Consider the following 72089-nt stretch of genomic DNA (forward strand, 5'->3'; position numbering starts at 1 on the left):
CTGACCTATCTATCGCGCAGGGTCGTGCATGCCATTGCACTGACCGTGCGCCCCTTCTAGTGAGACCGTGCCCAATTAAATTCACAATGTCGAGAGCACGCACGGACCGTGCGTGTGAAACGCACGACCGTGCGCGATTGTAACTTCCAGATTATACTGTTGTGCATTGAACCAAGCACGGTCGTGTGCCTTGCAAGCACGACCTTGCGCGTGGGCCTAAGCTGATTTAGTGCAAAATTATGTTCCGATTTGGGCTGTTTTTAAGACATAGAGATCTACTCACTCATGTTCATCTTGGAATATTTAGTGACAATTGTTTCCATTGAATCAAAGTCTTTATTTTTTCTGCAACCCTAATTTCTTGTTCTTTACAATTCTGCAACTTTACTTTCAGCCGTTTACTTTCATGTCTTTCTACTCCATTACTTTAATCTATTTGTCTATGATGAACATGAGTGATTAGATCTCTATGTCTTGGGATTGTTGGATGAGTATAATGACTTAATTCCTATCAAACCAAGCCTAGAACCCTAATCTTATGTGAATCTATTTTCTAATTTAATCTCACCGTTAATAATTCATATTTCAAATACTAATCGAAGGATCGAAAGATGAAGGTTAGTATATTAGAACAAGTGAGATTATAAAAGTTTTGCAAAACATGAGAATAATTTTGTAAACCTTGAGACCTTAAAGTTTCGTTCTTAATGGATTTCGATGGCAATCAACCATGAGAATAGGTTTGATTGCCATTGAAATACACTTGTGGATTCCGAAAGGAAACATAAAATACATTAGAGAAACTTGTCTTTTGAAACGGATTTAACCTAAGATTAAAATATAGGTTTGGGTTGTGAATGAATTGTCGTTACGACTAACCAATAATCCCGAGACGCTTTTTATTATCTGAATTTTATATCAATCAATCTGCTAAACTTCTAAACTTTAAACCTTTCAGCTAATGATATTTAGAAAGGAAATCGGTAATTACAACAACTCCTTGTTGAACAATATTTTACTACTTTGATAGAACCGTACGCTTGCGGATTTCACATCAGAATTCAGTAGTTATGATTTAAGTCAAATATTTTTTATGATATGACGGTTATGATTGATTGAGAATGTAAAAAAAATATATCCAAGATGCTAAAATCTGTGTGTATTTGTAGCCAAATTAATTGTTAAAGTTAAACTATGGTATGAGTCCTTAATAATGGAAATTACACCGAAGGAGTTTCAGTGCTGTTTAATTTTGATTTTTGTATGTTAAATTAGTTTCTGAATGTGTAATTTTTGTTAGATCTTTAGTCTCGAGTGGCGGATCTTGAGTTAATTTGTTGGGGGTGCCAAAATTTTATGGAATATATATTAACTGGTTTCAAGTATTATCAATAATTAATAGCTGGATAAGTGGTATAAAATGTTTTAAAGGAGCAAGAGGAAGTGGGTTTGAATCCCCTCAAAATGTTTATTTTTTATTTTTTATGCAATAATAGAAGATTAAACAAGTAAAAAAAAGATGGCAGATTAATTTTTGTTAGATTGATATTCTAGTATTTTGCGATATGTTTGATTCAGATGACAAATTGATTTGGAAAGCAGAAAAGGACGATGAGTATGATATGTAAAAATAAAAAGTGTCTATAGGCTTTGTATGGAAGGTTCGGTGGATACATCGCATTTTCAAAGACCAGGTTTCTGGGCTGGATTTAGCGGTTAAAGGTTTTCCCGAAAATAAAAAACTAAGAAGCCCGGATACAAATACAGGTGCGGATACGCAAATCTTTTTAAATTTAGGATACGATACGACCGAGATACGTTAACAAATTTTTTATACTAAAACCTATTTGTATGTAAAATACTTGAAAATAAACTTCGATTACTCTTCACTATTATGTTATTATAAAAGTCACAATTTTTTTTAAAAACAATACATGTGATTAAATGAAAAAATGTAAAGGTTTTCTTATAAACCATATTATATTTTCATATGTTTTGTTATCGAGAGAAGAATAATTAAAAGAACTCAACATATATTTTATCTAATGTTGATTAACTGAATCACCCCTCTCTCATTACCTTCATTCACAAGAAGTATAATTTTAAGTGGTTCACCGTGAAACAATTCTACTAATGCATATCTAAAATTGAATCATATATATTTGTCATGAATTTTTACAATATTGTCTCACTTGTTTACCCTTCATCTTTTTTTAGGATACATATATGCGAAGTATCTTATAAGTATCCTTGTCTATTTGTGGAGTATCATATAAGTATCCAATAATATATTTTTTAAAAATTAAAATAATTAATTCTGATACTTCATGGGTACGTATCCGCGAGTATCCGTGGAATATTGGTATCCGATACGGGTACGTCTCCGTTTTGTAGTATTCGAGCTTCATAGATTAAAAACTTCGTCTCATGAATGTGTCGAGGTTGTTTGCCTACAAAAGTTCGTTTAGAGGATAAAGGTGTCCAATACCCTACAAAGTGTGTTAGTTGTGTTTCTTCTGATTAAGATTTGGCTCACGTGTCTTTTACTTCGCCATTTGCAATCCAAGTTTGGATTGAGGCTGACATTTGGAACGACATTCAACAGACTGTCACTGACACTAGTTTGACAACAGAAGCGATCTTTATGTTGTTACAACGTTTCACGGCAGAACAACAGCGTGATCCCAAAACGATAGATGCCTTCCATAGTAGGCATGTAGCTGCCGTACATTTTTAGGATTTCTTAACATGTGCCATAAGGGCATAAGTTATTAATATAACATGTGCCCTAAGGATACAATTATTTTACAAATATATTCAATAATGTGTTCCCATATCAATTAATTAATATAAAAACGCTTGAGTTGTTATATTCATTAATTGACGTGACAATACATTATGCATGTGCAAAATATTATGCATTGACATAATATACTAATTTTTTTTTTTTTTTTACATTAACATAATATACTAATTAAACTCAAATAAAAATACCATTATTATTTTTTTCCACAAGAATGCGCGAAGATGAGAATTAAGAGGTAGAAAATCAATGCTTAATAGTCATCGTCGGATAGTAATGAATTATTCTTGGACATATTAGAATTTTCCATGCAATTATGTACGCTATACTCTTGTCCTTTTTTCATTGACTGACTTTTAAATTGCAACTTGGGCAAAAATCATTCCAATATCTATCTATCTATCTAGACTTGGTTGATTTGAAGCACTGCCCCTACCAACACTCTCGGTATGAGAATCTATCACATTTACACAAAATGACGAAAAGTAGAGAGTGAAATAAACGTTAATATTATTAATAATAGCGTAGGAAACTCATTTTTAAACCACTATATATGTATCATCCCATCAGCCCCTTGCCTCGTCTCTCATACACACACTAAGGAAAAATGGTGAATGTATTATCTCGTCTCTTACTTTTTTTGATATCATTGCATTGTTTTGTGGCTTGCTTAGCTACGAATACAAAAAACATCACAACTGATCAATCTTCACTTTTAGCATTCAAATCACTAATTACTTCAGACCCCTATGATATGTTGTCTAATAATTGGTCAACATCCTCTCCTGTATGCACTTGGGTTGGTGTCACTTGTGATGAGCGACACAACAGAGTCCATAGTTTGAATCTCCAAAACATGAGTCTTAGAGGTATTGTTTCCCCAAACCTGGGGAATTTGTCGTTCCTTGTTATACTTAACCTCTCCAGCAATAGCTTCAATGGTCAGTTTCCTAAAGAGATATATCGGTTGCATCGATTGAAGGTTATTTCTATCGCCTTTAATGAGTTTGTTGGAGGAATTCCTGAAGCGTTGGGGGACTTATCACAACTTCAAATTGTGCATCTTGGCGCTAACAATTTTAGAGGTTTTCTTCCCCAATCGATTGGTAATCTTCGCCAGTTAAAAAGTTTTGATATTAGTGGAAACATGTTGTTTGGACCCATACCTCAAACAATTTCAAACATGTCTTCACTTGAATATCTTGCTTTACATCATAACTACTTTTCAGGTAATGCTAGCTCTGATATTATGTGTCATATTTTCTATATTTCTTGTATTCACACTATTTATGATTTTATAATTTCAATATTGGATTTATTACTCCTCCCGTACCACACTAACAGCTGCACATATGACTAATTTATAAAAATTCATAATAAACTCCACAGAAATTGGGCGTGGAAGCCCAAATTATGTGTCATGAAGTATTTGCAATGTCATTTACATCAAGAAATAACAAAAGATTAATGATAAAGTTGACAATAAATATAAAAAACATTGAAATAATCATTAAAAAATATTATCTGAAGCATGATTCTATCGTTTTCCTAAACTTGGAGAATCTTTAGGCATGACAATTGGACCCAGGCCCAACGGATACCCGCATAAAATACCCACAATGGGTAGGGTAAAACCCCGCTATCATGGGTCTGGGGATGGGTCCGGGTAATACCCACAAATTTAATTGAAGATGGGCACGGGTAAGGGTATTATACTGCCCAGCCCCGCAACCCCGCATATACATATTTATTTAATATCATAAGTAATTTATTTATTTTTAGTGTATAATTAAAAAATTTATTTAACCTAAACCAAAAAACTGCTTAATACAATAACAACTCCATCCTGCCGGTGTAAAGTTTTTAAAGATATTTTGGATGTTTTTAATTTGACTAAATACTAAGATTCATATTTAATTTTAAAAGATTTAAACCATAGTTTTATTTCAATTGTGATATTTTTATTGTCTTTTCATAGTTAAAGTGCGGGTAATGGGTGCGGGTACAGGCACTTAGGTACCCATAGGGTATGGGAAAGGGTACTAAAGTTGTTGTCCACGACGGTACGAGCACGGGTACGAGTAATTTTTACAAATGCGGGTATGGGGATGGGCATTTGTAGTACCCTACCCATTAGGTACCCATTGCCATCCCTAAGAATCTGTCATTCCTTGTTAAGCTTGACCCGAAAAACAATAGCTTCGATGGTCAGTTTCCTAAAGAGTTATGTCGGTTACACCGATTAAAAGTTCTTCATATCAATTATAGTGAGTTTGAAGTTGGAATTCATGTAATCCTGGGAAACTTATGAATTTATTGGCAACATTCAGTGGTTGAAAGAATTGGATACTGGTCACAACAGACCAATACCTCAAACAATTTCAAACATATATTTACTCAAAGTTTTCTATTTATTTTCTTACTGCTTTTCAGGTACTACAACCTCAGATATAATGCGTCATCTTTGTTTGTTTTTCACTATTTGTGATTTAAGAATTTTAATATAGAATTGATTACTCTTTTCCATAATATTTATTATGCATTTGACCATTTTACATATATATTAAGAAAAGATGAAAATGAAAGAAATATAATTGTTATTTTACTAATTTATTCTCCTTTTCTTTTTATAAATTTTACTAATTTTTTTCATGAATTATTTACCATTTTTTTGCTGCATAATATCTTAGAAGTAATGCACATGTTATTAATTAGATTTTACAATTAAAAATTAGAGTCCAAATCATTGACATGACAATAAAGACATTTTAACTATGTTGACATCCTAAAACTACTACCTTTCATTTGCAACACTATGATGAATATTATAAAAATGAAAAGCAATTTTGGGGGATTTTTGAAAAATAAAAAAAATAAAAAATATCTCATGCTTTGGAATGGCTAGGTGATATGCGGTTTGATAACGTCGACATTATGTGAGAGGAAGAGGAAGAGGGAAAGGAAGAGGAAGAGGACGCGGAAGAGGAGAGAGAGGTGCAAGAAATATCAAAGTGATTGAGTGTTTTTCTTTTGCTTTTTGCTTGTTGTTCAGATTTATGACTTTTTTTTTTTGGAAGAAGAAGAATAAGAAGAAGAAGAAGAAGAAAAGGAAGAGGAAGAGGAAGAGGAAGAGGACGATGAAGTGGACAAGGAGAGAATGATCAAAGAAATATCAAAGTGTTGAGTGTTTTTGTTTGCTTGTTTTTTCGATTTATGACTTCACTCCCTCCGTCCCATAATATAAGGAAAAAAAACTCATTTTCTTTGTTCCAAAATATAAGCAAAAAAGACAAACTTTTATCCTATTTAATCTTGTTTTTTAAAAAAATCTCTTTCCCAAGAAAAACTTTTGTTTATTCTCATAAAATTAAATGCAAATTACATTCAATTTTCTATCTCTTTCATTTTTTCCATAACCAATAGCCAATGAAAATTGTTTTTATTATATCCTCCTATAAAACGTTTTCCAAAGAAAACACAAAAAACTATACTCTAAATTCTTATGTTTAAGTTTTCTTAATAAGTGTGTTTTTTTTTTTTGCTTATAATTTGGGACGGAGGGAGTATTTTGGTTTTAGTCCTCCGATTTATTACTTTTTTTTTTGGTTTTGGTCCTCCATTATATGACTCAGCCAAATGTTTGTCACGTCAACCTCTATTTGCCAAATCAGTTTTTTTTTAATAGTAAGGACTAAAATCAAAACGTTTGCAACTTACATGGTTTGTTTTTTGTTTTTTTTTTAAAAAAGAAAAAATGCATGAACGAAAACCAAAATCTCGCCAACTTACGGGGACTAACTACATATTTAAGTCAAAATTATATCATGTCCAATAAATTTTCAAACTTACTCTGTCAAGATAAAATTAGTTTCTAATATTCCTCCATTCCATTTTCCTGATATTGAAATGTTAACTTGAAGAGGAAAATTAAAATATAAATATCAATCAATGTCATTCACATCTTAAACATTAACCGAAGATTCTCCAAAGACACAACATGTGTTCCCACTATTACAAATCGTGTTAGGTTATTAAAAAAAAGTAACGGTATTACCTACAAATTTCTTAATGCACAATTTGTTAATTCCATGCACAATTTGTTAACACAATGAATCATTTTTAGGCTGTATTGAGTGTTAAGATGGGGACAAATCAAAGTTATAATACATGTTTGCAATCTGCTTCACATTCATAACATATTTGGTATCTAATGTGATTAGAATTGGATTTACATTTTTTGTGCTTCTGGCAATCTCATCTATTCAATAAAGAACCATAGTTAGCTATTCCTATTCCTCCAAATTATAAAAAAGCAGTATGGTTAAACAATTGACCTACCACAACATATGAAAATCTATTTTGAAAAAAGTTATAACAAACGGATCCATTATAAAACTTTCTAACAAATAACTATCAACATTTATAAGTAAATTTTTCTATTAAATTTGTTTCGGATACAAATATTTTCTATTAATATAACATTTATGTCTTACAACCATTTTTACTGTTATATAAAAATAAATAATAAACTATATGTACATTAATTGGCTTAGTTACAGTTTTTCTCCCTTTTTTGTTCGATTTATGGAATTTTGTCCTTCATTTCTAAATTCGTAATATTGGTCCTTTAATTTTTCCAACTTGTGGTGAGGTACAATATAAAATGATGTGACATTATACAAATTGAATCCACATATTAAACTTAAACTTTTATTACTTGTAAATTCTATATTCAATAATTAATAGTAAGTTCCAATTAATCTAATTAAATAAGTAAAAAAAAAATCTAAAAACCATAAATTGAAATTGTTTAATAAATAAAAACCGTGAACCGTAAAATTCCATCTTTATCCATCATTTACAACCCAAAGACCAAGGATGCAGTACTGCGATTTTCAATTCGGCTAAAAACCATGAACCTTAACTTGTAACTCATTGCATGATTCTTTTAAACAACATAAATAAACCTTCCAACGTAAACAACAAGCAAACATTATTGTGACTAAATCAAACAACAACCCTATAAATATAACCCAAGAGAATTCAATAAAACCACCCAAATACTTTATTATTATTTTCAATTTTTATATTTTGTCCTTTGATGCATATCTCTTTCTTTTTCAACTCCTCTTTCAATTCTGACGTTTTACCCATAAATTGCAAAGCAAATGTTTTACCATATACATTCTACACCCTTAAAATTGCTGTCATTTTATCGGGACAATTGTGAGTGAACCGAAGGTCTAAAGAGACCGCAATTGAGAAGATGATTGACGAGAGAAGAAGCAACGTTGTATGAGAAGATAGAGAGATGAAATGAAAGTATATATAAAGGTTTTTATTTATGATTAAAAAGATATAACTTTATAATTTTGGTGGTGTGCTTTTCTTAACTTTATTTAAGATCTCAAGTTCGCGTGTCAATTTCTGTGGGTTGGTTCAACTTCATACAAAAAAACAATCTAAGAAAAAAATTCTTGTTTCTAGGGTTGAATTGAGAAAAAAATTGGGGATTCTAACTTTATAGATTTTGTTAAGTTTTATTTATTTATTTATTTATTTTTAGCAAGTTAAGGTTTATTTCTGTTGCTTAAAATATAAAGAAAAATTAATTTTGGTCGATATGATGGTTAGATTTTTTGTTCATACAAATGTACTTGGATGTTAATTACTAGATTATACTAGAATTTTATAGTAACTTTTCAATGAAATTATTGGTTCCCAATGACCTTACATTGGTCACTATCTCCTAATCAAAATTTTAATTATAAAAAATAAATAGCCCCAAAATAATGAACTTGGACATTACGTTGATACTTAGATGTAAAAGTTACACATATGCATGTAAAATTCCACCGCCTAACAACATGACTTTCTTGAGGGATGTTAGATTTGACAATAACAATTTAAATGAAAGTCTACCAACTGATTTTATCAACAGGCTTCCATAACTTGGAAATCTCACTTTATGCAACAATCAATTTGAAGAACCATTCCAAGATCAATTGACAACTCACATTGATGCACTCTTAGATTTTACATCAAAGAGATTATTGATGAACCATTCCTAGATCAACATGGGATGTCTCTTTCCTAATCAAAATTTTAATCAAAATTCGTAGATCAACATGGTAAATTATATGATAGAAAAATATTCTTTTTTTTAAAGGATGGAAAATAAAATATTATTAACAATTCATATTAATATTGTAAAACAACTTATTTTATAAGACAATTTTATTTTTAGTGATGAAGGTAGTATTTAACTATTTATTTTGATTGGGTGTTCGAACTATCCTGATTAAGTATTTGTCTTTCCTTTTTTTTCATTGTTAAATTAAAGGTGATAACCAGCTTTCAGGTAAGATTTTGTCGTTGACAACAATGTCTGTTTTGCGAAATCCGTATTTCTAAGATTTTATTTAAGATTGGCCGCAATCCAATTTTTTTTTAAATTTCCATAAAACTATATATCTCTTTCCAATTTATTATCACTATAATATTCAAATTTTAGTTTAAGACTGTAACAAAAAAAAAATTTAGTTTAAGATGTAATAGATCCCACAAGTCACAAAAAGAGCGGTTGAGGCATCATAACACTGGTGGTTCGATTAACTTATAAGTCATCTATTATTAGCTATCAACTAACTTATTATGAATATGAAATTAAATGAAAAACATTTTTTTTTCAATTAAGACAACAGTTGTAAAAGTTAGAAAAAAATGACAAGCTTAAAGCTAGTAAACTTTTTAGTTATGAACTCGTAATCAAATAACGGTTACCAAATATATCTTTTTTAATTAGTCATATGAGCTTATAAGTTATAATCTATTGATTATAAGATAACTTATTGCTTGCTAAAAAGTCTCATAATTCTTCTTAACTCGTAAAAGAATTTCTTAGTAAAAATACAAAATTAAAAGTATTTGCCTTATAGGATCCTCAATTCTTTCACCGCTTGTTTGGAAAAAAATAATCCCAATCTGTGACAATAGACTAGTTAATAAATATATCTATTTTATTTATAATTTAAATTTTATTCAAAAAGAAAGGAAAAGAAAAAATAAGGACATGCATAAACATATTTTATTTAGAACACTCTCGAAATATCATCCCTACGTTTTTAACCAATAAGGAAACACACTAAATAGTGTTGATTCCTACAATCCCAACTAGCATATTTTAGTCAGAATACTCGTAAAAGAATTTTTTAGCAAAATATTACTAACACCAATACCAAGCACAAGACGTACAAGATATCCTCAATTACAAGATGACACAAGCGAATCAGCAGATACATCGCTTAAACCTGTAAAATCGCTAACCAAATACAGACAAAGCAGCATAACACCAAATAATTCCAATCCAAAAATAGAAAATGAGTCAAGATCACAACATGTCAAGTCAGAAAATTTGATGACTTGTCCGAATAAATAAATAAATATTAAATGTGATATTAATGTTACACACATGCAGGTGAAATTCCATCGCTTGACAACATGACATCTTTGAGGGTGGTCGAATTTGGCTTTAACAATTTAAATGGAAGACTACCAAATGATTTTTTCAATCAGCTTCCTCAACTCGAATATTGTATTTTAAACAACAATCAATTTGAAGGAAGCATTCCACGATCAATTGGTAACTGCACATCGTTGATACACATATATTTAGCATCAAACTTTTTGACAGGTATGTTTTATTTTCTATCTCGACATATTTACCCGAAATAAGATGCGTATTGATCATTTTCAATTATTTTACATTTCATAGAAGCATTTAAAAAGCATTCATTTATTTATTTTTATTGAATTTTATCTTTTTATTTTAGAATCATTTTCTCTTAATATTCTTAAATAAAATAGTCTCTTAATTGAAAATGTTCTTTAATATGAACAACTTTTCGTAAAAAAATGCATAGTTAACCCTTAAGAAATAGAATTAAAAATTCAGAATAAATTATTTTCATAATTTTCTCATCACTAGATTTAATGACGTGTGTATATGTGTGTAGTTGGATAATAAAGTGTTAAGTCCAATGAAATAATAAGTGGTTTAGTCTAAGTGTGTTTGGTATGGCGGCGGTAAGAATTGATTTTGATAAAATTGAGTTTAAGAGAATTGATTTTGGTTAAAAGTGAGTTGGATATGAATGAATTATGTTTGGATACATTTATTTAAAATTGATTCTTATGAGTTGATGTTGTTTGGATAATTTGAATCAAAATATATATTGAACATTAAATGACCAACTTACCCTTTTAATTTATTTAAATTATAACCCTTTTTTAACATTATTTTATTTCTTTTTTCATTAAGTTAACTTTTTTTTGAAGAATTCATTAAGTTAATTTAACTTTTGGATCACTGATAATAAAAATAAGCTACGACCAACCCAACTTTGAACCAAAAAAAATGACTTTTTTTTTCACAACAAAAGAAACTTAATTATGACCCAACCCAATAAAAAAGAAACGGAAAGAAATAAATGCAAGAAATCTGCTCTTTATCCAAACATTTTTGCTCGTTTCTAAAGTAAATATCAAAAATACCCTTACACATGTTAACTTAACTCACGTGAGTTAACCCACGTTAGTTTTAATTTCTACGTGAGTTAACTCACGTTAATTTTAAACAATGACTCCAAGGCACCCCTTTTGCTGATACAACAACCACGGCTCCAACCAAAATTGTGCTACTTTTTTTTTTTTTTTTTTTTTAAACAATGACTCAAAGGCACTCCTACTGCTTCTTCTGGTATTGTGGCTACTTAAGTTTAGAAAATGTATATCATATCGTACTCTCAAGAAGATTGTGTAATGGCGTTTGTCCAGGAAACTTGGTGAGAATTTATTTTGTCATTGATCTAAGATATTTTATATGCGAAGATGAATCTAGCTTTCAATTAGAACAAAAACCCCAAATCATTTTTTTACAATCTTTTGCATGCAATTTGTCTTTCACACGTTCCCGATAATCCTTGTCTCAAGCATCATTATTGATTGAAGAACAACAAACATATGCTTTGGTTGGTGCTTGATATCAGTGGTGCTTGTAGTTCTCTCTTCATTCTGATTTACTAAATTGCTTTAGTATAGATTGTAGAGCAAGATGATGATATATGAGCAGGACTTTTACACATACAAAGATGATACAATTTGTTCCTGTATGTGGTTGGCCCTGTGTTATTTTGAACAGTATTATCAGAGATTGATGCCTTCAATTTACTATGTAGCTTTGTTTGTCTTGGAACTAACAATTTCCAGATAGGGATGCTAATAGTTTTTCAGTCTGGATTATGGCAATGCAACACATTTCAAGAGTTGTTGTTAAACTTGGTTAGTTATTAGTAAGGTTTTTTGAGCAATCTTCAAAAGTTGTTGTTAAACTTGGTTAGTAATTTTAATAAGGTTTATTGAGCAATCACATGGTTTGTTGTGGAACCTTTATCTTTTAGGAGCATATGACTGTTGAGCCAAAACAACTGAAATTGTTGCGTTTTACTCTATTGGAGGGTTTTCCTAGGTTTGCCTTGGAGTCATTGTTTAAAATTAACGTGAGTTCACGTAGAAATTAAAACTAGCGTGAGTTAACATGCGTAGGAGTATTTTGGTCATTTACTCTGGGAATGAACAAAAGTGTTTGGGTAAAGAGTAGAATTCTAACTGCAACCCAATTAACTAAAAAATAATTTATCTTGATTTGTACCCTCTACTGTGTATCTCTTCCGTTTTTCCACAACTGGTACAATGGTTCACACCCTTTATCTCTCAATATTGTTTCTTTTTCCTGCATCCCTCCATAATTTCCTTCCATTCTACAATTTCTTCATCATTTAGTACTTATGTTATGGCCTTCAATTTAGATAGGGAAATTCAGATCAATGTTGTTGTAAGTTTCAGAAGTAAAATTCAACAAGTAGTTGGTGTGAATACTGAATCTGGGTGAAGTGAAGAAGAAAGTTATGGATAATTTGGTAAATAACACCAATCACAGAAAGTTAAAATCCCAACTTGATTTTGCTTTGTCGTGGAAGCTTCAATTTGTAGCTTTGGCATGACCTACGTTTGGGGATAGAATCACGTCGCCCAGAATCGATTTTCATGTTATCCAAACAACACACTTTTCGTTCAAACCGTGTTTGAGCATAACGTGCTTTTGGCTACAGAAAACGTGTAACCAAACAAGCACTAAAAAGGTTCTAGAGAGGTGTAGAAGTCGGTTAGTAGTATAAAAACAGAGTATTAAACGTATGCAGCAGAGAGAAGTGTCTAGAACTCTCTCGTGAAATGCGTAGAATATTATTTTATGATGTGTGCATAACTCTTCCTTAGCAATGTCTTTCTTAGACCTCTGGTACCTTCTCCATTGAGTCCTTGTCATGGGATTCTTTCCCTTGTAGTTGTTGCTATAAGCATACTTTTTCAACTCAAAGGTAGTACAATTTTTGTTGTTATCAACAACACTGATGCTTCTTTTCACCACATTGTTCTTCCCATGTTGCACATTCTTATGGGTAGACTGAACCCATTTCTGGTTGGGTGCATAAGGAACCAAAGTTTTTCGTTGACCACTCTTATTGACATAATTGATGGTCGAAGAGTTATTGATGAAAGGAATATAACTCTTTGTAAAGAAAAACTTAGGTCTATGATCACCATACCATTTGCCCCTTTTCTTAGGTTTTGGGATAGAATCTTCGAGGCCTTTAGTTGCCTCTTTGTCAAATACAGCACTACATCTAGGGCAGACCATTACCTCAAAATTCTTCTTCATCTGTAGGGTAGGTTGTCTTTAACTTATCGTCAAACTGAAGCTCTGGAGTAGTCTCTTCGACGTGTTCTACATCTTTAGTGATGTCCACCATTTGACATTCTGCAATATCAGTTTTTGTTTCCACTTCTGCTTCGACAGATAGGTTTTCAACAACATCAATAATTGAGTCGACCATATTGCAGTCTGCAATGTCAGTGTACATCATACTCGCATCTTTCAAAGGATCAGAGTCTAATTGCATTTGAGGCTTTGGCTTTTTTCCAAATTTCAATCTGCCTTCATTGAGACCCTTCTGAACCAAATCCCTGAGAAGGGAACATCGATAGGTGTTATGTCCCATAAAATTATGGTATTTACAAAAATCTCTTTTCTGACGTTGTTCTAGTGGTGGGGTTTTTACATCCTTAGGTGCTACCACTTGACCATCAGCAACTAAGAGATCATAAATCTTGTCGCATTTGATTACGTCGAATGTATATGTTTTTGGAACATATCTTTCATTGCTTGGTTCGATATGATTATTCCCATCAGAGGGCTTTAACGATTTACACGTATAAGGGGGCCTGTCTTAGTTCAGCAATGTCAACCTCCTTTGTTTCGACATCGCCGAAAGCTATGTCAAATTCTTGGTTGCTTTCATCTGATTCAATATAAGCAACCTTTTCTCTTTTGTGATATTTCTAAGTTCTGGCCTTTTCATCTTCAGCCATATTGAGGATTACAAAGTCAGCAGGAAATATTAGATCATTAACCTTCACAAGCACATCTTCAAGTACACCAAAGGGATAAGAAATTGACCGATCAGCTAGAGTGAGGGTCATTCTTGTTGGTTTTGGCTCTCCTCCTCCAATCTTCTTCATCATTGAAAGGGGCATCAAATTGATACTGGCCCCTAAATCACATAAAGCTCTCCCAATGCCTACCGGCCCAATGGAGCAAGTAATAGTAAAAGCACCATGATCTTTAAGCTTAGGAGGATGTTTGCTTTGAAGAATAGCACTACAATTCTCGGAAAGAGAAATGTTCTCATCATCTTTTGGCTTTCTTCTCCCCGTTAACATTTCTTTCATGAATTTAGCATGAACCGACATTTGATCGAGAGCTTCACCAAAAGGAATATTCACCTGAAGTTGTGAGAAGAGTTGCATGAATTTCTTGATTGTCCTTCCTCCTTCTTCTTCTTTTGGGCTAGATGAGGGTATGGAAGCTTCACATAAGATGGAATAATTTGTGGTTTATCCCCATCCTTCAAAATTTGGCTCTTAGACTTTCTCAAGATCGAGTCTTCATCTATTAACTTCTCACTTTTTTCTCCCTCTGTTTTTTTCTTCCTTTCATTTTCAACTACACCTTGATCACTCTCTTTTTCAACTTCAACATATTCAGTTTCTTTTTCAACTACTTCCTCAACTTCATCATCTTCTTTTACCTCTACAACCTTTTCATCATCCTTCTTAGGAACTTTAGGAACTAAAGGTGTCAAAACCTTTTTGCTCCTCAACTCAATAGCATTGCAAGTCTCATTTTTAGGGTTCTCCTTAGTATTACCTGAGAATCCCCCTTTGTTCTGTTCAGCCAACTGCTTAGCTAATTGCCCAAGTTGTGTTTCAAGCAATTTCCTTGAGGCTTCATTGTTCTTCCTTTCAAGATCTTGACTCTTCTTCATTTCTTCAATGTTGCTTTGAGTCATTTTCATGAAATTCATCATTGTTTCCTCAAGACCTGAAGGCTTTCTTTGTTGTTGTTGTTGTTGAGGATTAGGCATCAAAGGATTTAAGGTGTTGTTGTTGGAGTAACTCAAGTTAGGGTGCTTGTTCATGGAGTAAGGGTTTTACCTCTGATAGTTCACATAGTTGGCTTCTTCACTAGCTCCCTCATGTACACACTCACCATTAGGATGGCCCTCACCATACAAATCACACCGTATTGCAGCTGCTTGTTGTTTGTTAGACAATTGGTAAGCATGTACCTCCTTGGTTAGAGTTTCGATTTGCTTATTCATGGCTGCTTGATTAGCTAGTATGGAAGTAGTGTCACTTACCCCAAAAACACCTCTTTCTTTCTTTTTTGCTTCAGCATGGTACTCATTGCTGGCCAAGTTTTCAATTAGAGTTTGAGCTTCGTGATCAGTTTTTACCCTTAGACTACCTCCAGCTAAGGCATCTAGAAACATTCTGTCGCTATGAGTTAACCCTTCAGTGAAGAATTGGAGATATTGTTTATCAGAAAACTCATGGCCTGGACATCTCTTCAGTAACAAATTGAATCTTTCGCAAGCATCATAAAGTGATTCACCTTCACCTTGCTAAAAGCTTGCTATTTCTTGCTTCTTATCCAAGTACTTGGACATAGGGAAATACTTTACCGGTTAAAGTGAACGGGAATAGCCTGAGTTTCTTTTGGTCTTCAGTAACATTTGCTGGAGGAACACAAAACTCACAAGTTTCAGCAAAGTGGCTTAGATGTTCATGAGGGCTGATGGTCTCGATACCATCAAATTGTCTTTCCTTCAATCCATTCTGAACTGATGCTTTGATGTCAAAAGCAACAGGATTAGCAGGTCGGAACACATGAGTTAGGCGACCACGGTGATTTGCTAGCCCATAATCTCCCAACTTAGGCCTTGCTGCTGGTGGGTTAACCTCTTCCATTGTGATTAACTTAGGAGAGGTGGTTGTTTTAGTTTCAATAAGTGTCGGATCTGGTAATGTGTGTGTGTACCCAGTGGAACTGACTTAGATAACCAGACAACTTTCCGGTTAGCTCTTGCAGTCCTTTCGATCTCAGGATCGTACTCGAGGTCTTCGGAACTACGTCTACATCGCATAAACAGCAAAATACCTCAGTAGCACTGCACAATACAAAATAATTAATGAATACTGAAACAAGAAATAATTTTTAAAACAGAAAATAAATTGCAGAAATCCTAAATTAAAACGCAATTGCCTTGTTGAAATAAATCAACAGTCCCCGGCAGCAGCGCCAAAAACTTGATAGATATTTGGCAAGTGTACCAATAACTATCGAAGTAGTAATAAATATCGTTCCACAAGGATTGTATTAATTCCAATTATAGCAAGTACGTTATTATTTTAGGATATGTAAAAGTTATTTTCATTGCCATAAGCAGATGATTTTTGTGTAACAAACGTAAGTAAAAAGTGTTGAAAAGATGATTAAAGAAGAATGATTAAGCCGATGAATCCCCTATTGTTCTATATTAGTAGTTACCTCCCTTATTTACTAATTACTATTCATTCTTTACGACAAATTAACAAATTGGTTTTGATCAATCTCTTGAATCAAAACCCTTTCCTAAGTTATAACCTTTTAATCTCTTAAACCGATTGAATAATCGCGGAAGCGATGTCAGGATGTTAATTCATATGTCATGATTCTCAATTTCCTATCTCTAGCTTCCTATGTTGAATCAAACAGAATTACTAATTCAGGATTAAAAGCTAGGGTTAGTAGTCATTCAATTCCTAATATCAATTCATATAAATTCAAGAAGCTAGGGTTAATAGTCATACAAGCAATTATATGAAAGCAATAAACACAAGTGATTCTGAATAAAGACTGAATAATATATTAAATAAGAGAGTATCAACTACTAAACCATATATTACAAAGGTTCATCATGGCTCAATCATACCAAGAGTTTAGCTACTCATGGTTTTACGATTATAAACATAAATAAGAGTGAACATACATAAATCTGGACCAACTATGAGTTGGTATGAGATTCAGGGCTTGTTCTTCAGTCTCCTGGTGTCTTCTATGCTCAAAATCGCACTTCACAATCGATACCCCATTCTTCGCCGCAACTGGCTTTATATAGAAAAAATTTAGGGTTCCAGAAAAGCCCATCATCGTGCCACGATACGATCCAATCGTGGCACGATTGCTTCACTAATCCTATGTGGCAGCAGACAAAACCTAGCATCGTGGCACGTTACATATTACTTCATGCCACGAAATTTCCAGCGCTCAAACCTTTGTCCCACGTTCACCTATCGTGCCACGAACAAGCTCCATCGTGGCACGATGATTCACTCTTAGGAATTTTTTCATCTTTTTCTCAGTTTCTTCTCTTTGAGCTCTTGTTCCTGTTTTGGTCTGATTTAACAATGATTTACAAGCAGTTGTCTCTCTAGATGTCATAAAAATGACATAAACATAACTAAAAACTAGTGTTGATGCAACATCATCAGGAACACCAGCGGTGAATAGGGGTATAAAGAAACACAAAGATAAAGAGAGAGAGAGAGAGAGAGAGAGAGAGAGAGAGCAAATATAAAGCAATTATACTGGTTCCCCCTACAATCCAAGAGTAGTTTAATCCTATTGCACTATGATGGTCGGATTATATAGGCAAGTGTACCAAATCATTTACCAAATAATAAAGTGATAAGTAGAGTATCATATCCACAGTGATTGTCGTTTCGTCTAAACAATTCACATTACTTATTTGAGAACAATAAAATAAATAAAGAAAGAAGGGTTTAGAGTTTTTCAATTTAATCTGTTTGCATAAGAGAAAAGTTACTTGTTTGATTGCAGAATGTTAGCGACGGTTAGGATTCAATCCACTCTATTTATTTCTTGGAACTAACTAACAGTCAAGTCAAATTCAGTATTCTAAGTCAACTATCTAAGTGATGAGTTTGTCGGGACGTGATAACCTACTCAGTATGTCAAGTTGCGCCTGGTGGTCGCATAGTGAATATTACGTGCGGGGTCTTACTCTCTCAGTCGATTTCGGTTTATCCTTCCACCTGTTGCGTTGTACCTGCTGGTCACACGGTGATCCTTATGTGTAGGGTCTTACTCCCTTAGGGGTAATTGAAACATAAACTTAAATTAGAATTCCTAAATTTCTAAAGGTATGATGACCATTGTTACTCAAGGTTCTCTCATATATGAATCTAAGAAGTACATAGAACACTCTATCTCTCGGTAGTTCTACAAACAGGCAGCCCTATCAGTGTCTACCTTACCAAGGTGCGAGGAGAATGGACTTATTGGGTTGATTTAAGTGGTGAAGTCACTTGTTTCCTCAATTACTAACTAGTTACTAACTAATTACTTTCTGGTTATGCAGATATAAATATCAATATTAGGCCATGTCACTACCTAAGTGCCTAAATCAGGTTTATGCTTCAGAAGAGACAAATCTTACGCACTATAGTAAAACTAAATAGTAAATAGAAAATAACTGAATAAAGGACATTAAATCAAATAGTTATCCAACAAACAGAATAGAGGTTCATCTTAGAACCCTAGCATAAAAAGATTTAGTTACCCATGATAACTAAAAACAAGTTACAAAAGAAATAAAATATACCCAAGAAAAACCTTGAGTGGGGAGAGAGACTCCTCCCTTGAAGCACCTAGTGCTTCCTTCCTCATGAGAGAGCTGGGAGGAGCAAGGCCCCCCATTTCATGTGCCAAGTGCCCCTGTGCATGTTTCTAGGCACCTGGCACCCCTATCTGTGCGCTTGGTAGTGCCGATGATGTTGAAATCGTCGGTTTCTTCACCTTTTCGGGTGTTTGCTTCTATGTAAGATGTCCTCTATAACACCCTATTTCTATTAAAGTGATAAAAAAAACGTGAATAAAGCATATATTCAAGAAATAGACACTACGTCTTCAACAAAAACCAAACATACATGCATACATAAATATTCTCAACAGTCGTAGCGGATATAAATCATACATCTCCAAAAATATCATCAATACATGAAATCTCCAAAACCTGGCATATGTGCAAAGTCTCCATAATACAAATCCAGCATAAACAATCTAGAATAATCATAAAGACAAATATCCTAGATCAGAGCCTACCCCAAGACTCAAGAGGAAACGATAACGGAGATAGCTCCCGCTATCCAAGCAATCCCCAAGCAACTCACCAAATGCAAACTAATCCTGCACTTCGTCTACCCATTCATACAAACAGGTAGGCGATCAAAAACCACTGGGGGTAAGATTTACATCAATCAGAATCCAAATAACAAGTATGGAAAAGTAAGCATGTTAATCCGTAACATTAGAGATAATCAACAACAAATATGTATACTACATTCAATTAGATGGTCACAACATTCCACAATTACATAAATGCATAAATCAACAACATCACATATGCACTTATGACACTATCTATCAATTATCTAAACATATATATGCAATGTTCTAGACTCATCTTGATGCATGTGGTACCGTCATGTCCAATGTCTAGGCCGTCACCCATGATGCAACAAAAACATCAAATGTAAGGTTACACTCCCGTCTTACATTACTCTGAAGTAAAGGTTCACACCCTTTACCACCAAATGCTTATGATGCATGGACATACAAGTAAGACTCGACAATGCAACTACGCAACAACAACAATGTAGGAGATCACCTCCGACTACATTGAACAACTCCAACTACATTTGAATTACCAAGTATTCATGTCCACACAACAGTAAGACACAATCCAAACAATAATCATCACCACCTATCATTATCAACATGATTATGATCACAAGTATCAACCAATGTCATCACGATTATTCAATTACTCACAATTCAAGTAAAGGAGGGAATACAACGCACTATGATAAACATCATGTTCATCACATAGAGATCATTCACATATCTTCATATAATCATATAAGGCTATTCACAAAAGATTTATAAGGTAATCGGTCTTAGAGATTATTTTCGACAAGATTCGTCTCTCATTTTGCAACTTTAAATTAATTGAGACTCTAGGGCCTCGACTATGTATACACTTAGATCACATATGAGTGTAGTTGAATATACATGCGTGTTTCACTGGCCGACTACGAGAAAATCATCAAAATCATAAAGTTACGACAAGTTCGTATCATTTTACTCATAATGCAAAACTAATTCATTTTCAAAACAAAACCAAGTTAGATCCTTACAATATAGGTTAAATATTCTTAAACAACTTAATTGAACTCATAGTACACAAGTTTTGAAGTTGGAAACAATCCATAAGTTTTGGGTTGACTTAGAATTAGTTATGCGGAATTTTCATAAAATTTCACTCAAACCTCCTTAGAGTATTTTCGTCATAACTCAAAAATCAAAAATCATTTTAAAGTCAAACCAAAGCCACTAGAAAGCTAACACAATTATATAAAACATTCATGTTTACACCAAAGGTCAATTCAAAATATAAATGTGTGAAAAAGACGCAAGAACGCGAAACAGGGGATGCTGTCACTGTGCAGCTCGCCCCGGCAAGTGAATCACTCGCCTTGGCGAGTTGACACACAGAAAGCACCTCCTACTCGCCTCCAACTCTCCATGGCGAGTTGTGACAAGTTGCTGGAGTTCTGCTTCGGAGAAAACCCATTTTTCACCCCAAAATCCCACTTTTGACTCCCCAATGTCCAAATTTGATCCAAAGTTTGTCTAAACGTTTCTAAACATGAAAAGACACTCAAATCCATATAAAAACTTGAATCAAACTTCATTTTAACAAAAATCACCACTTGATCCATTTTTCAAGAAAACTTCAAGAACAACACAAATTCACTTCAAGTTATATGGTTAAGATTACCCAAGGTTTCAATCATCAACAACAACTACTCATAATCACAACAACAACAATCAAAAGTGAATTCATCAACAATTCATCAACAACAACATTATACTTCATCAATTTTGAGAAAAAACACAAGTATACACATATATACATAACTTATTATTATTTTCAACATATATATCAACATTACTGTAATGTTTTTATCAAATATCTTTTTATTCTATATGTGAAACAGCGTTAAATATTTGAACCGCACTCGTTGCAGGTTTTATGTGCTTATTGCATAAATAAATTTTTATGTTTTAATATTAGGAAATCGAATCAATATAATAAAATTTTAAAAATTCATGAGATATGATAAAATTTTGAATACTCATGACTATTTTCAAAACATCAATATGTATGTAGTATTTTTAATAAATGTAAATTAATGAGATTAATAGATTGAAAAAGATTAGAATAAATTGTTTTCCTACATCAGCGTCATAAGAGAGGAGAAAAAATTGTTTATGACATAAGAGATGAAACAAGTCGCATGTGGATGGGTGATTTTTTCCCTTCTTCATTTTAATAATAATGGATGGCGAAACGACGATCACTTACCGGCTCAAAATTAATCACCATCCTAGTAACTTAGTAAAATAATGGTTCTCACTTGAAACATTAAAAAAAATAATCCTCACCATGAAATTACTAAATTACCCTTACTTACAAAATGACCAAACTACCCTTTTTGCACTAAAATCCATTATAATGCACCCAATGATAAATAATCACACATAAGGACATATAAACACATATTAAAATAATTAAAAATAAATCTAACGAAAATCGGGCTGTTTCATCCTCGAACATAGGAACAAAATTCCTCCCTTTCTAAGGCCTCATAAGGTCTCTTGAATCTTCATTCTTCATCTTCCCAAGATCTTCTATCAAATCTGTGGATGTCTTGCTTTGCCGATATGCATGATCTCTTCGTGAATTTACCACAAATTAAACATCATAAAATTGCTATGTTTTGGGAATAATAGAATTACAAACTCAAATATAGAAAACATTACAAATGTTTCGAAATCAAAAGTAATTGATCTAATATTCCTCCATTCTGCTTGTAAAACCTATTGAAATTGATTGAAAAACATGCTAAAAATAACGTAATTTGACCTGTCATCACAGCCCCAAACTTAACTTGTTGTTTATCCTCAATTATCGAAAGAAAAACATATTTTATTCTTTGCATTTTTTCAGGAATGTACTTGCAAAAGTACAATAATCAATATTATAGGGTTTAATATTTTATTGATCATGCCTTGAGAAGGCTTTAAAGGGTGGTATTTATAGCCCTTTGTGGGCCTGTTTTATCGTGACTTAAGCTTCAAGTAATGAGGGTACTTAAGTCTTTCTGCCGAGCTCTAGAGGCTTCTAGAAGTTGGTTGAGGCGGCACCCTGGGGAGGGTACTAAATAGTAAATAGAAAATAACTACATAAAAGACATTTGCCCACTCTAGTCATCACATGAATGTACCTTGCTATAAATTTGAAACAATTCTAAACAGACAGTCAAAATCAAATTATATACACACTTTGAGGATTTTAAGGGTTGTAATGTGGCTTAGGTTAAGGGTGGATATATTTGGGAAAGTAGACTAACAAAGCAACTTGGAGTTAGATTATCTACCTAGGGATTCCCACTAAACATTTATGCGCTGCCAACCTTCAATTTAGTTCTTCTGCCACATCATCATTTTGGTTAACAGAAGGACTAAATTGAATTTTTTTACAAACTTAAAGGACTTATGCGTGACCAAAATAATTTAAAGGACCAATCTGCTACAAACCTCAAACTTAAAGGACTTATGTGTGATCAAAATAACTTAAAGGACCAATTTGTTACAAATCTCAAACTTAAAGGACCCCGAGTGTAGTTTAGCCTATTAAATATTTTGTTATTTAATATATAAAACACCGTTATATATTTCAATCACGTTAATTGCGGGTTTTATGTGTTTATATCTTCCGAGGTATATTTTAATGATATGATAAAATATTAAAAACTTATGACTATTTTTAAAATATCAACATTGATGTAGTGTTTCTAATAAAAAGTATTATATGAAAAATGTAGTTAAATATTTACACCACATTCATTGCGGATTTTATTTGCTTATATTTGCATAAGCAATTTTTTTTATATATATCACTGATAATATTTTAAAAACTTATGACTATTTTTATCATGTCAACATTATATTAAATATTTTGTTATTTAATATGCAAAACACAGTTAAACATTTACACCACGCTGGTTACAGATTTTATGTGGTTAAATATGCGAAAACAGTTTTTTTATGTATCGATATGAGAAAATTTTGAAAACTTATTATTATTTTCAACATATATATTAACATTACTGTAGTGTTTTTATCAAATATCTTTTTATTCTATATGTGAAACACCGTTAAATATTTGTACCGCACTCGTTGCAGATTTTATGTGCTTATTGCATAAATAAATTTTTATGTTTTAATATTAGGAAATCGAATCAATATAATAAAATTTTAAAAATTCATGAGATATGATAAAATTTTGAATACTCATGACTATTTTCAAAACTTCAATATGTATGTAGTATTTTTAATAAATGTAAATTAATGAGATTAATAGATTAAAAAAGATTAGAATAAATTGTTTTCCTACAGCAGCGTCATAAGAGAGGAGAAAAAATTGTTTATGACATAAGAGATGAAAATAAACTGTTTTCCTATATCTATGCCACAAAAAATTAGTTTTTTTATTTACAAAATGACCTTTATACGGATAAGATAAAATTTTGTCGGAGTACGATTTTATTATACTATACTATAGTAGGAGAAACACACGAATGGATGGCGAAACAAGTAGCATGTGGATGGGTGATTTTTTCCCTTCTTCATTTTAATAATAAATAAAAATTAAAGCACATAAAAACCAAACATCATCCACCATAAAACTAAAAATCCAACTGTTGAAAAGAATTCATGATATTTCAAGAAAGACAAATTTATTGTATTTAGCTTTTTACTTTTTTTTTAATATATAAATTTAATTTCTTTTTTATTTTTCTAATAATGTCAATTATTGTTCAATCATATTTATGAGAAGACATGAACTATAGTTTATTGTCCCTTTTGGTATTCGAGAAATAACCATGAATACCATCTTAATAAAATTGTTTCTTATCCATTTTCAGGTACGATTCCCGAGGAGATTGGCTATCTTGATAAACTTGAGCTGTTATACTTGTATAACAATAGCTTAAGTGGATCTATTCCTTCCAAAATCTTCAACTTGTCATCACTCACTGATTTGGAGGTTAATCAGAATAGCCTCTCAGGCACACTTCCATCAAATACGGGATATAGCCTTCCTAACCTGCATAATCTACACTTGTATCAAAACAATTTTGTTGGAAATATTCCAAATAACATATTCAACTCTTCTAAGCTTATTGTATTTCAATTGGATGACAACGAATTCAGTGGAACTTTACCCAATACTGCTTTTGGAGATTTAGGATTGCTTGAATCATTTAACATAGATACCAACAATTTGACAATTGAAGATTCTCATCAATTCTTTACTTCCTTGACAAATTGTAGATATTTGAAATATTTAGAGCTATCAGGGAATCATATATCCAATCTTCCTAAGTCAATTGGAAACCTAACTTCAGAATTCTTCTCCGCAGAATCATGTGGAATTGATGGTAATATTCCCCAAGAAGTTGGAAACATGACCAACTTGCTACTTCTTTCTATTTTTGGGAATAATATAAGTGGACCAATACCTGGTACATTCAAAGGGTTGCAGAAACTTCAGTATTTGGATCTTAGCAGCAATGGACTACAAGGATCATTTATTGAAGAGTTTTGTGAAATGAAAAGTGTGGGTGAGTTGTATCTAGACAATAATAAGCTCTCTGGAGTTTTACCAACATGTTTGGGAAATATGACTTCTATTATAAGGTTATACATTGGATCTAACAGTCTCAACTCTAAGATACCTTCCTCTCTTTGGAGTGTCATAGATATCTTAGAGCTAGATTTGTCCTCTAATGCCTTCATTGGTAATCTTCCAACTGAGATTGGGAATTTGAGAGCAATTATACTATTAGACCTATCAAGAAATCAGATTTCAAGCAACATTCCAACAACCATCAGTTCCTTACAAACATTGCAGAATCTCTCCTTAGCAGATAATAAACTGAATGGATCAATTCCCAAATCACTTGCTCAAATGGTAAGCTTGATCTCCTTGGACTTGTCCCAAAATATGTTAACTGGTGTTATTCCAAAATCCTTAGAATCACTTTTGTATCTTCAAAACATCAACTTCTCATATAATAGATTACAAGGAGAGATTCCTAATGGTGGACGGTTCAAAAATTTCACAGCTCAATCATTTATGCATAATGATGCACTTTGCGGCGATCCTCGCCTTCAAGTACCTACATGTGGTAAGCAAGTTAAAAAATGGTCAATGGAAAAAAAGCTTATATTCAAATGCATACTTCCCATAGTTGTGTCAGTCATTTTGGTTGTTGCGTGCATCATACTTTTAAAACATAATAAAAGGAAGAAAAATGAAACTACTCTTGAAAGGGGTTTGTCAACTTTAGGAGCTCCAAGAAGAATATCCTATTATGAAATTGTGCAAGCAACTAATGGATTCAATGAGAGTAATTTCCTTGGAAGGGGGGGATTTGGCTCTGTTTATCATGGGAAGCTTCTTGATGGTGAGATGATTGCAGTTAAAGTAATTGATTTGCAATCAGAGGCAAAATCAAAGAGCTTTGATGTAGAATGCAATGCGATGAGAAATCTACGACATCGAAATCTGGTAAAGATTATCAGCAGTTGCTCAAATCTTGATTTCAAATCATTGGTGATGGAGTTCATGTCAAATGGAAGTGTAGACAAATGGTTATATTCAAATAACTATTGTCTAAGTTTCTTGCAAAGGTTAAATATAATGATAGATGTTGCATCTGCATTGGAATATCTTCATCTTGGTTCTTCAATGCCTGTGGTTCATTGTGATCTAAAGCCTTCCAATGTCTTGTTGGATGAAAATATGGTTGCACATGTTAGTGATTTTGGTATTGCAAAGCTCATGGATGAAGGACAATCTAAAACTCATACACAGACTTTAGCTACTGTTGGATACCTTGCACCAGGTCATTCTTCTCTTTACGTAACATTTTATTCTGTGTTTTGAGTCCTAACCAATCTATTTGATTTTGTTAACAAAACAAAAAAAATCTACGACACAAACATCTGTAATCAACATGTTATATTAGTAATTAATGTGTCTAAGCTTTATTTTTAAGAATATTTTATAAATAGTAATAACTAGTACTAACTTGCAGAGTATGGATCTAAGGGAATTGTTTCTGTGAAAGGAGATGTGTACAGCTATGGGATTATGCTAATGGAAATCTTCACAAGAAGAAAGCCAACAGATGATATGTTTGTTGCAGAACTAAGCTTGAAGACATGGATCAGTGGATCATTGCCTAATTCAATTATGGAGGTCATGGATTCAAATTTAGTCCAAATAACTGGGGACCAAATTGATTATATATTGACTCACATGTCATCTATTTTTAGTTTAGCCCTGAGTTGTTGTGAAGATTCACCTGAAGCAAGAATCAATATGGCAGATGTTATTGCGACGCTAATCAAAATCAAGACTTTGGTTGTTGGCGCAAACACAATCTAGTTATTTTCAATATTGTTTTTGGATTGATGTCTTGCTACTTCCTGTTTGTCCTTTCAACAGTCTTTGTTGTTGTATGAGAATGAAGTACATTATTTTCTTAATATATTTTCTTGCTACAGGTGAATAAGGATCATTACAAAAGCATGTAAATCGTGTGTACTCTATCCATTTATGTTGTATCCCCTCTCAATTTTTATTTATTTTGAATTTAATTTGAAGTCTATTAATGGTGCAGTCTTTGGAGGAAAGTAGTGAGCGTCTTGATTGACTCATTGTGTAAGAATGGGAAGAAAAGATCTTCTATTACTGAACTTTCTAATCAGTTTTTGGTTGAATATTTCTGTCTTTTATGTTATAGCAGGTGGTGTCTAGTCTACTTACTAGGTTGCTACATAATTGTGCAGAAAAATATAGTTGGACATGTTTGTTATCATTGTGGATACATTTATAATCAAATTTTATTTGTACTTTAAGCTCAAGGTTGTTGAAGTATATTAAGAAGCCTAAGGGACAACTTGGACAAAAAGTGAGATGATATTTCCTTTCTTACCAAGTTTCTCAAGCTTTATGTCTTTAATATAGTTTAGAGAAGCTTCAAGTTTCTCAAATGTCTCTAATATAATTTTCAAGATGTGGTGTTGCTAATTGAATGATGATGAAGATGGTCATAGACATATTAAAAGCCAAAGAGGATACAAGTCAAGAAGAGCCCAGGACAAGGAAATATATGAAGATGAAGATGAACTTTAAGATCCTAAGCTTGAAATCATTATCCTGTGTCAAAAGTACAAAAGCAGATTATATATCATACATTTTTTCCCAAAATCAACAAGCAAAATTGATTTATTTTACCGGAAAATAAAAGACTATAATTCAGAAGTCAGTCAACGAAGAAATTGTTGGGTGACATAACTAAGAGGACATGAGTGTGGTTGTGTGACATTATTACAATTTACAATAGACGTAACAGACACTTAAAATAGCAAAATTAAAAGTCGAATATGTTTTTGATCTCCGTAAATATTTAAAATTTTGTTTTTATTCCATTTAACATAGTAAAATCATATTTTGTAGTTCATATATGATTTTAATTAATAGGATTTTTGAAATATTTTCTTGTAGTCCATAAACGATGCGGACCGAAATATTTTTGAAGACTGAAAATAAGATTTTAATTAATAGGGACTTTTTTTTTAAATAGTTATAGAATAAAAAAACATATTTAACACTTGAAAAATGGAAAGGAATTCTTTTTCTAACATTCTTTTTAATACTTATTTATTTTATAGTATGGTGAGACAATCTCACATATTAAAAATTAGTCTAACATAAAATGGTGAGACAATCTCACATGAGTTCCACCAAATTAAAAAGTGAATATCGTAGAATGTTAAAAAAAATGTTTCTAACACTTCTCTTAAAAAAGTCATATAGAAAATAATTAAATAATTTGTATTTTGAAGTAATCAAATGATTTGTATTTTGGTGTTTGTTCAGATTATTGTAACGATATAACCTTTTTTTTCATGTATATTTTTTTTTAAGGATTTTTCATGTATATTTATTTGAGTTTGTATTGACAACTAAGCTAATACTAATAAAATTAGGGAAATAATAATGAGCGTCTTTAGGATATTTTTTAAGGACTTTAGATACTTCTGGTCTTATTTATAAGTAACAATTTATTTTTTTGATTCATTAAATAATTGATGTATTTTGTCTATTTCTAAGCTAGATACATCAATTATTTAATGAATCTAAAAAGTTAATTTTTTCATATAAATAGGACCGGATGTAGTAGTAAATTTTTATAAAAACTTGTATATTCAATGTATCAGTAATTGGAGTATAAGATTTTTTTCAAAAAATAATTTTTTAATGAAAAATCTTTAAAAAATGGTCTAAAGATGTTCGTTAGTATGACTCATTTAAAAAAAAAAAAATTGGAAACCCCTTGTGGTTTACTTGAGCTACAGCTCCAACCAACTTACCTCTGTCTTTGAATCTCACGTTTATTCATTCAAAATGACAAAAAGTGGGAAGCGAAAGACACGTTAATATTAATAGAGTTATGTTAACAAATGATCTAAGGACACTTGTTAAGAAATTATTTCAAAAATTTTATTTATTTTTAGTCCCTGTTTGCAGTGGCGGATCTTGAGTTATTTTGTTGGGGGTGCCAAAAAACGATATACTATATATCAAATCATTTCAGAAGATAACAGCAAGTGATCAGTAGTTCCAGTGGTTGGGTTCCTTAAAATGTAGCGTGGGGGAGCCGGTTCAATTCTTCCTTGGGACTTTTTTTGAAAAATATATATAAAATACAGTAGAAAAATTAAAAGTAGGAGGCAGTATGACTCGAACCTGCGCCTTTTCAGTGAAATGTTGGTACCCCTCCCACTGCGATCAAGGAAACATTGTTGCATGTATATGCCTAATATAATATATATAGCAAAGTTGGGGGATGCCATGGCTCCCACCAGTCCTCAAAGAGATCCGCCCCTGCCTGTTTGCATTTTATAGGAACTATTTTGGAGGACTAAAAATATCCATTTTTTCTAAAAAGTTTCCAAAATAGGACTATTTTTACAAACTACATATTTTGGAGGACGAAAATTACCATTAAAATTTTATAGGGACTAAACTTAAAAACTCATGATTTTATATGGACTAAAAACATATTTAACCCTTTAAAATAATCAAATTATTTGTAGTTTGGTGTTTGTTTAGATCATTGTGACCATATAAACTTTTTTTCATGTATATTTATTTGAGTTTGTATTGATAATTAAGTTGATACTAATAAAATAAAGAAATGTTAACGAGTGTTTTTGAAACATTTTTAAGGTTTTTAGATACTAAATTTTATGAAAATTTTACATTCAATACATCAGAAATTAAAGTATAAAACTTTTTCAATGAATTGCTTTTTAATTTAAAATCCTTAAAAATTGCTGGAAGGACATTGTTTATCAAGATCCATAAAATAAAATAAAAATTGGAAACCCTTTTCACTTATAGTTCCTCCCAGATTGTATTTTGGTCAAAGATAAAGAAATCATTCCAATATCTATCTAGCTAGTCGTATATATACCCAAGTCCAACAAATGCTATGATCTCTGTCTGAATCTTACATTTATTCAAAATAAGAAAAAGTGGGAAGTGAAAGACACGTTGATATTAATAATATTGTTGGAAGCTCATTTTTTAATCACTATAAATGTCCTATGGCCATGAGTCCCATGCATGCATCACATCTCTTATCCAAACACATGCTAAGGAAAATGGTTAATCTATTAGCTCATATCTTTCTTTTTTCACTTTCACTACATTGTTTTTTGCTTAACTGCGAATACAAAAAACATCACAACAGATCAATCTGCTCTTATAGCTTTCAAATCCCTAATTACTTCAGACCCCTATGGTACGTTGGCTAATAATTGGTCAACCTCCTCTTCCGTATGCACTTGGGTTGGTGTAACTTGTGATGAGCGACACGGTAGAGTTTATAGTTTGATTCTCCGACACATGATCTTAGAGGTACCGTTTCCCCAAACTTGGGGAATTTGTCCTTCCTTGTTATACTTGACCTCAAAAACAATAGCTTCGGTGGTCAGCTTCCTACAGAGTTATGTAGCTTGTGTCGATTAAAAGTTCTTGATTTCAGCTATAACGAGTTTGTTGGAGGAATTCCTAACGCATTGGGGGACTTATCACAACTTCAGTATTTATATCTTGGTGCTAACAATTTTAGTGGTTTTCTTCCACAATCTATTGGTAATCTTCGTCGGTTAAAAGTATTGAAAATTGGTAACAACAAGTTGTCTAGACTCATACCTCAAACAATTTCAAACATGTCTTCACTTGAATATCTTGGTTTACCTTTCAACTACTTTTCAGGTGGAAAATGATTGGTAGACACACTTTCATGTACATCCCCATATACACCCCTTATGTGGCATGGGTATTTTGGAAATTTCACACAGCTTTCTCTTTCTCACCCTCTTCTCTCTCTTAGATCTACCTTTCTTCTCCTTCTCACTCTGCCTCTCACTCACCCGCCACCACCACCGGCCACCGTCGCATCCTTGCCCTTCGCCCCACCTCTCCCTTTGATGGCCGGTCGTTTGTCCTCCTCTCTCTTTCTCGTCGGCCGCCACCACCACCACCTTCATCATCGGTCACCACCATAACTGGAAAATTCTAATCTCTGAAAATTGCAAGGAGTGGTTCTTTGATAGTAAGTGGGAAAATTCTAAACCAAGCTTTATTTTAAACCTTTACCCCATGAAACTTCTTCTTTTCTTTGCAATATCTAATCTCTGAAAATTGATGCTAATTTAGATCTTCTAAAAAATTGTACATTTTCAATTTGCAGGTATTGTTCTAGATCTTCTAAAAAATTGTATTTTCAATTTGCAAGGATTATTCTTAACAGACTTGTGCAAATTCATGGTTGGATTATTAAAGACATTCTAATATCTAATGTGAAGTCGAAACATATAAAGACAACCAATTTTGAACGTATGAAAGAATTGTTGTTACGACATTGACAAATTATGGTATGTTGTTCAATTATTTGGTCATTAACTTACCTGTGCAAAAAAAAAAAATTAATTCAAGCCAATTTGTCGGTGAGACATTCAAAGTTACCACCATACATGTACTTTAGATTATTAAGGGCATCATATTTTATGTTGTTAGCTCGGATATGAGAATGACGACCAATTTTAAATACAGAGAAAAAATGGTTACGTCTTTGACAAATTATGGTTATATGGTTCGCTTATTTGGTTATCTGTAACTTACACTTTAGTTAAAAATCGGTTACATTAACTTGTCATCGTATTCTTGTCAATTAATAGTTGTTTAGTTGTAGATGTTAGTGCTTTGATGATGTAATGTGTGTATTTTAAAATTGTTGATGAAAAAACAAGAGCTACACTATAAATTTCAGAATATGGAAGAAAATCAAGAGAGTACAAGTGTGTTGTTAGCTAATGTTATGTCATTGAAGACTATGAAGCATTAAACCCTCAAAAGAATTCGGTACATGGGGGATATGCATAGTCGGTACGTTATTTCGGTTCACGGTACGTTCTAATATGAAAATTCATACTCTTATGTTCACATTAAAATGCATGATATGATGATTAGTCCACTGAAGTTTTACTTAAAGAATGGATTGTAAATGAAGTGAGATTTGTTACCCTTAATTCACTAATGAATGAAGTGAGATTTCTTATCAGGATCTGCACATCTTTTTAGTACTTATGCAATAATGGCCCATACACTCTTGTATATTTTTTGCAGCATGTGCCAACATATCCAATTGCAGAAGAGATGACAGGATTTGGAGCATCAATATTAGAGGGTATAGTAACATTTGTGTTAGTGTACACAATTTATGATGCAATGGACACTAGGCGTGGTCAAGTAAGTTCAACAGGAACACTTGTAATTGGTTTAATAGCAGGAGCAGGTGTGTTAGCAGCAGGTCCATTCTCTGGTGGGTGAATCAACCATGCATGTGCTTTTGGTTCTGCTTCCATTGCTAGAACATTCAGGAATCAAGCTGTCTATTGGGTTGGTCCTTTGGTTGGTGCAGCTGTTGCTGGTCTTCTTTATGATAATGTGTTGTTCCCTTCTCAGTATTCAGATTCTATTAGAGGGGTTTTAGATGGAACAGTTAGGATGTAATCTTATCATTTGCTTAAATAATTGTAAGTTACTTGTGTTGTTACAACTTACAAGTATATGAATGTTCCATATATTTGGCTTCTTGATTTTAACTAAGGGAAAAATATCACTTGTGTGCCAAATATTTTGAATCACTGCACTAAAAGCTTTTCCTACCATAAATAACTTCTTTTAGAATCTGCGAGTTTATCACGCCTAAAGACGGACAAATTCTAATTTCTGAAAAAATAGTGCTCACGCATCTTAAAAAATGTGGTAACACAGACCATATATTTGGCTAGTTTATCTTTCCCAGGATAACTAATCCCATTTTAGGCTAATCGAAGACATAATCTAATATGGTCACTACACTTAAAGTCTTTCCAACCATAAATAACTTCTTGTAGAATCTGCGAGTTTATCACGCCTAAAGACGGACAAGTTCTAATTTCTGAAAAAAATAGTGGTCACGCACCTTAAAAAATGTGGTCACAGAGAACATATATTTAGCTAGTTTATCTTTCCCAGATATAACTAATCCCGTTTTAGGTGAATCGAAGACATAATCTAATTTGGTCACTACACTTAAAGCCTTTCCAACCATAAATAACTTCTTGTAGAATCTGCGAGTTTATCACGCCTAAAGATGGACAAGTTCTAATTTCTGAAAAAATAGTGGTCACGCACCTTAAAAAATGTGGTCACACAGAACATATATTTGGTTAGTTTATCTTTCCCAGATATAACTAATCCCGTTTTAAGTGAATCGAAGACATAATATAATTTGGTCACTACACTTAAAGCCTTTCCAACGATAAATAACTTCTTGTAGAATCTGCGAGTTTATCACGCCTAAAGACGGACAAGTTCTAATTTCTGAAAAAATAGTGGTCACGCACCTTAAAAAATGTGGTCACACATAACATATATTTGGCTAGTTTATCTTTCCCAGGATAACTAATCCCGTTTTAGGCGAATTGAAGACATAATCTAATTTGGTCACTACACTTAAAGCATTTCCAACCATAAATAACTTCTTGTAGAATCTGCGAGTTTATCATGCCTAAAGACGGACAAGTTCTAATTTCTGAAAAAATAGTGGTCACGCATTTGTAAATTTATGGTCATACAGGCAATATATTTGGCTAGTTTATCATTCCCACGTGTAACAAATCTTGTTTTACGCAAATCGAACACATAATCTCATTTGAACACTGCACTAAAAACCATTCCGACCAGAAATAAGTATTTTTACAATATGCGCGTTTATCACGCCTAAAGACGGACAACTTCTAATTTATGAAAAAAGTGGTCACGCAATTGTAAAATTATGGTCATACAAGCCATATATTTGGTTAGTTTATCTTTCACAGGTGTCACTAATTTTGTTTTACGCGAATCGAACACATGATCTCATTTGATCAGTGCACTAAAAGCTTTTCCAACCAGAAATAAATAGTTATACAATCTGCGAGTATATCACACCTAAGGACGGACAAGTTCTAATTTATGAAAAAAATAGTGGTCACACATTTGTAAAATTATGGTCATACATGCCATATATTTGGTTAGTTTATCATTCTCAGGTGTAACTAATCTTGTTTTACGCGAATCGAACACATAATCTCATTTGATCACTGCACTAAAAGCCTTTTCAAACTTAAGTTTGGTAACATTTCACCAAATCCTGTCAAAGATGGGTATTAGTCGCCCTTTAACTCATGCAAAAGATATACACATGCCAAGATTTTACCTGTCAATAAAGACACAAACATTTTTTATATAAAAGAATAAAACATAAAAAGAAACCTCCTAATAAAATTTATTACATAACAGGCAGAGTGACTCATTAAGCTGTAGGATAGTTCAACAATGTTAGTAACTAACAACATATGGTGTTTCCATTAATATTATAGGTGCGACATTGTCCTACTAAATAAAAAATAGCATCAAAAAACATCTACATTGCAATCATATCAAAACACTATACTAATTTAAATCTTCTTCTTTATGCGTCCATCCTTCACCCATGGGGAAAGCAGAACCCCACTTTTTACACGGTTTCTTGGCTTGTCCTTAATTCTAGTTAAGAGATTTGATGCATGATGTGCTTCATCATATGATACATTTGCCACCTCACTTTCAATAACTCTTTCAATCTCATCCATGGAGACGTCCTCGTCGACACCTTCATCATTGAAGACACCTTCGTCCACATAACTGGATTGTGCACTACCGTATAACTTCTTCATCTCTCTAGTTTCCGATTCAAGAAGAGATATCCTTGCGGAAAGTCCTTTGTTTGCTTCACCCAACAGGCGATTGTTAACAATTAACTGACTAATAATAGGATCTGGTCTCCATTTAATATATCCACTTGGCGCTCGATCTAACGCCTCCCTCACAACTTCATTTGCAACCTCTTCTTTAGTTGCACTTAACTCTTCAATAACCTGGCAAGGTTGATACAATATAAATATTAATGAACTATTGACACCGCTTAAACCCTATATACAAAATTCATATAGTTAAATATAAATAATAATATTTATTCAACCTTATCAAATAATTACCAAGCAAGTGTGATATATTTTTGCCAACCAAACTAACACCACGCGCCTTCATAAATCGTGGAAACGTCAATGGAGAATCATGATAACTTCGTTCGTATCCTAGTACATGCTCTAGAGCCCATACCTATATATACATATATAATATGACTATTATAATTTAATAAAAATTAATTAATTAAATTAAATTGTTGCCATAAAATGGCATGAAGACAAAGAGTGGCCTACAAAACAAACAATCTTTCATCTCCTATAAAACTTCATCCTATGTCATATAGAGTTATAAGTTTATATACTCAAATTCAACGGCAATCATCTGTATTTAAAAGTGCTTACAAATTATTACTACATTTTAATGTGAGTTACACTTGTTTAAGTCACAGTTACTAACAAGCTCTAAATATCAATGAATAAAAGATCAATTATAATCATGTCACAATATGACATGAAGACAAAAACTAAACATCAAATTAAAGTTAAACTTCACAATTTTTTATGTAACCCAACATAACTTGAAATCAATACTCAAGGTCACAATCATAATACAATATTAAGTAGATGCAAAACTTTTATAGATAAATGACGCAACAAGTATATAGCATAATTAGTAACAACCAACATACAATTTATAACAATTTCTTTTCATTCAGAAAACAACAATCAAGCCTATAACTCTTAATTTCATATTCAATTGCAATTCACACCATCATAAAATAAGCTTAAACATCAAGTCAAGAAATCATGAAGAAAAAGAAGCAGCATTATGAGGATATATCAACCTTAGAATCCAAAAACTCAAACTCAAGAAACTCTTGTAATATATAAACTATGTTACATTTCATTCTTGACATATATATTATACTCTTCACAGAAGACATATATGATGACAAAGAGTGGCCTATAAACATATCAAATGATCATACAATAACATACCTGTAATACAAGAGCGCATCCCTTAATTTGTAACCGTGAAGAATTTTTTCCTTCACAAAAAAGAGTCACTACTTGATTTAAACTGCAAGCAAGAGTTTCATAAACAGCGACACCCCAATTGTATCTCCCAATGGAGTTCAAGTTGTCTAACATTTTTAGGCACCAACCACTAACCTTAACACTTGAATTTGGAAAGTAGAACTCGGAAAAACCAAGAAGTAAATAAAGTCGGCAAAACTTCTCAACATCTTCGTCTCGTTCCATATTAATAATTTTAGCATAAATTGTTTTTACATTGATGACTTCATTATCAAACATTGCTTTCGTAGTGGATGTAGGGTCCTTTTTGAAGTTCGCCTTTTCACCTATTATACGAACTCCTAATGCAAAACATACATCTAAAGATGTAAACCGTATTATCCGACCTTGTATAGCAAACCCCCCACTCCTATCATCCCATCTTTCTACCAATTCTTCAAGCAAATTTTCGGATATCTTTAATTTCTTAGGCAAATTCAATAATCATTTAAATGGTGTTTTCTGAATTTGAGACCTTTGAAGTTCGGTAAGCTTCTCGTTGACTTTAGTAATATACTTCGACTTACATTCATGCCTGAGACGTAACTGTAATAAACAAGAATTCCAAAGGCGGCATATAAGGAAAGGCATTAACAAAAATACAAAACACTAATGAAATCAAACAAACTAATTGACATTCATCACATACACATACCATTTTATTGGCTAGACAATGCTAGAATTACCACGGGAACAAATGCAATTGTCATTGTCAATCAAGTGAATTGTTAATGTAAAAATAAAAAATAATATATATAAAGGTGTGTCATCTTCACAACTTAGATAATTTAGTTTACCGTCAAATGCAATCTTAAAATTATTTAGTTTACTGTCAAATGCAATCTTGAATAATTTAGTTCACGTCCACTACTATTATGTCTAGCTTCTATCCACTACTATTTTTGTCTATGAATATTAAGAATTGACATATGAATATCAATGAATGACTTGCTTCAAATGTCTATGAAAATTGAATTGCTGAATTTGAGATTCAGATTTTTTTAAATTGGATTCAACTAGTTCGATATTTACTTAATTTAGACATAATAGTAATTTGCCTAAGTATTATAATTTAGAACCTAGTAATTCGCCTGTGATCTTGGTTCACTCCGTGAAAACGGTATCGGTGGCTGCCATGACCGTTTTGTAACGGTGAAATCGCACTACAAGACCGTTTTTTAAAACCTTTTTTGTTAATAACTATGTCTGCTACTATATAATATATGTTTATTATCTTTGCTTTTCATACACCAAATTGTTTTAAAAAATCAACTTCTAACATATAGTTTTCTTTAATAATTGAACTCTGTGAATTTACCAAGAGACTAAACCAAGCTTCAAGGACTGTTTCAAAGAAATGCTTAAATCTGTTTCAAAGAAATGCTTACATGAATTAGATCTTAGCCAGGACCAAAGAACATTAGATCACCCAAGATCTCAGTCAAGACCTTACATAATCACAAAATGTAACAGCCAAGAGGAAGAGGAATATGGAAGAAAATACCTGAGTTCAAAAAGGAACACTGTGAAAGAGATCGTCGGAGATGGAGCAGGAGACGGCGGCGCGCGCTAGGGTTGAGCGGAAGATGGAGCAGGACACGGCGGAGCAGGACACAGCGGCACGGCTAGGGTTCAACGGAAGATGGAGCAGGAGACGGCGGTGCGGCTAGGGTTGAACGGAATGAAGGGTGTGGCGGAATGAATGGTGGTGGCAGAGTGAATGGTGGAATGAATGGAACTAGGGTGAAGAAAGAGAAATTTTCCAACAAATGAATTGAAATGAGAGAGGATACGGTTAAAATTTTATTTTATTTTTGTCATATTTGATTTTTTTTTTGATATGGAATTGATTGATTTTTTTTATTATTATTGTATTGCCACACAAGGGTGGTATAAGTAGTATACCTATCACTCTCTTTTCAGGTACTCTAACCTCAAATATAATTTGTCATATTTATTTGTTTCCCACTATTTGTCATTTTTGAATTTTAATACTTGATTGATTACTTGGTCCCACAATAATTGTGGTGCATTTTACCATTTTACATATATTAATATAAGATAATAAATCTCCCTGAACTACTAGATTACTTGACAAAAAATAAAATAAAAAATAAGCTCTAGCCACTAGACTACTTGAAGAAAAAAATAATAATAAAAAATAATATAAGATGATAATTTTAGTAATGTTAAATGGTGGGAGATATTTTCCCACAAATCACACGAAGCATGTATTTTTATTATCCCCCTAGCATGTATGCAAAATTAAAAGAAAGTTACTATACAATTTTAATGATAATTTTAGTCATTCATAATATTGCAGCTTTTAATAACAGTCTCAATTTTAAAAACTTTTTAAAAAGATGGATAAATATAGTGCTCAATAACAGTCTCAATTTTAAAAACTTTTTAAAAAGATGGATAAATATAGTCCTCAACATGGATAAATGCAAATATAGACTAAAAGTAAATAAATTTTTTTAGGATTAAACTTGAAAGTTCGTGATTTTGCACAGACTAAACGTTTTTAAATCTTAGGGTCTGTTTGGTAAGACATGATTTTGAGTTTATAATTTATATCTTATAAACTCATTTGACTAAAAAAACCTTGTTTGATAAGAGTCACTTTATTACAAACTTATAACTTATTTTTACTAACTTAAAGATTATAGATCATCATTATTTATCTCAACTTTACCTCTACAAATAATTAAAACCTCACGAATCATCCATATTACCTTCTCTGGACGGTGCAATGAAAGTATAACACCGAGTCACCGTCAGTATTGACAACACTCAAATAAACCTAGAAGCTTTTTTTCTTTTTCCCGTGCATAACCAGAAGCTAATTTTTTTTAACAAAACAAAGATATGATGAATGATTGCAATCAAGAGTGTTTAGATTAGATGAGATGATGCCGATATCTTCTATTTAGGTTCGAATCCAACATTAGACATATAACATCCTTAAAACTTAATTAGAGAGAATTTACTATCCATCTAAGTCCCACAAAACTATAGAGATTGGTTTCCATATTTACGCGTATATGATACTTTATGCTAAAACATAAATATATAATAATTGTGTATACATGCTTCGTATGATTTGTGCGAAAATATTTCGCACCATCCAACATTTTTCATTTAAATAAAAAAAAAAACAAATAGTACATGTTGGGGGACTGTTTCAAAACCGAAAAAAAGTAAACGTGAATTAACATCAACATCTGTTTTTTTTTTAAGGAGTGTTAATTATCTCGTTAAAAACATTACTAAGAAAATTTAGTGGAATAAAATAATGGCAAAAGGTAAAATAGTGAAGTACAATAAGGAACCAAGAATGACTAGTTAATTTGTTCCAAAAAGAAAAAGTCGTTACTAATAAAAGAATGGAATACCATTACACCAAGTAAAATCATGCAAGCAAAAAGCATGTCAACAAGTTTACCTGCGCGGTAATTTTCTTCTTGAGAGATATGAACCAACATAAAAGAAAGATCCTTAATCATATTTAAACAATGGAACCAATGGTTTCTAAACTGCCAAGAAATAAATTGTGAGGAGATTTGAAAAAGGAAACAACAGTCTGAGAATCTCTTTTCAGCCAAAATCTCTACCAACTTTGAGAATAAGCAATTTTAGTGATAAGATCTACGTGAAAATAATTTAAGAATCAATAAAAGTCTTAGAATTATTTGTGGATCTAACACAATCTTAGAAAACTGACTTGTAAAATGAGAATTTATAAACACTTGTTCATATCATATCACTTGCCATATTGTAATGCTCTTAACACGCCACTCAAGCCCATGACATAACATCTGAAACGTGATTTGAGTATCGTGATAGCGGAAACTGGTGGACAAAAGGTGTAAATATTAGCAAGTGCACCAAATCATAATATGTAATAAAGTTGTAAGGTTATTGTCTCCACAAAGATTGTCATTCAACTCCGAAATTAGCGAAACTTATTTGAAGTAAATAGAAATAGAAAACATGAAAGTGGTTGCAGGGTTTTAATTGTCCTGCCCAATACAAGATTAGGTTGGTGTGATTCAGATGTGTAATGGCGATTAGGGAATCCTTGAATCCTCTCTTCCTTCTTTGTTGGATTAAATCAAAGTACCTATTAATTAAGACCTAAGAATTATATAAACAATGGTTTATTCATAGGAAGAATATCCTACCGATGTCGAATTGCTCCATAACTCAATTATGAAAGCCATGGATATATCTTTTGAAGTCAACATCTTAGGTGTCTCCTAAATTGTCATCTAAAGGAATTACACTCGATGGAGATATTTAACCTTCATACCCTAAGGGTCCCTCATAAATTAAAGACTCTTGAGAAAACATCATATAAAACGATATGGTTAAAGCGCAAGAATTAGTTTATGAACCCTAGCCTAGTTTACAAAAGATTTAAACGGTGAAACATATGATAATAAAGTATAACTCAAATCATAATGAATAAATAAACTTTATTAATTGAATCCAAAAAATAAGAATAAGTTCATCTTAGAACCCAAATCGAGAGAGGTTCAGTTGCTCATAGCAAATGGCATCATTACAAAACAATAGAAAAACATACCCTAAAGAGAACAAGGGGAGGATGAAGATCCTCCACCTTGAAGCTCCTGGTGTTTGACATTTGCCTTGGACCACTAACTATATGAATGAATAAAATTTGTGCAAGGGTCTCTATTTATATTAGATGATTACTTAGGGGTTAAGAGAAAGAAAACATGGTTTTCCATTCAAAAACGGCTAAGAAAACATGCAAAAGTAGGCATGGCAATGGGACGGGGTGGGGACGGGTTTTACCTTCCCCGTCCCCATACCCGATTCTCATATACTTACCCGTTACCCTACCCATACCCAACGGGGATGAGAAATTGAATCCCATCCCCGTCCCCGACGGGTTCGGGTATCCCTGTCTCATCCTCGTCCCCGCATTGAATAATTTTTTTAATAAAAAATATAAGTTTTTTTGCATCTCCGAGAGCAACGTTGTAATACATTATCCAACAATAAGCCCACTTTCACATTTGTTAGACAAAATTATTTAGTTGATCCTTTAAATATCAATGGTAGTTTTTATTAAGATGACAATTATCAAACAAAATAACATAACATATCCACATAAAGTAGTTTTTTACATTTGGGACGGGTTTGGGTATGGGTTCGGGGTGGGTACCTATATACCCGTTACCCGTCTCATACCCGTGTTTCGAGATCAGGGAAAACCCATACCCATACCCAAACCCAGTCAAAACGGGGAAAACCCGTCAAATTGGGTTTGGTTCGGGCGGGTAACCGCGGGTATGGGTTTTGTTGCCATGCCTATGCAAAAGGCACCTCCTGGTCGTCACACATGCGTGGGGTGTAACAGCCCGATTTTTAGCTAGATTTATTTTAATTACTTTTATTATGTGTTTGTGTGTGATTATTCTTCATTTGGTGCATTTTCATGGGTTTCCGTGCTAGAAGGGTATTTTAGTCATTTTGGACTTAAGGGTATTTTGGTCATTTTGTGAGAATGGGTAAAATTATAATTTTGGTGGGAATTACTATTAGTGTTTATTGAGAATAGTTATTTCATTAAGTTACTAGAGTAAATTGAGATTTTACCGTTTAGTGACCGTTAGTGACATTTTACCGTTATTAGTTAAATATCGTTTGGAGTGTAGAAATATTTTTGGTTTGAATAGAAATGGGTTAAACCCACTAGAAACTAGGTTAGGCCCATTAAGGGTTATACCTAATGAGTGTCTTAGGAAAATATCATTCATTCATTTCATAAGATATTTTCTAGAGAGAGAAAGTGGGAGAAGAGAAGAACAAGGGTTAGAGAGAAGAGGGAGAACTTGAAGAATCAAGATTGGAGTGAGCTTAGGAGCTAAATTGAAGTCTAAGTTGGGATTAATCTTTATCTAAGGTAATGGGGTTAGTCTTTATCATAATCATCGTCATTTTGTGAAATTTTCAAATGTTGTATGAATTTTGATTATGGATAATTGTTGCTAAATTCGTGCTCCAACTGTGATAATATGTTTGTATGCATGAATTGATGATAATTGTATGATTGATGGTGAAATTACATGTTCAAATAGGAACAAATGATAAGTTGTGAAAATTGTGCTCAATTGGTGAATTTCGCTAAGTTGTGGTTGGATTGAGTTATGTCTCTTGTTCAATTGAGGTTATGGTTGTTAATTGATGTTGTGATTGATGAATCATTGCTTGGGTATGCATATTCATGATTTGTTGTTGAGAAATGGATTGTTGTTGGTGGTTTTGTGAAATTGGTGAATTACGACATGTTGTTGTTGAAATATGATGGAATGCATGATCATAAGTTCTGGTTGTGGTTAATTGTTGATGATAATCTCATTGCATGACTTGGGTATGGATTATGTTGAGATGTTATTGTGAATTGTGTTGAATTGGAAGAAATGAATTGTTGTTGTTGTTGAAGACTTATTGTTTTGAGAAAATCATTTTAACAATTTCATAACTTGTACATATGCCACGAAACGAGCGAGTTCGATGTGTTAGAGCCTCGGGTTATGCCTCGGATCACTTTTGATGATTGAGGACTTTAAACATTAGCTTCTTGGTCGAAATTTGCGAAAAACCCGCGGTCGAAACACGCGAAAACGCTCGTTTACGGAGCTCTGCGCCTGAACAAGGGCGCTAGGCGCCCACATGTCAGTGTGCTAGCGCTAGGCGCTGCACCCTTAGCGCCAGGCGCCCAGGACAGGACAACGGGAACGTTGTTCCGTGTCCGGGTGCTTGGGGGTGGTCGTGCAGGGGTCCTAGGCGATCGTTTTGAAGTGTTCTTTTGCTGTTTTCACGTACTTTTCTACTGGAACACATTTGGCTTGTCGAAACTTCAATTTTCCCAAATGGTTTGAAATTTGAGATTTTGTCGTTTCGGTTTTTCGGAAATTGTCGAAACTTGGTCTTTGTGAACAAAAAGGAGTTGCAAGCTTAGTCTACAGTTCTTATGGGCTTAGGCAATGCTTGTAAGGTTAGTACAATGTCTTAATCATGTCAAATATTGGGATTTTCTCATACGAACTTAGGCAATACTTGATTTTCGGGTGGGAATGTGGAATGTATAAACTTGGGAATGTGGAATGTATAAACTTGGGATTTTCTCATACGAACTTAGGCTAATCTTTGAATTAATGATCGATAGTTCGTAAGTTGCCTATGCTCATACTTATATGATTGATTAAGATTGAATTGTAGGATTTCTACTTGAATAAGTTGCCTAGCTTTGAAAATTATCAATGTTGGCCGTTTGCCACATGATTTGGATTTTTTTCGAAAATGTTTCTTTAGCCAATTGTCTTGTGAGTTATTGTGACCATTCTTGTATGACTAAGTGAAGTTGTATGAATGAGTGATTATATTTTGGATATGATGTTTATCATGAAATATGTATGCTATCTTACTTAGAATGTAAGGAATGCTTGAATGGTGAAACTATATGTGATAGTTGATGTTGAATAGTTATATGTTGAATATGATATTTATCATGAGATGTTGTTTTCCCTATTACTTGGAATATGAGAATGCTTGAAATGGTGAAACTATATGTGATAGTTGATGTTGAATGACATTGTTGATTATTGATGATCATGTTGATGTGGTGATGATGAATGCTATGATTTAATTGTGTAGGGACATGTTTCCTTGATAATGCAAATGATGTGGAGATGAACAATATAATTGGGTGTTGTCCTATATATTGTGGAGAAAATTGTGATTGTTGTCGCATTATCGAGTCTTGTTACATGTCCATGCATCATACTCGTGTTGTTGTAAAAGAGTTGAGCTCTTTTACTTCAGAGATTATGTAAAGCGGGGGTGAACCCTTACATACGATGTTGAGTTGTTCCATCGGAGGTGACGACCTTTTGGAGATTTGGTACCACATGCATTTATGTGTCAATAAGTGCATATCATGACATAAGTCTTATTTGATATATGTGATTGTTCATGGAATGTGATTAATGATTATTCATGATAAATGTGATTGGTGATTGTGAACGAATATTTGTGAATTGATAATTATTCATATGATTGATGAATATTGATGTGAAATATTGGGGTATGATGTAAGTTTTAATGTGTGATTATTATTGATCAAATGCATGTTGTTAATTGAAATATTCATGTTATCTACTATTTGGATTATGATAATGTAATACTTACCCCCAGTGGATCTGTGATGGACCGCCTGCCTATCTGTATGGATGGGTAGACGTTGTGCAGGATTAGTGCTTGGTGAGTTTGTGCTTGGTGATATCGGTAGCTTTCTCTCGTATCGGTGTTGAGTCGGCTCTGATCTAGGCTTGTTGCGTCGGTCTAGATTAGGTTACTTTTGGATTTTGTTTGTTGGAGATTACCCGTTTTGTTTGGGATTTTTGAGATGCATCTATGTGATGTGATTTATTGATTGATGACATGTACATATTCGGATTACTCTGGTTTATATTCCGCTGCAACTGTTGAGGTTTATATACATGTTTATTGACTTTTGAATTTTGAATGTGGCGTAGCCTCTATTTCATGAATAAATGTATTATTCGCATGTTTAATTGCTTTAATAGAAATAGGAGTGTTACAAGTTGGTATCAGAGTCATGGTCAGTCTTGTCTGGACTAATACTTGTTGTATTTCCCTGTCGTGTGCGAATGGTAGCATAGTACCTTCGGCATTTACTTTGTTGTGCTGTTTTCTTATCGGTTAGTGGTTTGTGTTAGTCTGGCAAGGGAATGTATCTTTGGCTGCGGAGGCTCAGTTGGTTGTGGTTTGTGCTAAGTGTCCTGTTAATTTTGGTAATGTTGATTTTGAGTTGGATCTTGTTTTCCGTTGAAGCATATGGATGTGATTTTTGGTATGGATTGGTTGTTAGCTTTTGGGGTTAGCATTAATTGTTTGACTAAGAGTGTGACTTTTTCTAAGCCGGTAGAAGAGTTAGATAGGAAGTTCTAGACCGCGGAGCAAGTGAAGAAATCTCTAGATGGTGAAGCTTGTGTGTCTATGATGTTTGCATCATTGAAGGTTAGTGGTGAGAAAGGAGCTAGTGAATTGTCGGTAGTGCAAGAGTTTCCTGAAGTTTTTCCAGATGATATTACCGAGTTACCGCCGGAGAGGGAAGTTGAGTTTGCAATTGATTTGGTACCAGGAACGAGTCTTATTTCGATTGCGCCGTATCGGATGTCTGCATCAGAGTTGGGTGAATTGAAGAAACAGTTAGAAGAGTTGCTTGAGAAGCAGGTTATCAGGCTGAGTGTTTCGCCGTGGGGTGCTATAGTGTTGTTGGTTAAGAAGAAAGATGGAAGCATGAGGTTGTGTGTGGATTATTGGCAGTTGAACAAAGTGACGATTAAAAATCGGTATCCACTTCCAATGATTGATGATTTGATGGATCAGCTGGTCGGTGCAGAGGTGTTTAGTAAGATTGATTTGAGATCAGGATATCATGGGTATCCACATCTTATTTGCCTTCAAATGCAAGAAAAACTACTAAAAACATACCCTAAAATATCATATAAATATGCCCCTCATGACAACTCCAAACTTAAATCGTTGATTTTTTTTCAAGCCACAAAATAGCAAGAAATTAGAATTTACATGAATTTAAGAAGAGAAACATACATTTCCAGAGATTGAGCTCAGATTAGTACTCTTTTCGCTTCCAGATTGGACTAGCTTACCACTTCCATGCAAGTGGAATCAATTTAGAGAAGATACTCTTACTTTAAATCACATCTATGCACGCGAAATTTTAAGGACAACATATATATCCTTGGATTTTTGTGAGAAACCGGTGGAATTTAGGGTGGAAGATGATTTATTTATTTTTTTGAAAAATCTACGTGAATAAGGATAATTTTGGTATTATAATTAATTTTTAAAGAGATTGGAGTGTAACTTACAATTTTTAGTGTGTTACTAGAAAAAATCTAATAACAATAGTAATAACAATAAAAATTGTATTGTAAATGAGAATCAATGTAATCTCAAAATGTTTTGCTAAAATGGCAAACATAGGACATGTGAAATAGTTTTTTTTTTACAGTTATATAAAAAAAATTATATGTACATTAATAAAATTGAATGACTTTGGTGTAAAATTCTTACATAGAATATTTACATTCAAAAGTCCACGACTTCAACTCAATCAGTAAAATTATTATCTCGGACGACATGATTGGGTTAAAACCCCTACTTCTCTGTAGGTGATTATGAGTTTTTAATGTTTAACGTCATTTGTCATTCTAGCAAAAAAAAAAAAAAAAAATATGATATATAATATCGATTCATATATGACGATATGATTGTATGTGGAAAACTTAATCAGATTAATCGAAGAAAAAAATTGACCAACTTATTCTATGTGTATGCAATGACAAGTTAGACACTGGTTAAGATTTCCCTTTTTTCTCAGTTCAACCACACTTTCAGAAGAAGAAAAGGAAAAATTCAACAAGCCTCATTTCATGAAAAATAAAATTAAAAATCAAACCCACTCTTTTGTTTGATTTGAAGAAGAAGGAGGAGGTTGATTGGTGTGACTCTGAAGTTCAGAGTGAAAGAAACGAAACAAAAACAAACAATGGAGGAAGAGAACGAAGGCATTGACAGACTCACCACTCTACCAAATTCCTTACTATGTCACATTCTCTCCTTCCTCCCTACCAAAACCTCCGTCGACATGAGCCTCGTCTCTCGCAAATGCCGCCATCTCTGGAAGACTCTCGACGTCTTCAATTTCCACGACAACTGCGACGAGTACACCTACCAAGGTCCAGACGACGAATACAACGAACAATTTATGTTGTTCACCGTTTTCGTCAACACTGTCCTCTCTCTTCGTCGCTCACGCGTCATTCGGAAGTTCCGTCTCTCATGCGATCATATCTATCCCGATCCGTTCGCTGGGCATTCAATTGACACGTGGATCAGTACTGCCATTGGACCCCACCTTGAGGAGTTTCATCTCACTATCTTCTCTGCCGACGGTTTCAGTAATCTGCCTCTTACACTCTTCTCTTGCTGCTCTAACCTTGTCTCCCTCAGGTATCAATTCCTTTCGAGTATTGTTGTTGACACATTGTCATTGACTGGTGATTTACTTAAATGCAGAGTATATTATAGGTTTGGGGTTCGAACTGCGGACACCAACAAAAAAAGAGTTAAGAGATTCCCACTCACTCTGCCAACCCATTTGACTCTTCATCCATTCTAATATAAAGGATTAGTCAATCAAATAATAGATAGTAAATGGGTTGGTTTGAAAATTAAGGTGAATTTCTAGCCACTTGAGGAAAAAACAAAGTATGTTTGTAAAATTATGAAAATGATCATACAAATATCAAACTTTTTGGTTTTAATAATTGTAAAATAGGTAAGAGATTCCCACTCGCTCGGGTGAATTTCTAGCCACTTGAGAAAAAACAAAGTATGTTTGTAAAATTATGCAAATGATCCTTACAAATATCAAAAGTTTTGGTTTTAGTCATTGTAAATTTTTGTTTTGTTTTAGTGCTTGCAAATATATATTTTTGCTTTTGGACCTTGTTGTTATGTTTTAGTCTTTACAAAATTGATTTATATTGGATTTGGTCCTTGGTTTTAGTAGAGCTCATTAACCACTTCAGCTCAATTGTTTGGTTTGATTCATAGTGGATTTGGTCCTAATGTGTAAAATATTTTATTTTGGTCCTTCAAATTAAGGACTAAAGGGAATATTATAGGACAATTTCAATATGAATTGATTATATATTTGCAAGGACTGAAACCAAAAAAGTATTTTTACATGGACTTAAACCAAAATGTTTGATATTTACAAGGGTCATTTGCTTATTTAAGCCTAATTTTTTTATGTTTAGTACCTTCTTTTTCTATAAATTATATAACTGTTTGCTTTTAATCCCTAAACGTTGGAGACTAAAAACATATTTAACCACAATTATTTTACTTAGTTCAACTATTCTGATTTAATATAGATGCGATATGATATATGATGATAATGTAACATTCATGTAATGTACCTCAGTCTCAATGGCTATATCTTGTTGCAATTGCAAGAATCTTCGGTATTTTGCTTACCTTCACTGAAGGTGTTGCAACTACTAGAGTACCGCTTGGATTTGAATTCCGTGAATATCCTTCTCTCTCGCTGCTCCGTTCTCGAAAATCTGGAAATTTCATTTAATCCTGAATCTTTGGCCATAATTCGGGTGCCATCTTCCTTGAAGAGGTTAAAAATCACTGTTGAGAATGATGTTGGGGCTTTGCTTGAAATAGACGCACCTGGTCTCAAGTACCTTAGCCTCAAACATATCACATTCTGCGATGCCACTGCTGTTGGGAACTTTCACAACGTGGAAGAAGCATATCTCGATGTATCACATTCTGCGATGCCGCTGCTGTTGGGAGATTTTCCAGAATTTCGTTATTTGCTTCATCTACAGCTCGGACTTCTCTCTTTCAACTCAACTTTTCTGTTCGACATGCTTCAAAAATGTCCTTTGCTACAATCTTTCACAACATATCTGTTCAAAAAGGTTTGGCCCCTTTAACTAAAGCTTTATTGTGTGCGTGTGTTTTTTGCTTGGATCTTATATGCGAGTTGTCCGTTGTTGCCAGGTAAATCGATCGTATGATTCATCACCTTCATATAAATGGGAGGCAAAGCCTAAAAGTGTTCCTAAATACCTCGTATCCCATTTGACCTTTATTCGCTTTCAAGGATATATAGGAAATGAGATGGAATTTATTGGGTATGTTTTGCAAAATGGACTTGTTTTGAAGACAATGATTATTTATGAATATTGGCTAAAGTCGCTAGACCAACCGAAAACAAAGGAGTGGTTGAAAAAAATTTCTGATCTACCAAGGGGATCTGCCATGTGCCAAGTTAAATTTTGGTGAGCTGCATCGCCTTAAGGTGTGAACTCTCACCGTCTTTATTCTATGTTGCTTACTATATCAAAAATGATATTGTAAGTCTGCACAATTAGATTTCCCTTGATAGTGTGAGTGAGAGAAAATACAGGTTGGAATTTGGTTAGAATTATGGGAAATATTTAAAGATCAGCACTGCAATGAGATACTTGTAGTGGTGCCCATCATTTTGTTGACATTCCTAACATAGATTATCACTGGGATTATCACTGGGATAATGAGTAGCAGCTTATTGCTCAACACATATTATTTGATACATATATAATTTTGTTACTTTTCAATTGTTAGTGAGATGTTAGCTATAAAAATACAATTTCCGTTTTTGTAGTTGCTATTAGTAGCAATTCTTTATATAAGTAGTGTAATGTACTCCAATAGATGCTCAACACATCGTGTGATTTTTTTTCCTTCTATTTAAGTCTAGTTTCTAGCTCACACTTCTTAGTTCTTACACCCTAATGAGAATCCATGATCAATTCTTGTGGATGCTCTTCTGATCAGAGAGAACTACCATGTGTGGTCAAGGACAATGTCATTGACACTAGAACAAGATGCAGTTTATTGATGATAATCTTCACCGGCCTACACCAGCTGGTCGTCTTTTTGGGATGGGTTAGGTGTAATACCATGCTTAAGATCCATCAATAGCACAATGTTTGCTTGCTTAGAATGTCATTTTAATTAAGTAATTGATAGAAACTGGTCTCTCCATACCAATCCTTTATCCCAAATAACTGAATGCCAATCACTTTGCCACAACTTCCCTATTTATTACAACAATTCATAAAACACACATAATAAAAACTGCACACATAAGCATAACTGCCACAAAACTGACCAAAGTCTGTTTTGGTCTTCTCTGCCCCCTTCTCCTACAATTCCTTAATTAGACGTCTAACAGTGATCTGTGCCATTCAGCTATTTATTAACTTTTGTGTTAAGAGAGTAATCAACCAATTCATGCAAATTTTGAGTACAAAGTTCACTCAAATAGATGTTTCATTTCAAACTAGTATAGTTATTGTGCTTTCCAATTAAAATATGAGATACATTGTGACTTGTGAGTAGTAAATACAACTGTGATCATGACAGACTAAGAGGGAATATAATTGGTTTAAGGTAAGAATGAATGTGAGATATATCAAATCTCAAATTCCTAACACTTCCATAATACTTGACAATAGAAACGTATGTAGATGGGTAGCTTTAAGGCTTTTAATTATGAAATATTTTTCGTATGTTAACTGTAAAAAAGTTATTGTGTAGAATCTGTGTGTGTGTGTGTATATATATATATATTAATTTAGAAGTCTTGTCATTTGACAAAAAAGAAATTACGGATGTTTTTCCTAAGGTCTCAGTACATGTTTTTCCTAAGTTATTGTGTAAATCTAAATGCAATTTTTTTTTTTTTTAACTAGATAATGACCCCTTTCACGGCACATTTATAGATACCAATCTACTGAAATCCTAACAGCGCAGTGTCTGAAAGTTGTGTTAAATAAATTGCACAATTGAAACAAAAGAAATCATTAATTGTATTGAAAAAATTATAATTATTTAGTTTGTAGACGAAATAGCAAGAAACATCTTAAACTCACAACTGTGAAATTTCATGTTCGAACACGGATGAAGGTATCCTGCTTAACAATGTCACTGGTGTCAGATGAGGTAGGTTTTATGGACAAATGAAAAAATTATGTATTTTGATATTTTGTAACAAAATATTTTACAAATTTATCACTTATTATGGTCAATGGATTTTATTTGAGGGATCAATGATATGTTTTTTTATATTAAAATAGGAATTTCTATGGTACACTTATAAATTAAGGTGTATTGGTACTCCTGCTTCTTAAATTTATACATTAACAATCAATTTTATGAAATAAATAGTTATTTGTCGGCATTTATATCTCAGAAAATATCATTTCATAAGAAAAATACATCATTTATTGTTTATAAGAATCATAATAAGTTTTTTTTACATATTATCGTATAAAATAATCAAAGTTCTCTATTATGAGCGATAAAAATTTAAAAAAAAATCAATTTTAATTTGTTGATGCTTTTGGTGAATAAGATTTTAATCATTATAATTGTAAATGATAAAAAATAATATTTTTCTTCAAAAAAAATAACTCATTTAATTATAAATTTAAAGGTTTGGTGTACCGGATACACTCAAATATATTGGGTGTACGGTGAAATTTTCCTATTAAAATACAAAAAGAAGATATTGGTTAATGTAATCAACCGTTTGCAGCCCACTTCTCTATCCACTAAACCTGCAAACCCAAAGAATTTATTGGTGCCAACTCATTAGCTATCTTCTCGTGGTGATCATTTTCTCTTTATTAGAAAAAAAATGGAAATAGAAATTGCTATTAATTTGTAATAATAATAATAATAATAATAATAATAATTATAATAATAATAATTATCATAAAAAACATTAATTAGTGTGCATCTCCTCTAAAAAAAATTACTAATGTATTTGTTTGTACGCCTCTAAATAAGTGGGATTTGTGTTTATAATCATATAAGAATTATTCTAATTTTATATTCTTTATGAGAGATCCTAATTTATATTATACATTAGATAGATGTGTACGGCAAGTTAAAAAAATTCAAAACATTGTTGGAGCACATGCCCCCACACCACACCACCATATAACGTATGTATGTCAGTCCCGGGTATGCCCTTACATACCTATTTGCTTCAACAAAAAAAACATTTGTTTCCTTTTACGTTTAAGATTTTTATTTTTATTTTTTGCTTTCATACCGGTTTCCGATCCATCAAAGGTGGATGACTAATCCGGTTCATGCGTAGAGGCATGCGCATTGACCAAGTGTTGTTTCATCTAGAAATCGAACCTGGTATTCTCCGGGTATGTCCTTGGAGGGAGCTCCTTGCCACTGGAGCCCAAACAACTTGGTTACGTTTAAGATTTTTAGTCTGAGATGTGAGGCACAGATTCTCATTGAATGTTTTAGATAATTAACTGTACTCTTAAGTCTTGCTAGTTGAATGATTATATTCTATTATTGTAGTTGTTTTTTTAAGTAAAATTGGAGAAGATTGTGTCATATAATACATTGACATTTTAACTATTTTTTTTTTTTTTGAAAGGAAACATTTTAACTATGTTTTCATCCCAATATACCATCAATTTAATTCAATCTTTTTTCAAATGTATTATTAATATGATAAAGGAAAATAAAGTGTGGGAAGACATAAACCAAACTGACCAAAACAAGATTAACGAAAACGATAAGAAATTAAATCGATCTATTGTCTCTAAATAAATTTTCTCTAAAGGAACTAGATAATTTATCCCAATAGACTAAATCATCCATAAAAAATAAAAAAAAATAAAAAAATAAAAACGAATATTGACTAGTCCGTCTGTACAAGTATTCTACTCTCTTTTGTCGTAGATAATTAGTACATTCGTATGCATAAATTATTCCATTGTCTATTATTTTCATCTCTAGTACATGTCACCAATATATATACACACACACACACACGAGTCATAAAACTCAAAACCAACCAATATTGCAATTTGCCATTTTTTTTCTTCCAAAATTTTCAAGCATGGCTGAAAAAGGAACAAAAATCACCACCTTACTCCACCCACCCCTCCTTCCCTTCCTATCATTGGACACATTCACCTTCTTTCTAAGCTTCTCCACCAAAGTTTTCACAACCTTTCAATTCATTATGGACCCATAATGCAACTTTTCCTAGGCTCCGTTCCTTGTATAGTAACTTCAAGTCCAAAAATAGCCAAAGAGTTTCTTAAAACTCACGAAACTTCCTTCTCCAACCGCTTTACAACTTCTGCAGTTCACTACATATCATATGGCTCAAAGGGTTTAATAATTACACCTTATGGTGACTACTGGAAATTTGTGAAGAAGATATGCATGTCAGAGCTTCTTGGTGGAAGAACCCTCGATCAACTTCGTCCCTTGAGGCAACAAGAGACTCTAAGATTTCTTAGACTTTTGGATAAGAAAGGGGAAGCCGGTGAAGCCGTTGATATTGGCGGCGAGCTGTTGACTCTATCCAATAGCATTATAACAAGGATGACAATGAGAAAAACTTTTGGTTCTAAGAATGATATTTGTGAAGTTAAGGACATTCGGAAGATGGTGACAGACACTGCCGAGCTTGCAGGGAAGTTTAATGTGTCGGATTTTATTTGGTTTTGTAAGAATTTGGATTTTTATGGAATGAATAAAAGGCTTAAAAGAATTAGGGACAGGTTTGACAAAATGATGGAGAGAGTGACAAAAGAGCATCTAGAGGAAAAGAAGAAAAGAGGTGAAGGTGCTCATCATGTTAGGGATCTACTTGATATATTGTTGGAAATACAAGAAGATGAGAGCAATGAAATCAAATTGACCAGTGAGAATGTCAAGGCTTTCATCTTGGTAAGTCATCTAAATTCCATATTATTCGTTAAAAAATAGCGAATGCAATACAATTAAAAATCAAGAATTATGACGTTTCAAGTCATGTTACTTAAGAACGAAGTTTAGAATAGCGCGTAGTTGCAGGAACGATTGCGGTTGTACTGCAATTTTTGAATATTATGAAGAATCACAGTCAAATATGAATATGATCGATTTGGCCAAGCATAAATTGCTCTTTTGTTGTGATTCAACTAATTTCTGAGTATTGCATTTTGTTCAATGTACATATTATATACTTTGAGATGCATTTCCTCCGTGATTGACCAAACAATTAATCATAATAATAATAAAAATAAAATGCAGCAGAGCAACCATGAAGGAGCAGAAAATGAATTATATATCCTTTATTTCCCATGCTTTAATTTGTAATAGAACTAATTAATTAAACTATATGTATCTTATAAATATTATGGTTGATGCAGGACATATTTATGGCAGGAACCGACACATCTGCTATAACAATCGAATGGGCTATAGCTGAGTTAATAAACAATCCACATGTGATGGAGAAAGCAAGACAAGAGATTGATTCAGTAACTGGAAAGAGTAGATTAATACAAGAATCGGATATTCCGAATCTTCCATATATAAGAGCTATAGTGAAAGAAACACTAAGAATTCACCCTACAACACCCACTATAGTGAGAGAATCATCTGAAAGTTGCAACATTTATGGTTATGAGTTTCCAGCAAAGACCGTTTTATTTGTTAACTTATGGTCGATGGGCAGGGACCCGAACCTGTGGGAAAACCCACTTGAGTTCAGGCCAGAGAGGTTTATGAGTGAGGAAGATAATAAGTTCGATGCGAGGGGACAAAATTTCCAACTTATGCCATTTGGAAGTGGTAGAAGGGCTTGCCCTGGTGCCACTTTAGCACTTCAAGTTGTTCCCACAAATCTTGCTGCAATGATTCAGTGTTTTGAATGGAATGTTGATGGTAATGGGAAAGTTAACATGGAAGAGAAATCCGCTGTAACCCTTCCAAGGGCTCATCCTTTGATTTGTGTTCCTGTGCCCCGTTTTAATACCATTCCTTCTTGTGAATGAACATATAGGTGATTGAGCACACAGGAGAATCCTCAGTTGCATGTGTTCCCCATCACGATCATTATATTATCTCTATCAACTTTCACTCTGAAATTACATGTCATGTATTGGTGTATTTGTGTTTATATTCTTAATCTTAATACTTTGAGAATTAAGATAGGATTGACGGCGTAACTTGTTGGCAGCTTGACTTCCATTTAGATATATAGATGAAATTTGGAAAAGAAAAAAATTGTTATATTGCTTTAAAAAAAATGAGAATTGTGATGATCAATTGTGAAGTGCCAAGTATCTACCGTTGTTAACGCTTATATGGTCGTGCTCATGTTATCATAACAGACCAAATTTGGTTTTTTTGCCCGGACAATGTAGTTCTAAAAGTAATTTTCTATTCCAACATGATTCAGACACTAAATTAAGTACTCCACGATATTCGTCCTACGTGCCAGACCGAGATAAGGTGTGATGCCTTTTCGCAAACTACGAGATCAAATTATGATTAGGTATAAACAATAACCAAATAGACCTTTTGATGTCTGGACATCCACCCCAGTCTGAATCATTGTAAAAGATAAGCTTATTGATGGAGGAAGGATACACGTGAAGGCTGGGATCAATAATGCCCTGAATATAGTGAATGACGCGCTTCAATGCCGACATATGTTGTGTTTTTGGATTACGTAAGGTGTTTGTTTGAGGTATAGAGACTTGGATGTGTCACTATGTGAGTTTTAGAGGAAAGTTACTTCCAAAACGCATATGAGCATATTGATATATGTTGTTCTATTAGTTACATGTTGCTCAGGTCGCACTTATAGTTTGAAGCGGTCGGGACTTAAGATTATTAGTAACTCATGATATAGATATTAAAACATTAAATCAAAAGGGGGATGGAAGTACGTCAGTTGAGCGTTGGAACAAAAGGGGGGGTGTACCTGCAGACACTCCAACCCGAGTCAGTAGAGGTTTAGAATGGGGGTTTGAGAGTGAAAGAGATTCTACCTTGGAGGATGCGAGGATCCTCCTATTTATAGAGGAGGTGGGTGAATGCAGAGCCGTTGTAATGGCACACGTGTGTTCGGCGGTTATAAAATCGAAGGAAGTGTAACCGCCGAACGAGGGGAAAGAGACGAGGGTTTAATAAAAAAAATCACTGCTATTAATTTTTTTTTCTAAAGTTGATTCTACCCTGCTTTAACTCGAATCTTTTGCTAAACATGCTTGAGAAATGCCATATGCTTCAAGTTCTTATAATTCAGAGCAATAAGGTTTGTCTAGTTTTTGAGTTTAATTGAATCAATCTTTGGTCTGCCTATGTATCCATGTATTTATCTATCTAAACACACAATTTTTTTTTTATTTTTTTATTGATCTAGTTAGTTCCTCATTATAACACCTAATTGGGATGGGGCCTCTGTACTAAACTAAGTTTCTTATTAAACAATGTTTGTTTAGGATTTCAAGCTTTGCAAGATTATTTATTAAGTTGAAGAAAATGATGGCCTAACTTGCTTACTAAAATTCAAGCAAAAACTTGTGCATTCCATGCAACTTAGTGATATTTGGCTGTATAATCTTGTTATTATTTCTACCAATTACCAAATCTTCGTTTAATTGAGGCATTGATGTTCACTTTGATGAATTCACATCACCTTTATCAATGGAGCAAGTTTATGTTATAATTTGGTTTTGATCATTGTATTCATGAAATTGATAGATTTTCTCGAAAACCTAAAATAGAAGAAAATTTTATCAAGTCACTATGTGGGCACCCCACCCCAATCTTATCACCTCATCATTTGAGTTTTATAGGAGAAGACTCACATGTTCCATCTAGGTAAAATTTTAAATAATAAAACCTACAAGATCTGGTTGGAATAAAAAGAGAGATTTCTCCATTTATATTTAAAATTTGAGAAAGTAAAAAAAAAAAAAATTTGAATATATGTTTTACAAATGTGAATCAAAATGATGTGCAATTATTATTTTTTCAATCTTCAATGCACGTGCTATTATTTTACTTTATTATTATTTTTTTTCATATTAATTGATGAAATATTGGGGTAAGAGTACAATTTAGCATTAAATAAAATTATAAAAATCAGGGGACAAAAAGGAGTTGATGTTGAGGAATTTAGAACAAGTTTTGAGCAATTCCTTTCATTCAAATAAAAGTGGTATCTCAACATTTAATGTTACAATAAAATTGGGGGACAAAAGGAAATAGAAATCACAGCTCTTAGAAAAGTTGTCAACAATTTAACTCATTTAAAAGCCGCAATCTCAACTTCAAATAAAGTTGATACTTAGAAGTATATAAGCACTATCATGGTGTTTCTTTCAGCAGAGGTGGGACTATTTTTAGTGTCCCTTTTCTTGCTTCTTTAAGTTTCAGTCGAGATGGAACATAAAAGAAGAATTCAGCAACAACTCATAATCATACCATAAGCAAGCATTTATCCATTGGACTCGTTCCTCTAAAATAAGTAATTCACTTTACATTATAAAATAGGTAATATTATCCATTAACTAATGAATCAGATATAAATTTCGTAAATACATCGTAAGAAATCATGAGTTTATGAAAATACTTATAAAAAATCATTACACCGAGCTTTCTTTTTTGAATTCGGGTTCCCAAGGTATTGATGAGAGCATTTTTTTTCCTCGAATCATGTTATCTGACGTCCTTCCTGACGAGACCTTTTTCAAAGTCAAATGATGTATGTGGTTAAATGTGTATGTAGTTATTTTCAGCATATATATATATATATTACAGTGACATGTTCTCATTATAACTAAACAATGACTTTTTCAATTCATCTTCTCTAATGGGTAAATTGAATATGACAACATAAAAAATAAAAAAAAAAATAAAAATTGCTTTTGTATTGCATGGTTAAGAAACTAAGTTTACTTTCACATTTAATGTAACATGCTATCAAATGTAAGTTTAGGCGGCATGATTTAAAAGTATCCAGGAACAAAGTCATCCAATCAAACATGGCACCAGGACCCTACTAAGTAAGTCTCTAATGGATCATGCTTTTTCAGATGCACATAAAATATTGTCACATTTAACAAAATCATTATAAAATACATTTCATATTTATTAGTATCTTATGTATAATTCGCAACCAAAAAAACAAACAATGCACAAGTTATATTGTTCAATGGGGTTAGGAACAAGCAGTCCATGGTGGATATCAACGGTCATTGAAAATGCTAGTATGCCAATTATTATACTAGATCATCTAGACTGGGCGTTGCACGGTTTAAAATTATATTTTGTCGGATTTTAAAGTGATATACTCATTCCCTCAAAAAAAAAAAGTGATATACTCATATTTTTTAAATTTTGTTTCCTTTAATTTGTAAGGATAAAAGCATATTGAATTAATTTTTAACAGTCCTAGGTTTTAGAAAGCAATAAGCATTGGTTTTTTCCCGACAGTTTTTATTAATATTAACAATCGGAGCACGATTTTGTGGATAAAGGTCAATTCGTACTGTGTACAAACAACAGTTCGGGGCACAAAATTTTTCGGGATATAAGCATTATTCAAGGCTTCGCTCTTCATGTTGTGAGGTGACTTGAGAAATTAAAGGAAGTAACTTTGGCTATGTTTGGATTGGTGGTATGTGATGGAATGGAATGGAATGGAGTGGTACATAATTATATTCCATTGTTTGGATTTGCAAAAAGTGACTCGAGTGGAATGGAATACAATGGAACTCATTCCATCCAATACCACCAAAACCTTCAATTTTCATTCCCCCCAATTTAAGGTGTATCGAATGGAATCGAGTTTCATAACAAAAGTATTACATTTTTACCCCTGTCTTTATTTTATCATAATTGGGTTTTTGAGAACATTTGGAAAAGCAAAGCTCCTTTGAAAGTGGTAGCGTTCTCTTGGAAGCTTCTTCTAGATAGGATCCTTTCTCGAACAAATCTTGCTAGGCGAAATTGTTTACCTCATGAGGTCACTACCTTGTGTGAATTGTGTGGAGTATTGAAGGTAGAAATAAGAGGATCCGTAAGGGGTTGTGGATTATTTGGCATGCAACTATTTGGTCAATTTGGCAAGCTAGAAATCATTGTATTTTCCGGAATGAGGTGAAATATGTGGATGATTTATTGTCGGATATAATGGTTTTCTTTTACCGGGCGTTTGGAATTGGTTTAGTTTTCTCGCTACTGCCTATATTACTTTAGAGTTACTACAACTGAGTGATTTCACAACCCAAGATCAATTCCTTTAATTGAGATAATCTATGTTCCCCCATTTCAGTATCCTGGTTAAATTTTCTTCAAATTTGTTATTTGACAGATCAAGTATGGCGCAACTTCCAGTTAGCAGTGGCAGTTCACCGGTGAAACCATTCAACGAGAGATTCAGAAAGGGAAGTGTTGTTAATGTAATCATACTCAATGGCCCTGAAAGAAAATTTTCATCAATAGATTAATAACAATTGAAGCTGAACACTCGTATAAGTCGGATTATTTATTTCGAGGAGAAGAAAAATTGGAATTAATAAATCTACTTGAGAGATTGTTGGCACTCGAATCAAGTTCAGTTAAAACCAAAGAATCTCTTTAAGTAATCCATTAGGAATAAATCCTGAAAATCTGTTGTTGCTAAGCTTAAGGATTTGGATATCATAAACAAAATCAAATCAGATAATTCAATTTGTACATTCCACTGTGTGACAACTTCTTGACAACTTTCTCTCTCATACTCACATTATGTTTTTATTCTCTCTCTTCCTTTTTCTCTCTCCATTGTTTTTGACCAATGAAAAGTGAGAAAAAAGTTGTACCAAAAGTTGTCTAAAATGGTTGTTCAAATATCACTGCTCTAATCTATTTGATTAAGGAGAAAGTCTAATATAGTTACAATTAGGAGTGTTCAGAACCGAACCAATCCAAAAAAAAACCGCCAACCAATCCAAAAAAACGAAAACCGCAAAAAACTGATTTTTTTTTTGTGTTTGGGCCATAAAAATTAAAACCGACTGGTTCGGTTTGGTTCGATTTTTGGTTTATAACTTAAAAACCGAACCAAACCGCACTTATTATACTATTACTAGACGATTCTATTACTTTGGCCGGTTTTGTCAACTTAAACTCTTCAAATCACTCATCAGTTACCAAGGCAAGCCAACTAACAAGTATCAAGAGCATGTGTTTAATTCTTTCTTTCTTACTCCCAATGATGACTTTTGCTATTAAATTGAAGGAATAAGATGATTCATTATTCACTAATCTACCAACACTCCAAACACTAATCACCTCTCTTCTCTCCCTTTGCAATGCGTCCCCACCTCCGATACCGGTATCATCTTCGCCGATTCCGTCATCCTCTCCGGCAAGCATCACCAACAATCCTCATCGGATCCGACTCTCTCTCTATGGGTCATCAGGTAACATTTTCGTGTATACCCACTACTACTCTGACACTCATTTACTTCTCTTCAATCGCTGAATCAAATAAATTAGAAAGAATGGATTTTTTGGAGTGAATGCAAAATACTTAAAGGTCAAAGATCTAATATAGAAAGAATGAGTTTATTTGTAGGTTGTGCTTGTTCAAATTATAATTCAATTCATTCTTAAGGTTGTGCTTGTGCTTGTGCAAATTATAATTCAATCCATTCTTAAAATAACAAAACATAATCAATAGGAATTAAGAAATAAAGAAACACTATATAAGGATAAAACTAATGGGTACTTTTTTTCATGTTCAATGTTTCGTGTAGTACTTTCTTATTTTTATATAATCGTAAAGAATTAGGAATTAAGAATGAATGTTTGGAATTTGCTTTGTCATATAATTATTTGTTGAGTCGTATATGGATATTTTGCAAGCTGAAAACATTCAAACTAAAGAGAGTAGAATAGCTGGGAATGTTAATGCTGAACCTGAACTACTTACAACACTGCCACCGAGTATGTCCTAATTTTGACATATTGAATTGGTGGAAAGTGAATTCCACCGAATATCCTATTCTTGCCCAAGTTGCTAGAGATGTGTTGGCCATGCCTATTTCTATTGTTGCTTCAGAGTTCGCTTTTAGTACCGGAGGTAGAGTGCTAAATTGTTACAGGAGCTCTCTTACACCAAAGACAGTTGAAGCATTAGTTTGTGCCCAAAATTGGTGTCGATCCGCTACAATTGCATCAGATGTTGAAGACCTTTTGGAGGACTTGGGACAACTGAAATTAGGTAATTTTCTCTTTCTTATTGTTGAATTTCTTATGGTAAAAAGTTTATTATAGTTGTTTATTTTTTCTTTCTTTCTCATGAATATAGATTGTATTTTGTACATTTTAGATCTTGCTCCAATACCACAGCTGACTGAAGAGATGTCTGATATTGACTCTGATTAATGTTTTGCTGGATGGAATAATTATTCTGTTTGAAATGGTGTCAAATCTGTTATGGTATGATCTTGTGGACTTGATTTAAATTGCAATAGAATCCAGAAATTCTGCATAATACTTATTAAATTGCCTGCTGATTTTGCCCTTGCAGTGAAAAGATTGGGAATGGTGGACTTTGGATTAAATTTTTGGCTGGATGGACTAGTTAATTTTGGATTTTGGTTGGATGGACTAGTTAATTATGAATTTTGTTTTGCTTTATGGGAATTGTAACTTTAAACTTTCTGATTCTCGTTTAAGTACTTCTTATGTTACTATTGAGGTTTTGGTTAGTTATGTTTATGATGGTACTAAGGTTGATCTTTGATCTTGTGGTGTTATTTTGTTTCTTTTGATGACTTGTTATTTGCCTTTTATGATCAAAATGATATAGCCTTTGTTCCTTTATTGTTGCATGGATAATATTTGTTTCTATTACTACAAGCTAGAAAAATATCTTTATAATATGAAAGAAAAAAGAGATACTATAAATCGTAACTTATTTGTGTTCAACAAGGAAAAAGCTTATCTCAAAATTATTTTTAATAAGAATATTAATATCACTTTTTTACAATTTGGATAACCGAAAATCGATCCAAATTAAACCGCGATAATTTGGATCGGATCGGTTCGGTTTTTTTTATCATCGACCGAACCACACATGTTTTACTTTTTGGATCGGTTCACTTTTTGCCTCATAACCGAGCCGAACCACACCGCGAACACATGTTACAATCTCATATCAAAAATATTTATGCACACTCATATAAAATAAAAAAATTAAAACAAAAATAAATCAGTCACATCAATTAATATCATTTAATTTTATTCTCATTTAATTTTTTTATGTTTTGTGAGTGTGTCCAAATCATTTTGATTTGGGGTTGTGTTCATCTAAAACTTTCTCTTGATGAAGATCACAAATGAGGAACGGTTGTTTATGGATGGTGGTTGAGTCTTCACGTTGGAGGAGAAAAGTGCATGCAAACACGTTAACATTCTAACATTCATGTAAATATATGAAAGATGTGGTTATCTTCGAAAAGTGATAAAAAAAAAAAAGTAAAGTGTACCTTGATGGCGACATTGAGTAACCCTTATATAGGTGTGGAGGGCGCTAACAACTTCCGTGAAGTGCGACGCCATCTTAGGGAGCCCTTGGATATGGCGTGTACAATAGAGATTAAGATAGGGCGTGCTCCTGTGCGGTAATACGCCCTGGGTTTTGGGTATTCATTCACTGTTCCTAACCCTGTTTGTCTTGAGATTTGCCTTATTGTGCCTCATGCTATAGGGTTTCTAGCCGGTTCGGAACATGACTTATCATTTGAAAACTTTGTTTTGATTGAAAGTAATTTTGTTTTAATTGTCTTAATTTGTTTTAGTTTATTTTAATTGATAGTTTTAAAGAGTGAAATAATATGGAGAAAAATTGTATTTTTTTTAGTCATTAAGTTTCATAAATAAATTAAGTACTAGATCGATAAACTTCCGATTGGTATTTCGATGTACTACAACCAAGTTAAATATCCCAAGACTATCATAAACATATAACTGGTTAAAACTTTGTTTGAATGTTTAAAAATTAATATGGATATTTGCGCCAAATACGGGTTAGAATTTTGTCATATTGTAAATATTAGACGAAGATGTGATATCATTCTCATTTGTATAGTCGTTCTCTGTCTAGCGTTGGCTCCCTTATAAGGTTCAACAATGGTATCATAGTCATGTTCGACTTTGTGAGGAAGCAATGATGGTTCCTATTGGTAGATCTCAGATGCGGAGAGTCACATAATTTAGGAAGATATGTTCAAGTGTCAAGTGTTAGTTAACGGAGCCACTTCATCATGTTTAACAGAGCTACTTAACAAAAGGCCGAAAATGATTGACGTTATCCAATTTTAAGAGGGTTTTTGAAGTTTCTTAAAAGTTGGGGAGTTTTGACGAAAGTTACAATTTCAAAAGGTTTTTCTCCTATTCACACGTGACACGATGTAGCCATGACTTTGCATAAAAACAAAATTGTGATATAATTGTCTGAAATGAATGGTCATGTCTCTCTTTGTTTTCTAATATAGACAATAGACATCACTGAGCTATGTACGTATGTCAAAAGAGTAAGTCAAAAGATCCGTTGATATAAACCATAAATAACACAACCAAATGATTGCAAAAGACTTGAGCCTTGATAAAATCCAAAATACAAAAGTACACTGCCAAAACATTATGCTCACAAATCAAATTTGTAACCAACAAGAAAGATTGAATAATCAGATGTGCAAATGCCAATTCTACACTGATTTATCCTGCAACATTAACTTAACATCAGTAATTCACGTAACTTAAATCCAGACATAAATATGGTTTATCAAGAAAAAAGGAGATAATCAGTTTTACCAAATCAAATCATGTCATTTAGCATTATATAACAACTCAAATATGTTAAGTTATCCAATGACCAAAACTAAATATGTAAGTTGAGAATGGCATTGACTTAGTTGGAAAACAGAATCTGACTACGATCCCTATTAACGAAAAAAAAACTCTTTCTTACAAGAACAAAACATTAAAACAGCTAAATTACATTTTCAGCACCTAAACCAGCAAAAAATATATAAAAGTATGGCTCAGATGGTTTTGAAATGGAACACAACATCTAGTTGCGTGAACTTAAATTTCGTACTCATAACTTGCAAGAAATGGTCGATTATCCATAAGACAGAAGCTACACAGATGCATAACAATGATGACAATGAAATTTTAAGCTCGCAAATTTAAACATCAATATGCATAAGCATGAGTAGGCAATACATTAACATGCAACACTAAGATTTCTACAAGAGCTTATGCACATTCTAAGCAATACCGTCTACATCAAGAGGGAATTATTTTAATAAATCCTAACAAAATGTAAGTGATAAGCAATAACCCCCTGTTAGTTAGCAGAAATAGGAGAGCCATAGATGATGAAACTTGTTCTGACTTGTGTCAGTGACGTTATAAGGATGGTGAGGGGAAGAGTAAGGAATATCTTAGAAATTGTATCAGTCTTGTGAAGGAGAGTCAGGTCCTCTATGATAAATAACTCGTGTAATTCTTTTAGATCATCAGTAAAGATCAGTCTATATTTTCATTCATTTCTATCATTTGAACCGATCTCTATAGAAAGATTTGGTCAATGGCAACCACATCATAATATAACTTCCTAAATAAAATACATTTGTAGAAAGTAGAAAATATAAGATATGGTTGAACCCACAAGTTAAACATTCTTATCTGATACATGAACATAAAAAATTTATCCCTTTCCCATAAGACGGTAATACTACCGTAAATAAATTGAGTTAAATGCAACCAAAACACGAAGAAAAAAAACTGGCCTACTTTTTAAGTTTTTCAATAACCTTAAAGGTGAGCAGTGGTACCCCCAAACACATATTTTCTACTATTATTACTAATTACAAAAAAAAAACTCACAATGCAAAATTACTAAGTTAATTCACAATAAATGGCATGAAATCGGGAGGAAAAAAATCCTTCAAAGTTAGTAAGCATGTAAATGTCTTAATTGCCCATGATCTTAAAATTCGAATACAAGCATGGATACAAGGGTAGAACTAGAATAATTAGGTTTACCAGAGGCAAATCTGAATTAGGATTAATTATGAGAATATAACTAGATCATAGAAAAATAAGATACATTGAAGGGTATACATTGCAATTCCACCAAAATTAACGGTTGAAAATGTGGTGACATGTATGAAAAAGAGAAACTAATTGTGCGAAATAAAAATAAATTTTTTTATTCAAAAAGCACCATAGAATAGAGATGATGAAAGTTCTCACCTATAACTTAGTCAAATTTAACTTGGCAGACAGTAGATCCCCTTGGCATATTCGAAAATTTTCTGCGATAGTGGTACTTTGTAGACTTCTTGCTTTCATTCGACAAAAAACCAGAAATAAGCATTGTCTTCAAAACAAGTCCATACTGCAAAACATAACCAGCAAATTCCTTCTCATGCCAATATCCTGTATATCCTTTAAAGTGAATATAGGTCAAGTGGGATACAAGACAATTAGGAACACTTTTCGGCTTTGCCGTGAGACTATGTTTAACTGGTGATGTATCCTGCAGGAAACAAATTACAACTCACCAAATAATCAAACAAAAACACACACCCACACTAAAGCTTAAGTTAAACTCTATTTACGAACCTTGTCATTATGAATTATGAGAGCTTGAAGTATAGGACATTTCTGAAGCACGTCGTACAGAAAAGGGTCGAAAGTGGGAAGAATAAGCTCTAGATGTAGTAAGCAGCGAAATTCTGAAAAGTGCATTTTCGGAAAATCTATAATAGGTTCAGTACCTAATAATCTCCTCTTTTGGTACGTACACAACAACAACAAGTGGAGATACGAGAATTAGCACAAATTTTTTAAATATATAATACACAAGCATAATGAAAATTTCACTCACCTTTGCTGCATAACAACGAAACACTAGACGTTTAATGCCAGAGAGAGCTTGGAGGAGAGTGAGTAAAGGGTCAACAGATTCACTTTCAGAAGAGGCATCAAGATATGCTTCCTCCACGTTGTGCAAGTTCCCAATAGAAGTGGCATTGCCAAATGTGATATTGGTGAGGCTAAGGTACTTGAGACCAGGTGTGTCAATCTCAAGACAAACTTCAGTGTCATTCTCTATAGTAAATTTAAAACTTTTCAAGGAAGATGGAACCCTAAGCTTGGCCAAAGATTCAGTTGAAAAGGAAAGTTCCAAAGTTTCTAAGATTGGACAAGCAGAGAGAAGGATATCAACGGAATTCACATCCACGTTACCAATTTCTAGTTGTAGTGTCTTCAATGATGGTAAACAAACATGCCAAGATTGTTCCAATTCCACAAATATTTCACCACAGAGACTGTGTACATTAATAAATCTTCATTCATTATGTCACATTTTATGCAAATAATAACTGTACAAAAAGGTAAAGATTGAAAATGGCATGCAAATAGAAGATTGTTTGACAAACGTTACAACTATAAAAAGTGATGAAAGGGTTACAAAAGATATGTTACCTGATGGAGAGGAGGTTAGTGCATGATAGGACCGGGAGAGGGAGTTTGAAGCCTTCACCCTCGGACGAGAAGAGAGCGAGATGAAGATCCTCAAGGTGGGCTCCAACGGCGGTGCGGATCCACGTGTCAACAGAGCGTTCAGCGAATGAATCAAGTTGAGATTGGCCGCAAGAGAGACGCATCTTCCGAATGTCGCGGGTACTTCGCATAGAGAGGACGGCGTTGACGAATATGGCAAAGTCTTTGAAATTTTCGGCCTCTTCATCGGAATCGGGGTAATACACATCGTAGAAATCAAAATCTTGGAGATGTTTCCAGAGATGAAGATACCTATGAGAGACAAGGCTCATTGTACACACAGATGTTTTTGTGGGGAGGAAGGAAAGTATATGGCACAAGAGAGAGTCTGGCAGACTGCTTAATCTGTCTTTGTTGGTGTTACTGCCTTGACCATCGTCTTCTTCTTCTCCTGGTTTTCTTCGTTTTGAACTTTCCTTCATCTTAAATTTTCAGATTTTCTCTTCGTAAACCTCTTTCTACTGTATTATGTATTTTTTTTTGTTACTCGTCTGAGATTGAAGGCGCAATGAAACGACGGATGCGGTGGATGACGGCGACGGTGGTGAGGACGGCGTGTTCAGATCTGAAGGATTGGAGGTCGAAGACGATGGTGGTGAGGGCGAAGACGAAGGGTGTGATGGTGAGGACGGTGGTGGTAATTGGTGAGGTGGTGAGGTCGGTGGTGGTGGTGAAGACTGTAGTTGCAGTGAGAGAGATGAAAATAGATACGGGAAGAGAAGAAGAGGAAGGAAGAAAAAGGGAATAAGGGGTGAAAATACCATGTTGCCCCCTGTATTTAAAAATCATACTCCTCCGGTCTTATTTATCTTTTTTATTTCGTATGAGTCGTTGGTTTTGCTGTTGCTCTTCCTCGTGCTCTTCTGTTCCACATCCTCGTCAAGAATTTCAACATCATCATTAGTTGTCATAGCGACTTCATTTTGCACTTGTGAAGCTGAGTTCGTCTAGATTTCATCAACGAAGTCATCATCATTATGTGCTACGGGAGATCATAGTTTACATTGGCTAAATGGTTTCCGCAGAGAAAGTAGTTTTTATTTCTGTTTTTATTTCTTATGAATAAAATAATTAGTGTTTTTAAATTAAATATATCATCATTATCATTACTATATTTTTATTTATCATTATTATTTGTTGTGTTTAATGTAAACAAATGTTGCAAAAAAAAAAACGAATTTTTTATTAAGAAAATCAGTCTCGCCATTTGAAATGGCGGTAATGAAATTAAAAAATAAAAAAAAGGTGGCCAATCCTGATGGGACATGTGTCAGACGGCGGCTCATTTCCGCCGTTTCAAATGGCGGGAATGGAGGAAAAGGAAAAAAAAAAAAAAAAAAAAAGGGTCATTTTGGAATATAAAATTCATAGGGGGTCAAACTTGATTTTTTTTTTTTTTGTATATTGGGTCAGAAAAAAAAATTCTTGATTTTACAGCTGAGATCCAAACATGTTCAATCTTTGTTAAATCACGGTGACAACTAAAACCGTGTGTTTGTGGATGTTTGTCGTGACGGAAAAAGGTCGAAGGAGAAAGGAGGAGATGGATTGGAAAAAAGGAAAGAGATGGAAGAGGAAGGGAAGAGATGCTTGATGCAGATCCCTTTTTAATTTTGTTTTCTATTTTTTTTAATAAATAATGACATGATTAATTGTTTATTAAATGATTTTCGTGGGGTTCACAAATTGGTCACATAATACTCAACAAAAAGTATAACAATTATACGGTAATTAATCTTGGTCATCCAAATAAAAAATAGGCTAAAATATGATTTAGTTTTTGTAAATATGCCTCGTTTTGGTTTTAGTTCCTGGTAAAAAAAAAATTTTGTTTTTGAAAATAGTCCCTACAGGGACTATTTTCAAAAAACAAATTTTTTTGCAAAGACCTTTTTTAAAAACAAAATATTTTGCAGGGACCAAAAACTACAAAATTGGTTCAGTTATAATGTGCCACGTATGCAAATCATCACAAAAGTGGGGTCAGGGACTATTTTCAAAAACAAATTTTTTTGCAAGGACCAAAAATAATTTTTTTTTACTAGGGACTAAAACCAAAACGAGTCATATTTGCAGGGACTAAAACCATATTTTAGCCTAAAAACTATTATATCAATGGCCAACTTTCCCATCATGAGAAAAAACTATCCATTTCCATACGTAGTGTTTGACCTGGCTTAATTTTAACTTCTATTCTACTTTTAAGAAGAAGTAGGGCCAAACATAATTTTAATAAAGCTCTTAATAAAATAAGTAACTTTTTTATAAAGAAGAAAAACCAATAAAAGTAACTTTAAAAATAAGATGGGAAAGTGAACTTTGAAACAACTTTTCGGTAGTGATATCCCCTTGTTCAGCTTCGATTCCCGCACATGCTACTATGTTCCTCATTTTTTATTATTTTTTCCCAAAATCCCGCCAAACCTTTTTCAGAAAACCGCCAAAGAAGCATAAACCTAGTTATAAATATCCATTGCATTTCTGTGCTTTCTGCCACACCTATTGCTGCCGCCGCAGACCATTGTTCAGGTACCTTTATATTTTATTATTTTGATTCTTAAAATCTTGTTTATACCTCATTTTTATATCTTATTCTTTTGATTCTCACCAATCTTGTTTATTTTTTGTCCTTTTGTTACTTTTTTTCTTATGCCTTTTATATGATACATGTACATAGAGTTTTTATACTTTGATTGCTTTGTCATGTCATGATCAAATTATATCATTTTGTTCTTTAGTGATAATCTTGTTAAAAGCCCATATATAATTTTAGTAGGCGTTTTATTAGTACTGTCATTCAAAAATATATTATACCATTTTACTTATCAGTATAGATTGCTCTTTGTTTATTATATCATTTGATTAGATCTGACCATATGGATCTTTATCTGGCTGGATCCATTCAGTTTGCTTAACTATTCAATTTGTTCGATCTCTTTTTTCTTTCGTTTGGAATGATAGTCAGTGTGTTTACCTAATGAAAATATTTGAGCGTTTAATTATTTATAATTTTCAAAACACATTGCAGCTATGGCTACTGAAATTCCTCCATGTAAAACTGAAAATTTAGTAAAAGCAACATGGAAAATTTCATCGGATACCAAAATGTTACTTGACATTTGTATGAGTGAGATCCGTAAATGTGGAAAACCCGGTATTGCTTTTAAGAATAAGAAATGGGAGGAAATACGTGAAGAATTCAATAAACGTGCTGATAAAAACTATAACCAAAAGCAGTTGAAAAATAGAATGGAAACTTTGAGAACTGATTGGACGACATGGAAACAATTAATTGGTAAAGAAACAGGTTTGGGATGGAATCACCAGATAGGAAATATTGATGTTGATGCTTCATGGTGGGATGCTAAGATAAGAGTGAGTGTTACAAATATTGATTTTTTATCCCGTGAAAATTGAATAAGAGAATTTGGTTTGTCTGAACATTATTTCTTGTTATTCGTTATGCAGGGGAATGTAAAATATGCAAAATTTCGCTATCAAGGTTTAGAATTTCGTGATGAACTGGAATTCATATTTGGGGATGCAGTGGCAACAAGTCAACGCCAACGGTCACCTGCTTTGGGTGTACCATTTGAATCTAGTGACAAAAATACTACTACAGATGTGCCACAAGAAATAATTGACTCTGATGATAGTGAATTTGATATTGGTGACCACTTTAGCCCTGTGGAAAATACTCAACCCAAAAAGAAAAGAAAGGTTTCACCAGATATTGGAGGGAAAGCGACAAAGGGAAAGGCAAAGGTTGGGACGGCAACAAATATGAGAAAAACATTTGAGCGGTTAGTTGAAGCAGCCGAAGGTCATAATGAAGTTGAAAAGGCTCAAATTGCGGCCACCTCTCATGTCCATGGAGAGTACTCTATTCCAGATTGCGTTAAATTATTGAAAAGTGCAAAGGATAATGGTTTTTTGAATGGTCAACAATTTAGTTATGCTTTAGAAATGCTTAAAGATGAACAAAATCGAGTCCTACTAATAACCTTAAAAGATTCGAAGGAAGATTTGGTTGAGTGGATTCTATACAACTATGTTGATAAGAAACCATCTAATATTTAGGTTAAGATTCGTGTTGGGTTTTCTAGTTATATTTGCATTCATGCTTTATGTTTAGATTTTGCTTTATGCTTCATCTTTAGTACTTTTGTTATTTGGCATTTAGTATTTTCCTTTTGGTTGAGAATTTTGTATTGATATTTATGCAATTTTGCATCGTTCAAGTTTATGATGTGTTATGTTTCTAATATTGGATTATTTCCAAACTCTTTCAATTTAATCTATAACACTGTTTTATATAATAATTTATAAATTTTCATCTGGTTTAAAAAATCAGGTCTTTACAAAATTTAATTTTCTATAAAAAAAAATGTCTTTTATTTTATTTATGATAATTTGTAACAAAATCTCAAAGCTCTTTTAAAAATATTTTGCCAAACAGATTTTAACTTAAAAGTACTAATTAAGTTGAAAAAAACAACAAATACCAAACAACTTTAACTTCAACTTCAAAGTTTTGATTTTCAACTTTATTCTAAAAGTGACTTTTAGACCTAAAAAAAGTAGGGCAAATGCACACGTGAACTATCAATTACAATTCAATAACATTATTTTACAGATGATTGAAATTCAACAAAAGTGTAACTTTTATGATTTTTACAACATATTATACATCAATACATAAAAATGTTGATAGAATTTTACAAGACTAAAAATGCTGATGAAAATTTTTATAAGAATTAAAAAATATGATTTTATTTTGTAGGAACTAAAAACTAAAACCAAAATTATGAATATTTATAGACATCATTGACTTGATTAACCCTAAATTATTATAGGTTAGACAATGGTTGGAAGGGGGAGAGATTATTAAGAGGTGTTATTCTTATAGAGCGGTCCTGCACCAAACGAAACGGCGGCGATGATGGTGGAAGAGTCAAGCTCCATTCGGCTGAGACTACAGGACAGAATCAACAATCTACCAAACTCCGTACTGCATCACATTCTATCATTCCTCCCTACCAAAACCTCCGTCCACACCAGCCTCGTCTGCCGCAGATGGCGAAACCTTTGGAAGAATCTTCAAACATTCAACTTCTGCGATAACTCTCACTACATGATCTACGACGAAGACAACATCAAACAGTTCTTGTGTTTCACCGTTTTCGTCAATGCTGTACTTTCTCTTCGTAGGTCACGCGACACTCGCAAGTTTCATCTCTCTTGCGTTCATTTCCCGTCCGATCCATTCTTTGCTTACTCGGTTGACACTTGGATCAGTACCGTCGTCGGACCCCAACTTGAGGAATTTCATCTTACCCTCCATTGTCTTGACGGATTCGCCTTCAATCTCCCTCAATCTCTTCTCTCTTGCTCCAACCTTATATCCGTTAGGTAATAATCCCTTTCATTCTCTCTCTATCCTGTCACTACTATTATAAGCAAAATTCACTTTTCTGATTCATTAACCAACTAATGTATTTACTAAGCACGGATACAGACATGGGAACACCACACAGCTAATGATTTCATATAATTCAGTGTAATTACAAGTGTCTAGTGTAATTACAAGTGTCCGGAGACACCTAATGTGAGGAGTGTTCGTGCTTCATAGCTATTTGGTCTCAAATAATTAGGTCTCAGATAATTATTCAATGAATATGAAAATCAATTTTTGTTTCTAATTTTTGTTTATATCAGGGATCACTTATTTTTATTCTCTATAGTGTTCTGATTTATTTTGAATGTGATTTGGTGATTTGAATGTACTTCAGTCTT

The 72089-nt window shown here is 33.1% G+C and overlaps 6 protein-coding genes and 1 pseudogene across 8 annotated transcripts in view; 6 read left to right on the top strand and 1 right to left on the bottom strand.

Annotated features, from left to right (window-relative positions):
- Nucleotides 1-3373: 3373 nt before the first annotated feature.
- On the top strand, nt 3374-27025 carry LOC25502767 (receptor kinase-like protein Xa21). The gene is made up of 4 exons (XM_013590321.3): nt 3374-4032; nt 10281-10496; nt 24380-26365; nt 26558-27025. Exons 1-4 carry the CDS (start codon nt 3411-3413, stop codon nt 26908-26910), a joined length of 3177 nt encoding a protein of 1058 aa, XP_013445775.3. The 5' UTR covers nt 3374-3410; the 3' UTR covers nt 26911-27025.
- Nucleotides 27026-30334: 3309 nt separating this feature from the next.
- On the top strand, nt 30335-32705 carry LOC120577516 (aquaporin TIP2-3-like; annotated as a pseudogene).
- Nucleotides 32706-46617: 13912 nt separating this feature from the next.
- LOC25502770 (F-box/LRR-repeat protein At3g26922) lies at nt 46618-49549 on the top strand. The gene is made up of 3 exons (XM_013590324.3): nt 46618-47273; nt 48253-48763; nt 48846-49549. The coding sequence occupies exons 1-3, from the start codon at nt 46810-46812 to the stop codon at nt 49128-49130; spliced, it is 1260 nt and encodes a 419-aa protein (XP_013445778.1). The 5' UTR covers nt 46618-46809; the 3' UTR covers nt 49131-49549.
- Nucleotides 49550-51991: 2442 nt separating this feature from the next.
- LOC25502771 (cytochrome P450 93A3) lies at nt 51992-54700 on the top strand. The gene is made up of 3 exons (XM_013590325.3): nt 51992-52104; nt 52781-53609; nt 54074-54700. Exons 1-3 carry the CDS (start codon nt 51992-51994, stop codon nt 54698-54700), a joined length of 1569 nt encoding a protein of 522 aa, XP_013445779.2.
- Nucleotides 54701-63183: 8483 nt separating this feature from the next.
- Nucleotides 63184-67050, bottom strand: LOC25502773 (F-box/FBD/LRR-repeat protein At1g16930). 3 transcript variants are annotated; one of them, XM_013590327.3, is made up of 5 exons: nt 66216-67048; nt 65614-66058; nt 65349-65516; nt 64977-65262; nt 63184-63436 (listed from the first exon to the last, which is right to left on the bottom strand). In XM_013590327.3, exons 1-4 carry the CDS (start codon nt 66713-66715, stop codon nt 64984-64986), a joined length of 1392 nt encoding a protein of 463 aa, XP_013445781.1. In that variant the 5' UTR covers nt 66716-67048; the 3' UTR covers nt 63184-63436; nt 64977-64983. The 3 variants fall into 3 exon arrangements, 2 of the variants coding, with proteins under 2 accessions (XP_013445781.1, XP_039684917.1); XR_003008006.2 differs by lacking the exon at nt 63184-63436 and having other exon boundaries at nt 65120-65262; nt 65349-65461; nt 66216-67050; XM_039828983.1 differs by lacking the exon at nt 63184-63436 and having other exon boundaries at nt 65120-65461; nt 66216-67050.
- A 1577-nt stretch (nt 67051-68627) lies between these two features.
- On the top strand, nt 68628-70558 carry LOC25502775 (uncharacterized). The gene is made up of 3 exons (XM_013590333.3): nt 68628-68822; nt 69322-69668; nt 69762-70558. Exons 1-3 carry the CDS (start codon nt 68666-68668, stop codon nt 70371-70373), a joined length of 1116 nt encoding a protein of 371 aa, XP_013445787.3. The 5' UTR covers nt 68628-68665; the 3' UTR covers nt 70374-70558.
- Nucleotides 70559-71137: 579 nt separating this feature from the next.
- The window catches only part of LOC25502776 (FBD-associated F-box protein At5g60610), a 4035-nt gene continuing 3083 nt past the window's right edge, over nt 71138-72089 (top strand). The window contains exons 1-2 of the mRNA XM_013590334.3: nt 71138-71705; nt 72086-72089. The exon at nt 72086-72089 is cut by the window's right edge and continues 453 nt beyond it. Coding sequence (XP_013445788.2) covers nt 71233-71705; nt 72086-72089 — 477 coding nt within the window. The 5' untranslated portion in view covers nt 71138-71232. The remainder of the gene's footprint in view (nt 71706-72085) is intronic.

The sequence above is a fragment of the Medicago truncatula genome, chromosome 8, assembly GCF_003473485.1.
Source record: "Medicago truncatula cultivar Jemalong A17 chromosome 8, MtrunA17r5.0-ANR, whole genome shotgun sequence".
NCBI lineage: Eukaryota > Viridiplantae > Streptophyta > Magnoliopsida > Fabales > Fabaceae > Medicago > Medicago truncatula.

Coding starts and splice junctions, on each gene's coding strand:
- LOC25502770 (XM_013590324.3), top strand. CDS start 46,810: ATGGAGGAAGAGAACGAAGGCATTGACAGACTCACCACTCTACCAAAT. Junction 47,274..48,252: donor TCTAACCTTGTCTCCCTCAG/GTATCAATTCCT, acceptor AATGTACCTCAG/TCTCAATGGCTATATCTTGT. Junction 48,764..48,845: donor CAACATATCTGTTCAAAAAG/GTTTGGCCCCTT, acceptor CGTTGTTGCCAG/GTAAATCGATCGTATGATTC.
- LOC25502775 (XM_013590333.3), top strand. CDS start 68,666: ATGCTACTATGTTCCTCATTTTTTATTATTTTTTCCCAAAATCCCGCC. Junction 68,823..69,321: donor CGCCGCAGACCATTGTTCAG/GTACCTTTATAT, acceptor AACACATTGCAG/CTATGGCTACTGAAATTCCT. Junction 69,669..69,761: donor GGTGGGATGCTAAGATAAGA/GTGAGTGTTACA, acceptor TTCGTTATGCAG/GGGAATGTAAAATATGCAAA.
- LOC25502767 (XM_013590321.3), top strand. CDS start 3,411: ATGGTGAATGTATTATCTCGTCTCTTACTTTTTTTGATATCATTGCAT. Junction 10,497..24,379: donor AGCATCAAACTTTTTGACAG/GTATGTTTTATT, acceptor ATCCATTTTCAG/GTACGATTCCCGAGGAGATT. Junction 26,366..26,557: donor TGTTGGATACCTTGCACCAG/GTCATTCTTCTC, acceptor ACTAACTTGCAG/AGTATGGATCTAAGGGAATT.
- LOC25502771 (XM_013590325.3), top strand. CDS start 51,992: ATGCGTAGAGGCATGCGCATTGACCAAGTGTTGTTTCATCTAGAAATC. Junction 52,105..52,780: donor ACTGGAGCCCAAACAACTTG/GTTACGTTTAAG, acceptor TGGCTGAAAAAG/GAACAAAAATCACCACCTTA. Junction 53,610..54,073: donor ATGTCAAGGCTTTCATCTTG/GTAAGTCATCTA, acceptor TGGTTGATGCAG/GACATATTTATGGCAGGAAC.
- LOC25502773 (XM_013590327.3), bottom strand. CDS start 66,715: ATGAAGGAAAGTTCAAAACGAAGAAAACCAGGAGAAGAAGAAGACGAT. Junction 66,059..66,215: donor ACTAACCTCCTCTCCATCAG/GTAACATATCTT, acceptor TAATGTACACAG/TCTCTGTGGTGAAATATTTG. Junction 65,517..65,613: donor TTCGTTGTTATGCAGCAAAG/GTGAGTGAAATT, acceptor ACGTACCAAAAG/AGGAGATTATTAGGTACTGA.